Source organism: Ostrea edulis, chromosome 6 (assembly GCF_947568905.1).
Source record: "Ostrea edulis chromosome 6, xbOstEdul1.1, whole genome shotgun sequence".
Lineage (NCBI taxonomy): Eukaryota > Metazoa > Mollusca > Bivalvia > Ostreida > Ostreidae > Ostrea > Ostrea edulis.
In genome coordinates this window covers 77518325-77590413 of record NC_079169.1, presented here as the reverse complement: position 1 = coordinate 77590413, position 72089 = coordinate 77518325, and the positions used below count along the sequence as shown (strand labels likewise).

General features: G+C 36.4%; 1 protein-coding gene across 5 annotated transcripts; it reads right to left on the bottom strand.

Annotated features, from left to right (window-relative positions):
* Positions 1-31142: 31142 nt before the first annotated feature.
* LOC125645963 (uncharacterized) lies at positions 31143-60472 on the bottom strand. Of its 5 annotated transcripts, none has more exons than XM_048872019.1 (10): positions 60387-60472; positions 58609-58830; positions 51816-51943; positions 47642-47766; positions 45640-46007; positions 44853-44906; positions 32651-32789; positions 32336-32451; positions 31619-31700; positions 31143-31446 (listed from the first exon to the last, which is right to left on the bottom strand). In XM_048872019.1, the coding sequence occupies exons 2-10, from the start codon at positions 58813-58815 to the stop codon at positions 31187-31189; spliced, it is 1479 nt and encodes a 492-aa protein (XP_048727976.1). In that variant the 5' UTR covers positions 58816-58830; positions 60387-60472; the 3' UTR covers positions 31143-31186. The 5 variants fall into 5 exon arrangements, 4 of the variants coding, with proteins under 4 accessions (XP_048727976.1, XP_048727974.2, XP_048727975.1 ...); XM_048872017.2 differs by lacking the exon at positions 60387-60472 and adding an exon at positions 59199-60346; XM_048872018.2 differs by lacking the exon at positions 60387-60472 and adding an exon at positions 59698-59726.
* Between the last annotated feature and the right edge of the window lie 11617 nt (positions 60473-72089).

The following is a 72089-nucleotide window of genomic DNA, read 5'->3' as shown; positions in this document are numbered from 1 at the left end:
CGTTTAGTCTATTAACACTAATAACTTTCATTCATGTGTCGATTCGATATATCCCTGCGAGCTCGAAATAAAAGACACCACAGAGTATTCCAATTCTGCTTCATACTTAGATATTTTATTGAAAGTAGACATTGACGGCACACTGACAACTCAACTGTATGACAAACGGGATGATTTCAGCTTCTCCATCGTCAACTTCCATATTTATGTAGCAACATTCATTGGGTCAAATGCTGTCTGCCGTGTTTCTTAACTATTGTTAGGCCGTTCTTGGCACACTGATTTTTACTACGTATAACTCCGTTTACCTGATCAGGAGACAGGGCTCACGGCGGGTGTGACCGGTCGACAGGAGATGCTTACTCCTCCTATGCATCTCTGGTGTGTCCAGGGGTCCGTGTTTGCCCAACTATTTATTTTGTATTGCTTGTAGGAGTTATAAGATTGATCGCTGTTCGTTATCTTCACTTTCATTAAATAGTTTCTATCTTTTCTTTTATAGGATACTGACACATCAAATAAAGTATGATTTTGACGTGTTTACATTGGATTTTCTATTATTTAATCAAACAAATTGGTCAGTAAAACATGAGATGCACCAATAAATAGACGTTTATGAAGGATGTCAATTTTTGGGTATTGTCTTCCATTAAATTTTAGAATAATGCAAAAATGAAGGTGGTATCATAAGGAAATTTTTACGGTTAACATAGGTTTCAATATCAAAACATTTACAAATAGTTTTACAAAATTCCTTAACAAAAGTTTTGAGGTATCCTACATATATGTCTCATATTAAGTCAGCTTCAGGAGTCCTGTGAGGACCCGGGTTAGAATAGGTCCTCAGTATCCCTTGCTTGTCGTAATAGGAGATTAAATAGGGCGGTCCTTCGGATGAGACCGTAAAAACCGAGATCCCTTGTCACAGCAAAGATCCCTCCCTGCTCAAAGGCCGTAAGCGCCGAACATAGACCTAAATTTTGCAGCCCTTCACCGGCAATGGTGACGTCTTCATGAGTGAAAAATTCTCGAGATGGACGTTAAACATACAACCAATCAATCAATTTTGTAATGATACGCACAGCATGTATTTAGTATAAAAGGAGAAGATAACGAACAGCGACCAACCCCATAACTCCTACAAGCAATGCAAAATAGATAGTAGGGCAAACACGGACCCCTGGACACACCAGAGGTGGGATCAGATACCCAGGAGGAGCAAGCATCTCCTGTCGACCGGTCACAGCCGCCATGAGCCCTATATCTTGATCAAGTAAACGGATTGTATGTATTGTATTGTAGGTTGTATTGACGAACTATATCGTTATAACGACCATAGAAGTTGCGAAATGCTGACTTCAATCGAGACTGTTGAAACCCCAGTACCATCAACTTGTTTGTCAGTAGCTTGCGAGAAAAAATAAAACTTTGGTACGACCCATTAGAATTAATTAACAACCAGTTTATCACTAACGGTTTAAAAGTTTGTAGCATGTGGCCTGATGTTCCAATATCCGTGATTTTTAAAACTTTCTGCACGTTTGATGCACTTGTAATAGCCTTTTTTGTTTAAGAAAGAAATCCTGTTACGATATTAATGAAACACATCCATGACGTATTTCTGATTCATTTAATCAGCATTTTTCTTCTTTCACGTCATCCCGCGCGCATCCGGGTTAGAATAGGTCCTCAGTACCCTTTGCTTGCCGTAAAAGGCGATTAAATGGGGCGGTTCTTCGGATGAGACCGCAAAAATCGAGGCCCCGTGTCACAGCAGGTGTGACACGATAAAGATCTCTCCATGCTCAAAGGTCGAAAGCGCCAAGCATAGGTCTAAATTTTGCAACCCTTCACCGGCAATTAATGGTGACGTCTCCATCTTAATAAAAATACAATAACAAGAGAACCGCAAATGCCAAGTTGACTTGTATGTGGCCAGAGGACAAAAACTATATTGTGCATTTATTGACTACAAAAAAGCATTTGATTCAGTAAATAGAGTCTTATTATGGCAAAAGCTGCTACGTAGTAATGTAGATGGAAAAATGTTCACTGTATTACAAAACCTATATAGAAATGCTAAATATTGTGCGAGAGACGGTATGAAATTTTGGAATAAGGCAAGGAGAAATATGTCCCCTCTACTTTTTTTTCACTATTTTTGAATGACCTCACTGATTTCATGTCGAATGCATATAATGTTCTTACTGATGTTTGTAGAATCTCACATTTATTATTTGATAAGGATGATTAATCTTACGGCGGGTGTGACCGGTGGACAGGGGATGCTTACTCCTCCTAGGCACCTGATCCCACCCCTGGTGTGTCCAGTGGTCCGTGTTTGCCCAACTATCTATTTTGTATTGCTTATAGGAGTTATGAGATTGATCACTGTTCATTATCTTCGCCTTTCATTGAAGTGTTCTTCAAATTATATCTCTTGCTATGTGCTGATGATACTGTGATCTTTGCTAGATTACAAGCAGCCTTGCATGTACTTTTACTGTGAAGCTTGGAAGCTCAATGTAATGCATTAAAACAAATGTTGCAATTTTCTCAAAAAGCAGATAAATTCATTTCACTTATAATAATAAGAAATTGACAACTGTAGACTTGGCATTTTATTTTCAAGGAAAGATAATTTTCATATAAATAGACTTGTTACGTAAATCTAGAAAATTGTGTCTACCTGTCGATATTCTTTTGCAATTGTTTGATGCAATGGTTGATCTAATTTTGCTTTATGGTTCGGAAATAATAACAATGTAATTGAGTCGTTGCGAGTTCTGTAAATATATAATGAAAGTTAAAAAGTCTACTCATAATAGTATTATATGGTGAGTTTGGTGGAGTACCTTTACAAGTGTTTATAAATGCCAGAATGATTGGCTTCTGGCAAAAAATTGTATCTGGGGGAGGGGGGGGGGGGAGAGAAGAAAAGATAAGTAGAATGTTATATGATATTATTTTCAATCTTCACAAGGAGGATGTTTACCACTCGGACTGGTTACTACACATCAGGGATATTTTGGATAAAAATGGTCTAGTAAACTATTGAATTGACCAATTTACCCAAAGAATGTGTTTTTATCAACAACAAAAAAGAAAAAAGTGAAAACCATGTGTTAAGATGCATTAATGACAGAATGGAAATGTAATATTTCTGATTCGTCTAAGTGTATCAACTACAGAATTTTTAAGACAGATTTTGAATTAGAGAAATATTTTTCACTATTTCCTTGTGATCTTGTTTATAGTTTTAAGTAATTTTAGATGTTGTAATGCAATTGAAATTGGGGATGAATTCCACTACATATTTAACTGTGAATTTTTCAATAATGAAAGAAAAATGCTTTTTAACTGCAATTTACAAAGTTAGAAATGATATTAGTTTTGCAAATTTATTTAATAGTGATGACAAATTTACTCTTACTGGTTTAGCCAAATTTTGTAGAATTGTAATGTCAATATTCAAAGAACGATATTCCTTCCACTAGCAACCTGACAATTGTACTGTACATATGTTACTTTTTATTCATTCATTACCTGTCTGTTTCTGTTTGTACTTTCATGCCTCATGCGAGGCCAAAAAATGAAATAAAAGTTTCAAGCAAACGGTACAACATACGCCCGGTAGACCTTCAGCATATCCATGATAAGAAAAATAATATAAAGAAAACTATTTCTGAGAGGGAGGTTCTGTCAAAATTTCAGGATAATACCTGTATTCATAATGGGGGGGGGGGGGGATCTGGAAAACGAAAACACGATTAAGTGATACTACAACTTTGATCTTGAGAAACAATAGGCCTCCCCCGCTTGGCATAAAGTGTATGTGTATGTTTGTCAGTCCTAGACAACAAACTGAATTTTGAAGATTTTGCTTATATGATTAATGCATACGTGTAATATATGCAAGGTGAAGATAACGAACTGTGATCAATCTCATAACTCCTAAGACATAGTTTTATATGAATCTCTACAGGTCATGAAATCATTTACATGTACATAAATTGGATGCATATACATGTACACGTACACCACTTACACCGGTGTAAGTAGATGTAATCTCAATAAGGAACTAATAGATGCCGACCCAGTACTTTTGAAAAAGGAGAGAGGATGAGGAAAAAATGACAAATTCATGACGGTCGGTGAAATAAAACAAATTATTTGCAGCTGATCTTTGAAGCTTAATAACTGTAACATTGTAGCAGCGAAATGTGAACTTTTTTTTTTTTTTTACACGAGCGTACCATGTATTTGATGATGATAATTTGGAACCTATTCTAACCCGGATCCTCACAAAAGAAATATTATCATGATGCTCGTGGAAATCTGAATTGGTATAGCCTCCCCCCTTTCCCATCTGTCTCCCCCACTTTCTGATGCCCCGTAATCCCATATGTTGAACATTCGGGTCATAGTAAAACTTTTACAGACATGAATAGTCAATGTACACTGAATGCCTCACGGACATGTACAATGTAATTGACACACACCCTCATCCTCCAAAATGTTGTTTGTTCTACAACCGATTTTTTTTTCTAAAGCTATAATCGTCTCTATCTCTCTCTCCCTCTCCTCCTCCCCCTTTAAAAAAAAACATACAAAAACACTACAAAATCTCAACTTAAGATTTGACTGATAAGAAGATAAGAACACCCAGGAAGGAATTGATATCGGATATTCATATCTCGTATCGCCATGCAAAAATCAAATGGATATCCTTATATCACATTTCGGAAAACGGAAGCGTGGTTCCGCATTTAAATTTGATTGTGACGTAGGCCGAGTATAGATCTACTTTAACTGATACTACAACCCTGACTTTGATTAAAAATAGGCATCTTCCTCTCATCAGAGTAATTAAATGTACTAAGTTGCAAGATCCTAGCTTCAATAGTTCGGTCTACATTCTGCCTAGAAACTAATACTACGACCTTGACATTTGACCTTGAAAAACAATAGGCATCTTCCTCTCATCATGGTGATTAAATGGACCGAGTTATAAGATCCTAGCTCCACTAGTACGATCTGTATTCTGCCTAATAACTGATGCTACGACCTTGACCTTGAAAAACAAAAGGCATCTTCCTCTCACCAAGGTAATCAAATGTAAAAGTTATACGGTACCAATTGTGATGCAAATGTATCAAGTTGTAAGATCCTGGAACTAACGGTTCATTTTGGATTTTGCCTACAAGTTGCGGACAGACAGACGGACAAAGGTACAGTATACCATAATATGTAAAATCCGAAATCCTAACGAGTACTCGGTCGGTAAAGCAGGCGAATAACCGTTTTATATTAATTGACTTCACAACCCTAATGTTTATTCAACTGGATTGCATGACATTGGCATCATATAGTATCTCAATAATCAAGGTCCGTTTGATGTACAGGGGTATATAGTATGAGATTAATTTCTTATCAGGTGTTTAAGATACGTTGATTTCGCGAGTTATGGATCTTCTGAGCGCTACATGTAGACATACACGTGTACAATTTGATTTCAAATGCTTTAGGATTAACGGTTTGTTGTTGTTGTTGATGTGTTGGTGTTGTTTTTTTTTTTAAATAAAGTTAATGGTTTTCGTATCTTCATCTATGAAATTACGAATAAATAAAGGGCTTAATATGTAGTTGATAAACCAGGTTGCCATTTTGCGCATTCCTAAAAATATTGATGTTCATTTTGCTATTGTAATTCATTAAGTGAATTTCTATCACAATCAGAACGTAGTGACATATTTTCTATACCAACGGTATGAAGCTGAGTACTGGTCGCTAAACACGGCTCAGTATGACGTTTACAGCCAAGCTCTCGGACGTATTCTATGACGACCATGACGCATGCATAGATAATTTAACGTCTCCACATGAGTGAAATATTCTCGAGAGGGACGTTAAACAATATACATGTACAATCAATCAATCGTGCATTAATCTCATAACAGACGGTAGGTGCCTAAATCACTTCAGGCGAAGAGCAAGGTCGTAAAAAGATAGGGTCCGCAACCTTCTGTTCGTGGACGACTGTCATTTGTACACCACAACTGAACCTCGTATTCACGAAAGTTTTGAACGCCTGTTAGACAATGGCCGCTTTACGAGTGACACACCAAAAAGCTCAATCGATTCTACATCAACGAACCACATCTCCTGAGGATCGTTCAAGGACACGCTTAAAGACCTCAGCATCGACGCCAAGGCATGGGAGGGCGTTGCGTACCACGGCAACATTTGACGATCTGTAGCGTCTGTTACCTTACGATTATTTTTTTGTGATTGATTGTATATTGTTTAGCATCCCTCTCGAGAATATTTCACTCATGTGGAGACGTCACCACTGCCTGCAATATTTCGGCCTATGCTTGGCTCTTACGGCCTTTGAGCAGGGAGGGATCTTTATCGTGCCACACCTGCTGTGACACGGGACCTCGGTTTTGGCGGTCTCGTCCAAAGGACCGCCCCATTTAGTCGCCTTCTACGACAAGTAAAGGGTACTGAGGACCTATTCTAACCCGGATCCCCACGGGACACGATTTTTTTTTCTGGATGACTTGTTTAGTAATTAAAGAAGAACAATTTTTTTTTAAAATTGTCTCCTATGAATGACTTTTACTATTTTTTTTAATGATATTGAAATACATAGGATACTGACACACATGTTGATGATGAAGGTGTTTCAACAGTCTCGTTTAAAGTCAGCATTTCGCGAATTCTCTGGTCGTTATAATGATCCAGTTGGCCAATACAACCTGTCATTGGGTCAAATGCTGTCTCAGTTGTTAGGCCGTTCTTTATACACTGATGTTGATTACGGATTACTCCGTTTACCTGATCAAGATCAACTGGGTATGCTTACTACACCTAGGCACCTGATCCCACCTCTGGTATATCCAGAGGACCATGTTTGCCCAACTCTTAATTTTATATTCCCTATAGGAGTTATGAGATTGATCACTGTTCATTATCTTCACCTTTTAGTGCATTAGTATGAAGTTTATGAAACGGTCGATTCCCGGTCTCTCTGTAGTTTCTGCTTCCTTTGTACATAAAAAGCCTTTTGATTTCCCAAAATGCTGACCTCATAATATTATTACATACGGCGGGTGTGACCGGTCAACAAGGGATGCTTACTACACCTAGGCACCTGATCCCACCTCTGGTATATCCAGGGGTCCGTGTTTGCCCAACTCTATATTTTGTATTGCTTATAGGAGTTATGAGATTGATCACTGTTCGTTATCTTCACCTTTTATATAACATTTTCTGTTCCGTTCCGTTTTCCATACCTCGGTTTAGCAACACCCGAAAACGATGAACGACATAACGCGAATGCGTAATTGAAAACCTGTGCAAAACAGTCTTTCAATTGTTGCAGAAATAAATCAATTCAGACGTCTGTTAAAGTCCTCTGATTTAACAGATCTATCAATAGTTGCCCTTACTTATCAAGTTTATGCTGCAATGATACTGATTCAGAATCTTTATCATCCTCTATTGCTTAAAATAAATTGTTTACCTAGTTTTACACCTACTGAAGAGATGGTAAATCCATGCAACTTCTATTATATCACGAGTCCCGTTTTAGACAATTATCACCAGAATTGCCCCTTGATGGGAGTATCTTTTCTGTATCTAAAGCTTTAGACTTCACTGTTGATTTCAACAGATATATAGATATCCACATAATTTTAACAAATATATCGACGGTGAATGATTCACTTCTGTCGCACGTGTGCATGTGCTTATGTATGTAAGGGTGTTATAACCCATGGTATCAATCAGGGAATTGTCGTCCGCCAACATTTACCAAAATGAAGTAACCAGATGCGAGAAAGTCCAAACAACTATTTCCTTTCATTTATTTGTGCTAACGCTTTTTGCATAATTTGCCTTGGAACTCCACTTCATGGTTTTTGCTCAAATGTATATATTAATGATGATATATTCTGTTTTACGGGGAAGAAATATGGAGCCATGCTGAAATTTAATATATGTAAAATCGCCGCAACAATTTTCTTGGCGATTCCAAGATGAGGGGAACAAATGGGCAAGCATTTGTTTTTATTTTATTTTAATGATATTCTTCGGGACAAAAATTCGAAGTGTCCCAAAAATTGTGTTTTTTAATAAACTGTTGAATACACATGCATGCGATTACCAAGAAATAAGTTACACAATCGCATACTAATATCAGATTACTGCGTGTCACATAAGGAACTAAATTATAATCTCGCTCATGACTAACTTTACACGTATGGTACACATGCGTTTCACGTACGAGGTTTTTGGTATCACTGTAAGTAAAACACGCGTGATGCAATGGACGACGCTCCAGATCCTTCTTAATAATCACCAGAAATATATTGCAGACTATTTTCAACCTTAAAATATGTATGAGTTATTAAACTAAACGGACGACCTGAAAATAGAAAGTATAACAATGCCAAAGGTCCATAGTGGTTACCGGATTAAACGTAAATAATTGTACGTGTAGGTCTGTACTGGCTAAAACCAAACAATTTCTCGTTTATTCAATCACGATTAAAATATACATTAGTATATATTCCGGTACAAAACAATTAATTATGTGTTAGATAACTGTATAACTTTCATAAAAATTAATTTGCTCTCGCACGTTAATGATGGTGATACTTTGTGTTTATAATATTTTTTTATATTTACATGAAGGCTGAGATTTATATATTGTATTATATCGGTAAGTTATCCAATCTCGAGTCAGTTTCTAGATCTTAATAACGATAAACTGGAAAGTGCACGAGAAATGAATGACTAGAAACAAATTTATGTATAGATAAGGACTGTAAATACAAATTATCACGGTTCGTTGTACTTTTTATCGAACAGAATGACACAGATGCACTTTAAGCGTCTTAGCTGGACATTTCGTTATCTTCAGATGTAAATTTCAAAATTGCTTTATTTGCAATGTAGGTGTTTCAAATTAATTCGTTCATATCCGGAGTGTTGCAATACGGACACGAGCATCGATGGACACCGGAACTCAGTTTTCTCTGACTCACTTACGTACAAGAAATGGGTATTTTTTATTCTAGGTCATTTTCCCAACATTACATTACCAGCTGAATGACTATATACTGTGCCTGTTGCACTAACCAAATTACAACCACGCCACTGTCAATTCTCTGGCTAAATAAAGCCATTATCATATACAGTTTCATTTTCTTAAAGGGGCATTAGCTGTGAAAGTGATGACAGCCATTAAAAAAAATATCTCAATGGCATGGGGATACATATTAATGACTAATAAAACATTTCTTTTGTACATAAAGAAGAGAAACCTAATAGAACTGCGTGAGATAACCACTTTTAGTGTAAAGAAATATTTAAGGAAGAATTAATTATTTCATCACCAAAATCACAAATTCATGTGCCCGTTTACTTTTGAGGGTAAAGAGTGTTTGACATCATTAAATACTGGTATTAATACTGAAATATATAAGATGGGGCAATTTTTAATGGAATAAAATTTTGGTGACAAAATGACAGCTAATTAATGTCCTTTTAACTTTTGAGAATGGAAATTTATAAATTCATGTAACAGAAGAAAAGTAAAATGTTTTGCCACTGAGCATACTGTTTTAAGTGTTAATAACACTGCGATTCCTTCCTCTTAAAATGATTTTAAGAAATCGTGAGAGATTACTTCCTGTAAACGAGAAGAAACATAATGAAGCATTTTGATTTACTTCGAAATTCGTTTTCAAAGATTACGTGGCCCGTTTCACACAAAATAACTTTCAAGAGCTGTGATCGTAATTTCGGAACCTTTTAAATATAATTATTACATTATTCATATACGAAAAAAGCAAAGAAAGTGCATACAGTTGTATATGGTACTAAATCATATTTATAGCGACGAGGAAACGCTTTAGCTATTTTAGGAGAGATAAAAAGATAATCATAAGCCAAAAGTAACAGCATATACGAACTTTCTCTGATTGAAAGTATGAAATGCATCCAGGAATACTTAGCCACACGTTTTAATAGCCCCCTAATCTTAATATAGCCCCATGTTCTAACTTTGAACGAATTTTGAGTCCATCCTGTATCGTAAAAGGAGTTTGAAAAAAATGTGTTCCAGGTAGACTTGCCTTTCGTTATCCTGTATTTTTCGAAGTAGTTTACTCAATGAGTACAACTTTTGGGCAGTACAGGCCATCAGCATTTAAATGTAACAATAAGATACATTACATAGTTATCACATTATGTAACGGACGCTAGTGAGACATATATAAACACTTACATTGTAGCTGTGATTGATGTCTGAAATGTAAGCTTTCTTTTTGCATTTCTCTTTATACACAATCTTAGTTAAAGAGTCTGGTGCAGAACAGCCATAATGCCAAACCTTCCTGTAGTGAAAGAGAGATAACTTTGTTAGGATCACGTTTGTATGTAAGCCTTGGAAATATTTTAGAGAAATAACTTTGTTATGATTACGTTTGTATAAAGCCTTGGAAATATTTTTGGCCACCGGTCTGACTGAATGAACTCACAAAGCAGTTGCTTTATATACTTATAAGCCAGCTCATTCGTGCGAGTATTTCTGATAGAAGTCTCCGTAATATGAGAGTCAATATACGTCTATATCGTATATACATAGAAAATCTCGCTCTTAATATTGATCTCGGACCTGTGATAGGCTCCGAGATCAATGTCAGAGATATTGTATACCAAAACACAACAAGTTGATAGAATTTAAACAGCACTTTTTCAAAGATTGAGAAGAAACCAGACATAATGAACTTTACAAATGGCAACAACATTTTGACTTTATTCCTTCAGTGGATTTACATTAATGGTTGTTTCCATTAATGTTAGCATTTTGAACATGTTAAAGCCTGGGTGTTGTGGTCACAGTCATGGGGTGATTAATCATGTGGTCCAGAGGCTGTGGAAGGTTGAATTAACTGAACTGCTTGGCTGAGAAACTCGTCATCGTCCAGGGAGGTTAGCTGTTCTTCATGTGGGAATGTGGTACTGCTTGATGAAGTAACATTAGAAAGGGCTGTAAACAATTTCTTTCTGCTGTTTGAAAGGTGTTGGGCTGTAGTTGTAATTGGCCTTAGTTGGGTCAAATCCCCCCCCCCCAGTAAGTCTGTTACTGTTGTCTTTCCAGATGCTTTGGTTTGTGAGAAGCTTGTTCATGATGCCGGCTTAAAATAAAAAGGAGTCACAAAATTATTAATCAAGAAACAAGGATGGCAGTGTTTGATTATGGTTATATGTTTCACTTCTAACCTGCATTTGTCATGTTGCTGACAAGTTTTCCAAGCACACTTTCCCCATGGGCTGCTTTTTTGTACCTTACAGTGGGTTTCTGTGTAATGGACCGATGAAAAACAACATTTCTGTGGGTCTGTGTCGTTTGTACTTCTTAAAACGATTTAATGAACATTTAGGGTCTCCTACATCGAACACATCAATGATCTGTCTCCCCTCTCCTTTGTACTGATCACAAAGCAGACATTGGTAAGCTCTTCCTCTCCGATGTTTTACTCTCTCCAACTCAGCCATCTGTATCAACTCATTCATAAAGTTCAGAAAACAATTTCTGAAGTGCCACCCCACAAACATAAAAATCCTAGCTCTATTCCCAATGTATTTTAAAACTAAGTTGAGGAGGCTGTATAATATCATCAACATATTAAAATCTACAGGGTATCTTTAATTTCTTCGGTAGCTTCTTGGCCCATTCTGGTTTCTGGTCACCTTCGTATTTCTTCAGTTTATTGTGGTGAACAATACGAAAATAGTTCTGATTTATAAAAAAAAAAAAAAAAAAAAAAAAAAGAAGATAAATATCAAATATTTAAATTTCCACGTGATCATGAAAGGACCGATATGATGTTGACTGAAGTTTAGGGCATATACCCTCCTTTCCAGTCTCATTGAGGTACCAACAGAGCTTTCCCTCCTCATGGTGTCGATGGGTGTCATACGTCTCTCTTTGGTGATGAGCTGCTTGCTTCATATGTTTTCCCACTATTTCGTAGACTTTTACCTGACGATGTATTGTGTAATGTCTTCTTCATATTTGCTATGGTTCTGTAGTATTACTTCCGATGTGGTATTTCCAAACACAGTGAAAATTGGTACTCAAAATCAAGATAGTCCAGAGACTAAATGAAGCACTAGTCAAAATCCTGTCAGTTTTTTTGCAAACATTGGAATTAAACGCTATTCTATACTTAACTTCCTGTAGAAATATGAAGGTAACCTTGATTTTGAGGTAGGCGTCCTTGAAGTTATGTATTAATATGGCCACTTGAATATTTTAGGGGCTCTGTGGCCGAGTGGTTAGAGCATCGCGCTTAAAATCACACTGCTTCTCACCTCTGTCGGCACGGGTTCGAATCCCGCTCGCGCTGGCAAGTGAGAAAGTTTCCCAGTTTGCTTTCGGAAGGTCGGTGACCTCTTCCCAGGTACATTGTGTCTGGTTCTTTCTTCCACCAATAAAAAATGGGCGCCACCAGATAACTAAAAATTGTTGAGTGTGACGGAAAACAGCAATCAATCAATATTCGTGACGAGTGATTCCACTTAGTCAGGGAATTTTTCAACCTTCTAGCATATAATCCTTTGGACATATTAATATGGTGGTTTAACTGCTTTTGAGGTTGATTTGACAGTGATATCAATAATATTGTTGAATTATGCTTTGAAAGTTTGACCTTTTACACTTAAAGTCATGTACAATACATATAATAAGGGAAACATGTTTATGTATTGAAATGATGACTATAGAATCATTTATTCACTCAAATTCATGGTCATGTGGACTGACTGACTGGCTCTCTCACTCACACGCGCTTTATCTCGCTTTCATAACATTAATGGGCATATTGCCAATATTACAAAATACCAAACTTCATCTGTTCAATGAATGCATAAACATAGAGGGGCAGACTGACACAATGATGGACAAACACATTAATGAAACCTATAATTCCCTCCAGTTTCAGTGCTACGGAAGGAATGAATTTACATTATTCTTTTTTTTGGTTAAGAAAAAACTTACAGTCCCTTCAGTAAATCCAACAGCACAACTTCCACTCCATCTTCACTACCCCTATTGAAAGCTCACTTCAAATGTTTCTGAGATAGTCCACTTTGTGCTAGTTTACGAGCGACTGGTCTGGAGATATGCGATCTTTTAATCAAAGGTGTGATAGACTGCGATAGAACTGTTACATTGAATGGAAATACATCTTTTTCAAAAAAGGCCAGCTTACTCAAAAGTTCATGGAGACTCCTGACATCGGCACTTGCATCAGATGCAACATATTCTTTTTCCAGCACTTTGGACACCAAATTTTGCTGTTTGTCTTGCTAGTTTCAAGGTATCAATGCATCCGGTTATGTGTTGAAGGAATTCTGGCCCCAAACGAGTACTACCTATCACGTGATTTACTCAATAAGACTGAGACATCGTATGCTGGATCCAGTAAATGTTCCAACAAGCCCCTATATGTGCTCCTCACGAAAATATTAACAGCTGTGAAGGAGAAACTTCAAAGTGTAAATCAAATGTGGATTCTAAAAAATTCTAAGGAAGTTTTAGTGACACGGGGCCTCGGTTTTTACCGTCTCATCCGAAGGACCGCCCCATTTAATCGCCTTTTATGACAAGCAAGGGCTACTGAGGACTTATTCTAATCCGTATACCCTTGGAAAGGGCAAACTATTGATGTCCCGTTGGACTCTGAGTTAGAATAGGTCCTCAGTACCCCTTGCTTGTCCTAAGAGGCGACTTAATGGGACGGTCTTTCGGATAAGACCGCAAAAATCGAGGTCCCGTGTCACAGCAGGTGTGGCACGATAAAGATCCCCCCCCCCTGCACAATGGCAATAAGTGCCGAGCATAGACCAAAATTTTGTTTACAAACTACATTTCATTCCTTTTAAGCTTGTCTAAATATTACATCAACTTTAATCTTAAATTCTTAATAAACAAAAACCTTTTATCACCTTATTTACTTGTTTCCATCGATCGAATCAAGACGTTTCGTCATACACTCACTTCTTTACTTATGACGTTGCCAAGTGAACCGGAACTACCCAGTGAAACAGGGGGCTACTCTGTATATCGGTAGCTAACCATTAGATGGACAAACTATGTTCTTTTCGATCGTGTATATATATATTAATCGGTATCAGTTAGTCTGTCTGTTGTCTCTTTCCTGTTATTTGCTTATTATTTAAAACTTTGGTCCCGAAACAATGCCGGTTTATCACATAATGGATAAACCGTGTAATTTCATGCATACAGATGGTTAGGAAAAGAACGACAACTCAAATAAGTAATTGTACAAACACCCTCTTTTTTTTTTAGTACGAACGACAGATCTTAATATATATACGGTGTGACCGTTGGACAGAGCGATAATTGTAAATTCTTTTGTTTCGGCTTGCGTTTTTAGGTCACCTGAGTAAACTCAGGTGACCTATTGAAATTGGTTGTCGTCCGTCGTCGTGCGTTAACAATTGAACATTTTTAACTTCTTCTTAATAACTACAAGTCCAATTCTTTTCAAATTTAGTATGAAGCATCATTTGGACAGGGGGACATAAATTGTAAATTTCAGGACTCCAGCACCCCTGGGGCCTTAGGGGCGGGACAAAAACTGCCCAAAATTGACCAATTTTCAAACATCTTCTCAAGAACCACACATATGTAAGAAAAACTAAATGCATAGTGATGTAGAACAGGAAGGCCTCTACCAAAATTGTAAATTTCATGATCCCCGTGGTAGGGGTTCTGACCCCAGGGCAGGGCCAAACTTGGTATATAGTGTTTATGTGTAAAACACTTAAACAACATCTTCTTTAGTGCCATTGATACTAAATTGAAAGTAAATAGATATTTAGAAAGAGTAGGTAGTCCTTTACCAAAATTGTAAATTTGATTATCCCAGGGGTAGGGGTTTTGGTATCAAGGTGGGGCAAAAAATGGTCAGTTATTAAATGTGTGAACAATAGACATTTTTAACTTCTTTTTGATAACTATCAATCCATTTCTTTTCAAATTGGTATGAAGCATCTTTGGAAGAAGGGGGACATAAATTGTAAATTTCATGATCCCCAGGGTAGGGGTTATGACCCCAGGGCGGGGCCAAACTTGGTATATAGTGCTAAATGGATAGAGCAGGTAGTCTTTTACCAAAATTGTAATTTGATTTTCTCCAGAGTAAGGGTTCTGATCCCAGGGTGGTGCCAAACTTAGTATATAGTATGTATGTGTAAGTTTGCTGATACGGTATAAAATCTAAATGCATACTTAGGAATAGCAGAAAAGGATATACAAAAAATGCTGAATTTCATAACCCAGGGTTATGACATTAGGATGAGTCCAAATTCGTCATATCTTTTGATATTTTAATGTTAATACACCCATTATTTAAAGCCTTTCATCAGTGTATGCACTTTTGAAGGCAGTGAAGTTTTAAGAACACATCTTGGTTTTCCTGTTGCTGAACATTAGAATTTAGCTTATATATTCAGAACAGAAATTTTTTCTAGATTTCATAGCCAATGGAAGAAGTGATACTTTTTCCCTAGTATTCAGGTGACCGATAAGGCCTGTGGGTCTCTTGTTTCTTTTACAGCGTCATAGCCATGAAAAGCGACGTCTGTTCATTACAAGGGAACTTACTAGGAGTGTGACATTGGACGGCGTTGTTGGACCAGTGAATCTCGTGGCAATGATTATTGACTATCGATTGGATTTTGTGATGTACATGTATAATTTTGATTAAGATATTGTCTCTAGTTTACTTTGCAGAATTTTTGAAAAGTTTTGAGATGAAAGATTTTCATATTTTGTTTGAACCCCTATGGTGTAATGATAAAATAAAGATTCAAAATAAATACATATTTTGCAAGCCATTATATGTCAAAGGGTTTCATTATAATACAGGATTCACTGTACCCACAAGGCAACTTTATCAGCTACCAGAGTATCACAAATGATTTGTTTTGAACTTATTTTATTGATGAAATCAAAAGGATTGGGAACAAGTTCTGACAACTTACAAGTCCCTCTCCTAAAATATTACAATATGTCATGCAAGGTAATAATTAACAGGTAAAATGTACAATGATTAAACGAATCTACAAGTTTCTTCTATAAATTTATGAACAACTGAAAAAAAATAGTTATATTAGTTTGCAGAGGTAAATTGACATTACCGCATAATAAAAATTTTGTATCAATGTTAACCAAGTCAAGCATGAAAAGGCGATTAAAAAGATTATTTCTAGCCCTGGAGTAATTTTTACAAGCAAAAAAGAGATGGTATACATCTTCATTAATATTTCCACATGTTCAAAACGGAGAATTTGTAATATTTCGTTTATAAAGATCATAATTAAGTATACAGTTGTATCTTAGCTTTGTATGAATAATGTTGATGCAAGGTGAAGATAACGAACAGTGACCAATCTCATAACTCCTATAAGCAATACAAAATAGATAGTTGGGCAAACACGGACCCCTGGACACACCAGAGGTGGGATCGGGTGCATAGGAGGAGTAAGCACCCCCTGTTGACCGGTCACACCCGCCGTGAGCCCTATATCCTGATCAGGTAAACGGAGTTATCCGCAGTCAAAATCAGTGTGCCAAGAACGGCTTAACAATCGGTATGAAACACGTCAGACAGCATTTGACCCAATGCGAGGTTGTACGGACGAAGTAGATCGTTATAACGACCATAGAATTTGCGAAATGCTGACTTCAATCGAGACTGTTGAAATCCCTGTACCATCAACTTGTTTGTCAGTAGCTTACCTCGATTTAAAAACTGACTATACGCAGAACAAGCTCTTGCATATCGAATCAGTTGAGATATATAAACACCATATGCAGGTGATAATGGAATATTGCTACACAAATATGGGAAGTTGACGATGGAGAAGCTGAAATCATCCCGTTTGTCATACAGTTGAGTTGTCAGTTTGCCGTTAATGTCTACTTTCAATGAAATATCTAAGTATGAAGCAGAAGTGGACGACTCTGTGGTGTCCTTTATTTCGAGCTCACAGGGATATATCAAATCGACATATGAATGATATATCGTTTTCCAAAAGAGTAATATGATGGTGGTCTTGTAATGTCTGTTATATTTTTGCGGAATGAATTGATTGAGATGGCTTCTCTGGCTTCTACATTTAATAAATTCCACTGTTTTACAGAGTCAGGTACAAATGATTTTTTGAATAACTCTAATCTACATTTTGGAATGTAAAACTTATCATTGTTTCTAGTATTATAAAGGGATATATTTTCATGTTTATGTGGAATAATTTCATTTAGATAATCAGGGGCGCTACCATTGCAAATTTTAAACATGGTAGTCATTTTTGCAATATAACGTCTACTTTGTAAAGTTTGCCAGCCTGTTTTTAAATAAAGAGATTCTCTAGATGCAAAAATAGGAAGACCAGTAACAATTCTAGCTGCACATAATTGTACTTTTTCAAGCTTATCAGTATCGTGAACAGAACAGCCATCCCAAACAATTGAAGCATATTCAAGAGTAGGTCTAATAAAAGCTATATACAATTTTGACAGATGCTTTCTACCAATTTTGAACTTAAGCTTTTTTAAAATCCCTAATTTTTAAAAAGATTTATCAACTATGGAATCAATGTATAAAGACCAACTGAGGTTATGTGACAATAATAAGCCTAAATGACGATGGACTGGAACACACTCCAATCTATCACCTTGGAAAAATTAGTATATGTAAATCATAATTAAGCTTGTATTCAATTTCTAGGATATTATATGAGGACTGCTGGAGTGAGTTGTCATCAGCAAATAATCTACACATTCATAGCATATTTACAGCAACATCATTAACATCAATAAAAAATAGTCAAGGTCCTAAAACAGAACCTTGGGGTACACTAGCAAATATATCAAGTTTTGACGATAAAATGTCCTTATACATTACTTTTTATGATCTGTGACATAAGTAGCTTTTGAACCAATGTAAAAGACTACCAGATATACCATAAGTTTGTAATTTGAAAATAAGACCATTAAGACAAATGATTACTCAATTCAGATTCCATTTACTATATATGAGGGATCGAAACAAGCTATACATAGGGGCCTGGGTCAAGGATATTGCACTAGAAATTAGAACCACGAATTAATATTTCTCTCCTATCTATGGTGTCTCTTTTTACATTTTTTCATGTTTCAGGAAGCTTAACTACATGTGTCATTACCGCAGAACACTAATTTATCGACGTTTTAAAAATGTCTTATCCCACCTATTCATAATATATAACAAGGCTTGAAACTCAATCTACCCCTTTCCGTACCCGATGAGAGATATTTGTCGATTAATACCACCTTCACACTCGCGGATTTTTCATACGAGTCCTTACGGATCTCCGACTCGTAGTCAATCACAAGCATTCGTAAATCACTCGAGTCGTGCAAGTATGGAAGATCCCAGGAAGCTGACAGTAAGCGTAATCTGAAACGTAAAATCTAAACAGCAGAAAAACGAACTTAATCAATGAAAAGGGCGGGTTGGGTGGGTATTTCAAATTTCTCCGCTCTAAACATTTACCGACCTTCTCGAATGCTGCAGAAAGGAAAAGGGAAGTAATGCTGCAGTAAATTTAGAATGATGCCTGTTAAAGTCCAGAACACAATTCCGGATTAAACAACCTGACATTGATGCTTACATTCACAACATGAGCTGCCTTAGATTAAACAACATATACACTCATCACATGACACAGATATTACGAGTAGACCCAGGTAAATAGTCGTCTGCATTCTATGCGTTTTCATGGCGAGCATACACGTCATGTGCATAAGTTATAGTAATATTTATGTATTTGCATTTTGCTTGAAGTAAGTGTAAATGGTATGAATTGTATGCCCTTTGCTTATACCATTCTATCAATAGATAATAGATAAAATATTTCTCCGCGGGATTTTTTGTTTTATAATTTTGACATGTTTACTGCAACTGTACGTACATTCACGTAAAAAATAAGTCATTCTAAAATTATTTAGAATGATTTGCTACTGTACGATATTTTTATTGTAATTATGAGCACTGCTTGGTGTTCTAAAATGCTTTGTGATGTCATAGACCTTAGTATCGGAGATGTCCGTGTTAACTGTCGAAGCTACCGGCACAGGTAAATCGGAATCACTGATGTGAAGTGAAGTGTATCCAAACTCATCCCCTTATATACCATGCGAACCCTGATACATATAACAATAGAACATGCCAGATAAGCTGAGAAATATGGCGGACACAGAGACTTCTATATTTATTAACTCATGTCAGCTTTAAGACGGAATCATCTACATGTATATTGCCGGCAACATTGGGAAATCCACAGATTTTTGAGAAATCAAATATGATGTTTGTAATTTCAGTCTTATCGGCATACATTTTATATATCTTGGACTGATTTACCGAGGATGCCGACACATCTCGTACAATTCTTGATATGCTTGATTGACTGAAGTCAGCGATAACTGTTTCAAAGCTCACCGCTACGAAAAACCGTAAGGCCATCATAACTGGATGTATGGTGATAGTGCATGTACGTCTTTTAATGCCATTTTTAGCTCACCTGAGCTGAAACCTCAAGCGAGCTTTTCTGACCGCCTGTTGTCCGTCTGTCTGTCTGTAAACTTTTTACATTTTCGACTTCTTCTCCAGACCCACTTGGCCAATTTCAACCAAACTTAAATAAAAGCACCCTTGGTTGAAGGGCTTTCAAGTTTGTTCAAATGAAGGGCCATGTCCCCTTCAGAGGGGAGATAATCACAAAAATGCAAAGATAGGGTGAGGTCATTTAAAAATATTCTTCTCAAGAACCACTGGGCCAGAAAAGCTTACATTTACATGTAAGCTTCCTGACATAGTGCAGATTAAAATTGGGTAGAATCATAGCCCCCGGGGGTTGGATGAGGCCACAATAGGGGATCAAAGTTTTACATACAAATATAGAGGAAAAATCTTCTTCTGAAGAATCACTGAGCCAGAAAAGCCGAGATTTACAAGAAAGCTTCCTGACATAGTGCAGATTCAAGTTTCTTAAAATCATGGCCCCCGGGGATTGGATAGGGCCACAATAGGGGATCAAAGTTTTACATACAAATATATAGGGAAAATCTTCTCAAGAATCACTGAGTCAGAAAAGCTGAGATTTACATGAAAGCTTCTTAACATAATGCAAATTTAAGTTTGTACAAATCATGGCCCCCGGGGATTGGATGGGGCCACAATTGGGAATCAAAGTTTTACATACAAATATATAGGGAAAATCTTCTTCTCAAGAACCACTGAGCCAGGAAAGCTGAGATTTACATGAAACCTTTCTGACATAGTGCAGATTTAAATTTGTTAAAATCATGGTCCCCAGGGGTTGGATGGAGCCACAATGGGGTATCAAAGTTTTACATACAAATATATAGGGAATATCTTTAAAAATCTTCTCAAGAACCACTGAGCCAGAAAAGTTGAGATTTACATGAAAGCTTCCTGACATAGTGCAGATTTATGTTTGTTAAAATCATGGCCCCCGGGGTAGGATGGGGCCACAATAGGGATCAAAGTTTTACATGCAAATATATAGGAAAAATCTTTAAATATGAGCCAAGGTGACTCAGGTGAGCGATGTGGCCCATGGGCCTCTTGTCAATCTCACGGCAGATGTCTTGAATCAAATTTCAAGGACGTCATCCCACAGTCACCTTGCGTTAATACTCTCTCTCTCTCTCTTGGGAATTTGATAACTATTAAAGATCATACGAAGTTAGTGAAGGAAGAAACGAGCCACATGCTTCTGCAAGGTTTATTTCTCTTTCCAAAGCATGGAATCGCTTGTAATTTAATCCATTGCTTTATATGATTAGGAACCCACAGTTACGTTCTAAAGAGGCCTGCTTTGTATGTTATGTTACTTGGGGCATAAAGGTCTAAAAAAAAAAAAAATATTTCAAAAAAATAATATATTGAATAAATGTCAAAAGTTGAGACATTGTGGATCGAGGCCCGTAGGTCCGAGATCAGTTCTTTCTCTCACAGAATGGACAGTTTGAGGCTTATATCCTACATAAAACATTACAGAATGGACAGACTCAGGTAAACCCATTTACAATGATAATTATGAATAAAGCTATTTTTGAATAGTCTGCCAATATAACCAGTCTTGCACAGAAGTCTGTTTCTTTTGTTCACTTATTGGAATGTCAGGTAAGAAATCTTGTACTGCAGGTTTTATAGTCACACTGTAGTACTGAGCCATTAACATGTCGTCCTCTGATGGGGAGAGCATTTTCATTGCACAATCAAAATTTAAGGATTTTAATGAAAGTACTGCGAATATTATCTTAATGAGTGTTATATTCTGGATATAGAGGTTGAGAAAGTTATGGAGCCAAATTTTGATCTGAAAAGCATTGTGTTTTCGAATATTTGGATGAGGAAATTATTAACGCCAGCCAAAAGAACCCAATATGCCCATCTCCTGAAATGAAATGATTCATGAAAGCGAAAATAATAATTCAGAATTAATGAACATAAAAAAAAGCGTTGTGAAGAAGTTTCAGAATTAACGTGCCTCTGGATCCAGCGAAATTTAAATACAGCATGGAAGTATGTCTTTCAAATTGAAGTTTTGATGCGATATAATAATGGCCGGTGGAATTTGAAAAATTGTGAATCTTAAAGTTGGAGCAGAGAATTCTACTAAGGGGAAATATCGTTTTAAGTGTTTCAGTGATTTTTCCGATATCCGTGTTGATTTTTACTTGTTGGGAATCTAAAATTAAATCTGTGTCTCTTTGACAAATGTGTTGTCTTTCTCTTATTTTCAGCCTGCCTGTAAACATCTAATAAGTTATTGGGTTTACCTGGCACTGTCCAATAAGTTGACAATTACTGTCCATTAATTGAACATTCAAGGTCAACACACTTGCAATCCTCGACTAGTTTACCTATACCTGTACCTCGTCAAGTTCTGTAATCTTTTCCCTGATGACAATCACAACACCAATTTTTTAATTTTTTCACATTTATTGAATCAATAGGCAAACAAATCTCACAATATGACAATTAAACATTTCCAAAAGGGGTAATGGAACATAAATGGCCGCACTGTATTAACCCAAGGGTCCGAGGGAATATCCGGCATACCAACCTAGCCTTGTAAGTATAACGGGCAAACCGGTGGCCTGGCGTTGAGCACCAGTACCGAAAATCCCAAACTATGAACATACCACCCATTTGGGACTGGAAGAGTTTTCAGATTATCCGTTTACCCCGTTTCCCAGAGATTGCACCTGGTTGTTAGTACTATTCCATGTACTCCAGGACTAAGCCTCCCCTCCTGTGTATAGAGGTGGAGTGGGCACCAAGACTGACCGACTTGAGTGACCCCAATCAAGAACAACACAATTTTCAAACACATACACATGTAGAATTTCCTTTCTACAAACAAACGCCCTCTGCCTTAGGTGGCAGATGGGGGGAAACAATAGGCCGGACAAGTCTGAAAACTTCCCAATTATATCCCCTCAGACCCGCCACAGACATCGATATGATGTTCCTCCACACAAAAAACCATGCAACCCAACCTAGCAATTTTATGCATTAATATTTTAAGCAGGCCTGACCTATAGTTGTCTAAAAAGACCCTATTGCCCTCGTCTGAAAGATGTGTTCCATCATAACGAAACAAATTAATATTGTGTACTGATATATGTCATGCCAAATAACACCTCCCCCTAGTTCTGCAATGAATTTCTTGATGTTTATTGATTTTCTTGGGTTTTTTGTCGATCTTGTGTCCACTTTTTAATGGTGCTCCATGCCAATATAAACGGGGGAGTATTGAAGACCATACCAACTTAGTGATTGGTAAAAGTGCATTATATCTAAGCAAGCTACATGTTATTTCTTCAACAAACTTTTTACTAGTAAGACCCTCTGTTACGAGGTCATTAGAACCTAGATGAATTATGATAATTTTTTGGTGGTGAATAATGTTTAAGAAGTTTCATGATCTCTGGGTATTAATTGGTGCCACTGCATCCCTCTTCTGGCATGCCAGCGGATGTCGACTGGTAAATCAAGATCTTTCCCTAGGTGGGTTGATCTGGCAAACTGTCCAGCCCAATAAGGTATAGATGATCCTAGAATCCATATATTTTTTTTAGGGGACCTACAATTCTTTGGTTGGGTTAGTATAAGTGGAAAATGTTTCAAAATGTGTAATTCTTATGTGGATCTACTGATTATGCAATTCGAATGTACTTTAAGAAAACAGGTGATCTCCACCTGCCTGGTTTTTGAAAGTCCTCGTAAGGGACCCCTTGTAATGCCATATCTGAAGCCCTACCGATTCTAAAACTATGTGTGTCATAGTAACCTGCTGTGTCTGAATTTTTAAGTGCTTTTTTTTTGTAATACTGCATTAAATTGGAACCTTGTAAGGGGTGCAGTGTCACTGTGAACTAAGAAAATGTGAGTGGCTGGTGTATGTGGTCTGACTTTTAAGAATTCTGTAATGATTCTAACAGGGCACAAGGTAGAATGTGGTTGACCTTGAATAATAAGTGTTGCTTGCCTGCCTGTTTGTTGGGTTTTTGAATGTGGGATCGTAACTTTGACTTGATTCATGTGAGGCTGAATCTCAATTCCTTGAAATCGAATAAAATGTGAGTTAGTATTATCACCAGTGAACGTGCATTCCCCTACCCTGAGCAAAGCAAAATAAGCTAAACTAAAGGCACATTGCACTTGGCTGCCGAGTGGCTTCCGCCACACATGTTGCATGCATGGTTGAACCTACAATTTGGGTAAAACCTGCATGATTTACCTGCATTATAATAATGGCAATATTGAGTAGCACTAGTATAATTGGAAGTTAAACGGTTTTGTGTTGCTGGGTTAGCAGTTGAAATAACTTTGCCTTGCTCGCTAAACTTATCTGGGACCTGTGATGGGATGTTGTTTGTGATATACAATAACCACAACTCACTATTTATCTGACCCCAAGGAGAGTGAGGAATGGCTACCTTAAGTAGACGAAATTGTTCGTCGTATTTAAACCACCCAGGAGATCGGGATCCCGCAATGCGTATGTCCCGCATGTATTTCAATAATTCCTGCGATCTGGTTCTATATTTTTCAAGCATAATACTGATGAATACAATGAATGCAGAAGTCCATTTTTCAATGGATAAAAAGGTGTTTGACTTTTGCTTAACCAAGCACATGGTGCCGTTACGTATTTGTATTTGACCTTGTGTGTCCACGTGGTCGACCAATTCCGGGGCGGATTTTAAAAGGAGGGATAAATCGATAAACTGGCCCTCCCAGATTTTACTCTTAATTTTCTGGGGTAAGTGTGAACTGATCGGGTCAAAAGTGCGAGTAGTCACACACGGTTGGTACTCGCGGATGTCGAAATTTGGGCCATCGAAATTTACTGTTTGGATATGGTCGATTTGAGGGAGTATAATATTTGACTCACCGCTTTCTGGCACTATTGGCTCCGTATTGATACCGGGCTGTCCGGCTTCGTCCCCGGTCTGGTAGTGGGTATCTGTTTCAATACTGGCACCGGCCACATTGATGATGGCCCTCGTTGGTGTGGTCTGCGGGGCTTGTTGCATTTGGGGTTGGCGCCTTCGTCCGCGTCCTCTTGCGGGTGAACTAAAATTCTGCTCGCGTTCCTTGCGGCTTCTGGTAACCACACGGTTACGAATGGGTGGCATTTTTTGATGATTAACGATCAGATGACAGCTGGATAGGAAAAAGCTATGAGCGTATGCTGTAACCACTTCGGCATAAATTGGAAAAGGAAGTATCGTGCTTGCCTTAGATAAGTCGTACCAAAGTACAATTGTAGGAATGTTAATTTGTACACCTATTCACGATATGTAAGACCTAATAACACTAAAGTCTTTCGTCAATTAAATGAGATTATTTAATATGCCAATAAAATAATCTGTCTTATTTTTAAGAACAGACAGTATCTGTCCTTTCTTAAAAATAATGGACAGCAATTGTCAACTTATTGGACACCTACGGGTAACCTTTTCCCTTTAAGTGGACTTTCTTCTATGTAAAAGACAAAGGGTTGCGTAACAAAAATGTTTTAAAAACCATGAAATTTCCCAGGCTGTCATAGCTTATTAGTAATACCCTAATAATACAATCGACTTAGAAATATACTTTTTAAGAGAAGATGGACATTCCCAATATTGTTTATGAATTCGTTAGATATTTCATTGCTCTATACACTAGAGATTGATTGAAGGGCTTCTCGCTGAGCCCGAGGTCGTTGCACTCCCGGTGCTTTTCGTTACAGTAAATAACCATGAAATATTGATATGTACTCGATATGCTGTGCCAAACTATATCATGAGAAGATTTCTTTTGGGAAGGATCTTAATTGTAAACAACATCTTACACAGGCTACATCGCTCACATGAACATTTTCATTTTGTCCATGTTCACCATTTAATGGAAATTGATAGGCAGGCGATGTCCTGTGTATGAACATATGATATTAATGACAATCTACTATATGAATAAGGGACCCATGGTCCATATAGCTTACCTGAACTATTGCATATTACAACGTAAACTATTGCACCCAATTATTGTCCCTCTCCGGCTTAGATGTCATGTTACGAAACACTTAAATTCTACATTACATGAGACAAGGGATGCTTACTCCTCCTAGGCACCTGATCCCACCTCTGGTGTGTCCAGGGGTCCGTGTTTGCCCAACTATCTATTTTGTATTGCTTGTAGGAGTTATGAGATTGATCACTGTTCGTTATCTTCACCTTGCATGAGAATGATTACATATTTCCCTTTCTGATATATTTCTCTTTTGGTCGCATGAAAGGACAAAAACGTACAAAATATAAATCTAATTACACGAGGAAGCTTACATATCAATTTTGAAAACTATAGCATTGTGGTTCTTGAAAAACAGATTTACAATGAGTGTTCCCATAGAAATACATTCCTATATAAAACGTAACATCCCGCTTCCGGTCCTGTTAGAGGGGCAGGTGTCATGGTGTGAATAAAATGGAATCTACATCAAACGAATATTTTTTTTATATCAATTTATGTAATTCTTAAGGCGATTTTCAAAAGAATGGTCTTCACACCAGTATATATTCCTAAACGCAAAATTTTAAACCCCTCTTGTGACCCGGAAGTTTCCCCAAAACACTGCAATAAAGTATGGATTATATAAGTATGGGTGCTATATACATGTACAGTGTATATATATATATATATATATATATATATATATATATATATATATATATATATATTCTCTCCTTAAAAAGTGTCCTCTTTTCTCCTGATATGATAATTTTACATTCAACAAGTGTCAGAGAAAAAGTTCTTTTTTAATCAATAATTCTGAAATATCATTCAGAGATACGTTTTCATATGTGATCTATTTGGCGAAGATGAATAGCGTTAATTGATGTTCCCTGTTACTAGTAAAGTAGAATTTCTCGTACGTTTGTTGTATTATTTCGATGATGGAGTGTGGAATTTAAATGTACTATCAGGTGCAAAAACCTTGTAGCCAAAAGTAATATACCGACAATTAAGAATAAATCTGCTATTTGTTTTTTCCTTTAAATAAATAATTTAAGATACATGTGTACGTGTCTTTGAAATACTTCATTGTTTTGATCATTTATCAAGAATTGTTTTCAAAATTACATAAGGTTACTAAAGTACTAAACATTTTAGATAATTATTTTAAAAGCCCACTTAATAAATCTTTTAAAAGAAAACATCACGTTTTCACTTTTTGCATGTTTCGTTCTTAGAACTAACTAGCTAAGAACTAAAACAATTGTCTACTTGAAATGTCTTTAATCTTTCCTTGATTTAATTGGTGATAATTTTTGTTTCTATTTTGGTTGAAATTCTTGAAACTAATCTAATAATATAATAATGAGGATTTTTCAAAATATAAATAAAACGTAACCAAAAAGACGCATCGTTCATCTCGCAGGATGAGTGCCTATCTATCTATCAAAAATTACTTTGTTAAACACCACTCTGATTCCATGCACAAGTACTCTGAAGTTGAAATAAAAAATATCCTGGAATTTCTCATTGACATTATATTCGTGATCTTTGGTGATCAGGTCTTCAAACAGTCTGTTGGAATCCCCATGGGCACGAACTGCACTCCTTTGTTAGCTGACCTGTTTTTATATTCCTATGAAGCATAATTTATTCAAAAACTTCTACGTGAGAAGAAAAAATCTCTTGCTGTGGTCCGTTTGGATCCGGGTTAGAATATGTCCTCAGTACCCCTTGCTTGTCGCTTGTCACTAGACCACCACGGCAGTTTCAAAGATTTTTAACTTCATTAATATGGGCCTAGATTACCAATACAGAGCAATAATTTGAAATCTTCTGAGGATCACCCCATTAAGCTCAAAGAAAAAAAATTGACAATGAAATACAAATGGATAGGATACATGACCCTTATTCAGAAATACCAATTTTCTCCAATTGGGTTGGTCCCAAAGGGAGATAATGCTGGAATGCATCTAATATCTGATTCATATCTCTTATTTCCAAAGTTTAATAGTGTAAATTATTTCATAGATCCTTCTGTTATTCAGATGGTTGCAAAATTGGGAAGGGGGCATTCATAATTAAGCGCGACATAAAATCAGCCTTTAGGTCATTGCCAATATCCCCAGGTAATTTTGATCTCCTCGGATCTAAATTTCAAGGAAAATACTATATAGACAAATGACATGCAAAGTTTTTGAAGACTTGTGTACATTTCTACAGTGGGCTAAAATGTACCATTCTAAAACAATTTTAATTGATCATTATTTGTAGTCTGGCGCATGCCTGATCCAATTTCCACTACGCTACAATAGTGGCGTAGCGGAAATTGGGTCAGGCATGCGCCAGACTACATTATTTGATGATTTCATTTTTACTCAGTCTTGTCAGCAACATGTGAGGCTTTTCAAACGATTTGCAATAAAATAGGAGTTCCCATTGCAGAGAACAAATCTGAAGGTCCTACTACTCGTGTGGCAGTTTTGGGTTTTGAAATAGGTACTACATATATGCTGAGTAAGATCCTTGATTCAAAATACATTGTTATACAACGCAGGGCAGACAAAAATATTGATTTCTACTGATACATGTAGCTCTGGGTCACCATATCTAGGTTGTGGGGACATATTTCAATGGTTAGTGGTGTTTTTATCCTTGGCCTTAATTGGTATTGGGCTTTATCACATCCAAGTCTTTACTGGCATGGTCTTTTTAGAATTGGTTCCTGTAGTACTGGCCATCTCATTATAGGGTGATAAAGTAGCTAATAAAACAATATTCTTTATGTAGATAATCAAGCTGCTTTTGCTATCCTTAATAAGCTCATATTCAAATTAGAGAGGGTAATGACTCTATGACGACCTTTTGTCCTTGCGTCTATGCGGTATATAACATTTTTGTTTTGTGCAGTTTACATATCAAGTAAATGGCCCTCATCGGTGTATACCATCGTTTTCGTGCAGTTTGTTTTGCATTCAAGTTCTGGACTGGCGTATTCTATAATTAGGTCATTTTAATATACCATTTCACATCAATGTAAGTTGCGAAAAATACCTGATCCAATCTCAGAGTCCTTGGTAACAAAGTTATTGCAGGGCATATAAAGTAGATTCTCCATCAATAACAAAACCAATACTGCAAAACATCATTCGAGTTTTGCCCATCATGTGTACCAATACTTCTGAAACTACATTTCCCATGTTCTTTCATTTGGGGGGGGGGGGGGGGGGGGGTAGGTGAATTAACAGTTGATACAAAGAAAGGGCGCCAGCACAATACCCTTCAAAGAAAAAACAATTGTCCATTAACGGTGACACACACTCATTATCATTGACTGTTTGGTATTCAAAGACATGTCGATTAGGTCAGGGCTCAGTTTTGCAAATTTTGAATGGTCAAGGGTGCTCCACGTGTCCATTTTAGCTTGTTGCAAAGTACATGTGTATCAAAGTCCGCCCTGGGGGTCCTGGTTCACTGCATTTCGATCCCCTTCAAGAAATATCAATTTACAGGGGTTCTTTCCAAGTCATTCGGACATCTTCAATTGCCTGGTAGTTCCGAGAATAAATCACACTCTTTCCGTACTGGAGCTACTACCGATCTGGCTTTGAGAAATTTCTCTGATGAAGACACCCAGAGATCCTTCGTCTTATATATAATACATTCCTGTACGAAAATTTTGATCAATTTCATTTTCGATGCGCAGACAGTATGGTTGGTAAGTTTCCTCTCTAATTAAGCACATGTTTCAGACCAGGTGGTACAAATCTTACACTAGAGATGCTAACATGGCTCTGTGGTTGCAAGGGTATGGTGGTCTCCAGTTAGATAAAAGGTTGGTCCTGTGCGCAATTTCATAATTATACATTGTAGTGGGAATGATCTTGTCAAACTATCGGTTAGCGAACCAGTTGCTGTTGTTTATTATAACAAAAATTCTGAATGTTAGGTTTAATATAGTCACACACACACACACATATATATATATACAATGTATATATATTATCCGTGTCTTCAATGGCACTATTCATCAAATATTGATGTCATGGACAAAGCACGAAAGCGCATCAATTCGCACATAACGACGCTTGTCCTTTAGCTAGAGATCATTTGTAATTCGCTATAATGTATGTGTGTTGTATATACATTTGCTTTTGGGGTATGCTCTTTGTTTGATGGACCATATTGATATTTGAGTTGTGCCTGTGATATAATTCAAAGCAGCCGTGACCATAATTTCGCCACATTTAAAAAATACATATTTTGTTTTGTTACACTTTTCTGAGATAAAAAGAAATATGACTATAATTAGCATTATGCATATACAGTACGCAATTTCACAACTGCTCGTCACATAAGGAATTAAAATAAAATATCACAGGAGTCTAGCAGTCACGTTCATGAATAAAAACAAATCCACGTATGATATACACGTGGTTATCACATGATGTGTTTCAAGATCTAGATTGGTGTCACTGTACCTGAAACATGCCTGATATATTTCAAGCCGACGAAGAAAATGCTTCAAAATTGGTTCCTTTATTCTAGACACTGAAGTAACATGTATCAGATACTATTTACCTCATAATATGTACGAGTCGTTTTATGTTCAACTAATTGTCCCCCACCGCAACGCGGAAGGGGACATAGAAATACCGGTGTCCGTACGTCCATCCATCTGTCCGTCCGTCCCACTTCATTTTGTGGACGCAACTCTTCAGAAACCACTCAACAGATTTTGTTCATATTAAGTAGGATTGTTAGTCACCATGTGTAGTTGATCATATTTCGATTCGACAATTTTGACAGGAGTTAGGGACTTTGTTGAATTTGTACATGCTACACTATAGGAACACATTGTGGACGCAACTCCTCCGAAACCGCTCAACGGATTTTGTTCATAATTTGTAGGATTGTTAGTCACCATGTGTAGTTGATCATAATGTGCTACCATTTTGATTCGACAAATTTTATAGGAGTTATTGGACTTTGTTGAATTTGTACATAGTACACTATGGGAACACTTTGTGGACGCAACTCCTCCGAAACCGCTCACCGGATTTCATTCAATTTTTGTAGGATTGTTAGTCACCATATGTAGTTGATCATATTGCGCAGCCTTTTGATTCGACAAATTTTACAGGGGTTATGGGATTTCTGTGCTTCAACTTTTTTTGCGGCGGTGGGGGACATGGCTACGTGTAGCAATCTAGTTTCAGAAACTAAAAACAGAACTAAAAGGAAGAACTGGGTCACGGGGTTAAAATGAAAATGTCGTTATGTACATGTCCTAGGGTTTTATAAAACGTACACATTAAAGACATGGGTTAAAATCCGACATGTTTTCTTTAATTCAGTTATGTGTAAGATGTACTTCATTATATCCCTAGCAAAAATATTGATCTAAATTATACAGACGAGCTGGAAACCGAAACAAATGACTTGAAAGAAATCTATGTGTAGAAAAAGACTTTACTTCATAACATTTACAGAAACTGTTATGGTTCGTTGTAGTTTTTATCCAGCAGAGATCCACTTTCAGCGTCTGAGTCGGACGCCTCGTTCACGTCTTCAAATGTAGACTTAAAGTTTGCTTTATTTGCTATGCGATGTAGATGTTCCAAAGTTACTTCGTTCATATCCGGAATGTTGCCATAGGGACACGAGCTTCGGTCGACACCGGAACCCAAGCAATTAACCTTTTTAGTTAGTTTCTTTTTAAAGCTTCCGTTCTTTTTCTTCTTTTTGCTCGGAGATTCTGTCAACGATATCACAGTATCTCAAATATATTATATTAATTATGATCTAAATTATATAATACATGACATAATACACCAACATTTCTCCCATTGGATTCATTTTTTCATAGTTCTTGAGGATTCAAATTTGATTTAATTAAGAAACAATAGAATAACACAAAAATGCTTTACCACAGGAGCATATCGTTTTAAGAACTTTATAAGTTGCGATTCCTTCTGTCTCACAAAGGCATCGTAAAGCATTGACTACTTCCTGTGAAAGAGAAAAAGCATGCGTTAGTATATTGAATTATCTTTTTTATAATTATGGTACAGACTATCAGAACCCTGAATTTTACAATACTTGTACGGACTTTCGGAATCCTGAATAATTTACATAACTATATGTAGGGACTTTCGGAACCCTGAATACTTTACATAACTACATTGTAAATGTACGAACTTTCGGAACACTGAATAATTTACGTGTATGGACTTTCGGAACAATTAACATAAATGCGTGTACGGACTTTCGGAACAATTAACATAAATGCGTGTACGGACTTTCGGAACAATTAACATAAATGCGTGTACGGACTTTCGGAACCCTGAATAACTTAAATAATTACATGTACGTGTACGGACTTTCGGAACCCTGATTAGTTTATGTGTACGGACTTCCGGAATTAACATAACTACGTGTACGGACTTTCGGAACCCTGAATATTTACATAACTACGTGTATGTTCGAACTTTCGGAACTCAGACTGTTTACATATTGTAACTACATTGTACGTGGATTGAAATTATGGGATTCATCCCATCCTGTATCACACACGTAGTTTGATAGACCGGTTTGTTTTTATAAACAAACGTATGCACGAATGTAAATAAGACATATATACCTACTTTATTGTACCTGTTGTTTACGTCTGAAATCTCTAATTTTTCCTCTACTGCTTTTTTCTCCTTATACACCATCTTCAGTTGAAGATGAGCTTGGTCTAGGACTGCCATTACTAAACCTTCATGCAGTTAAATAAAGATAATTCCATTTTAAATCATTTCGTAAACATGACAAAAAAATATTTACTCTAAATTCAGTTTTTGCAGTAAGAAATAGCTAATACATGTAATCAGATGACACAGAATTCTACTATTTGTATGAGTTTTGAGTGTGTAAAAAATGAGTTTGGTTTCAGTAGAATTTAAGCAGACACTCACTGTTAGCGACTCTAATGACCCGCCATGGCATCAGAAACGCAAGGATTTGAACTGTTTCTTCTAAAGGGTAGACTGTCAGGCCTTTAATGAACACTATATCAAGAATGAAGGATGCTATTACTATCACCCCGTCAAACATCTGAAAAACAGTAAATTTCCAGTGTCAGACATCGAAAAAAGATATTTACTACGTTTAACATAGAAAAATAGGATATTTGCAACGTCAAACATTTAAATTTGTATTCCGCATGACGTGTCACTTAACGTTTAGGTCTTTCAAAATACTCCGTAATTTCACACTAATTGTGCAATTACTGTTTTTGCGAGTGTAATTTGTATTTTCGTTATTTTTATGGTATGACCATACATGTATATACGAATTCAAATCATCCATGAAAAGACAATTAGATATACCAGGAATGGACAACGAACACATGTACATAAAACGTTATCATTTCACACTTTGGACAAAAATATGTACTTCAGGTTTACTTTAGAGATACGGATTCGATATAATTAACACGGAACGTGTTAATTATATCGAATCCGTATCTCTAAAGTAAACGTTCTGTTGAAATTTGGGTGTTTTTTGATGTGTGATTCAACCTTTTGAAAATTAATTTTTACGTAAAATCAACTGACATTGCACAGCTCGACCTGTATTGTCATCATTTGAATGTATACAGAAATAATTATCTCCCCTCGGTCTAAAATGTCGCTTTTTCATAGGTTTGATTGTGCCACTTGGCTGTCATCCATATCACTATATCCGATCGGTAGGCCCTAATAGTCGACAATTTGGCGGAATCACAACACAGAAAACGTGTTTCTATTGTTTTTCTCTTTTAAATGACACTGATCCTGTCGAGGGTTTCGTCTGTAATTTAACTTGGAGAATAGTGACCCTTTGTGTGACGTCAGACTTTGTCTGCAACCAACGTAAAAATTATGACAGCGCCGAGGTTCGCTCGGACCTCCGAGGAGGAAAGGGAAAAGAAACGATTAAATCTTTACAAGAAAAAAAAAAAGGATGACAAAGATATGCGAGGAATACTTAGCTGTAAAAGGTGAGAGCGACAACTTTGAAGAGTTTGACACGATGAAATTGGACGAAACACTTGGGTGATTTTACATGAACTCGAGAGGACGCCACTTATTACAAAGTCAGCTCACTAGAGTCGATTCGTCATGGATTAAATGGATATCTCAAGTCACCTCCGTTCAGCAAAAAAAATGACACAGTGAAAGATTCTTCATTTAGAGACTGTAATACGTAGTTGAAAGCTGTGCTTGCGGGAAGCAAAAAGAATCGGGAAGGAGAACGTGTTGCATCAGCCTATCATCTCAGATGCTGACCTCAAATCACTACATACCAGGATGCAGCTGGCTTCAACAACGCCACAGGGCCTTTTTAACAAAGTCCAGTTTGACATCCGAATGTTGTTTAGTCGACGAGGGAATGAAAATATACATTCCATGACCAAGAATATCTTTCAAGTGGAAAAAGATGAGAATACTGGTAGAAAAGTGGTATAGAAAGTGGTGGTTGAAAGATGAAGATAACGAACAGGGATCAATCTCATAATTCCTATAAGGAATACAAAATAAAGTGTTGGGCAAACACGGACCCCTTGATATACCAGATATGGGATAAGTTGCCTAGGAAAAGTAAATATCCCCTGTCGACAGGTCACACCAGCCGTGATCCCTGTGTTTTGATCAGGTAAACGGAGTAATCCGTAGTCAAAATCAGAGTGTCAAGAACAGCTTAACAATAGGTATGAAACACGTCAGACAGCATTTGACTCAATGATAGGTTGTATGGCAAACTAGATTGTTATAACAGCCATAGAATTTGCGAAATGCTGACTTTAAACAAGACTGTTGAAACCCCTCTGACATCAACTTATTAGTCAGTAGCCCGCCTCGATTTAAAAACTGATCATATGCAGAACAATCTCTTGCGTATCGAATCAGATGAGAGATATAAACATCACAGGCAGATGATAAGGGAATATTGCTACACAAATAAGGGAAGTTGACGATGGAGAAGCTGAAATCATCCAGTTTTGTCATAAAGTTGAGTTGCTAGTTTGCCGTTAATATTAAGTTTGAAGCAGATGTGGACGACTCTGTGGTGTCTTTTATCTCGATTTCACTGGGATATATCGAATCGACATATGAATGAAAATGATTATTGTTAATATATAAATCGACGTCGATATATCTAAATGTCGAGTTGAAGACCACAGCAAGATATGTTTTCTTCTCATGTAAAAGCTTTTGAATAAACTCTGCTTCATAAGAATACAAAAACATGTCAGCTAACAAAGGAGCACAATTCCTGCCGATGGGAATTCCATCAGACTGTTGGAAGACTTTATCACCAGAGACTACGAAGAGTCAATGAGGAACTCCAGCATAGTTTTTATTTCAACTTAAAGAGTACTTGTGCTTGGAATCAAAGTGGTGTATAACAAAGTAATTTTTGGATGACTGATCACTAGATAGGAATATTTCCTTCTTCCATTTTTGTTGAAGAAGCAAATGTCTACGATGTCAAAAAGTCTAGTCTTTAATTTATCGAGAGGAATGGTCGTATGAAGTGTTGAAAAGTCATGCGTTTTGATGTTGTTGATTTGAGAAAAGTTTTGAGATTTCAAATTTACTACAAGTTCTTCACAATTTTTTAGAATCCACATTTGATTTACACCACTTCTGGCAGATGTTGTGGCACAGTACGTTTGAAGTTTCTCCTTCACAGCTGTTAATATTTTCGTGAGGAGCAAAGATAGGGGCTTGGTAGAACATTTACTCGATACAGCAATGAATATTTCATTGTAAGGGTTTTTGTGAAGGTTAGGAATCCAGTATAGGTACGGTAACTCATATTTATCCATCCCTTTGACTGGGATATTGAATGTGTCTAAATCTGTAGCACGATTTTGAAGAATTCCATCTTTTGAATTGACAGAAAATCATCGTTCCGATAAGAAACGTGATCTGGGATAACGCCAGAAATTCAAAATTTTAAGGATATAAAATTTAGTGGTTAAGAAAACTTGAGACAATTTAATTCATCGCAATTAGACCTCCATATACTGTCCAATGTATACATATCAAAGCTCCATCCAGACTGTGAGAGGTACATGTACGTTAGTTGATCGACATTAAATGAAATAAACATAATTCTGTTTATACTACAGATAATTTCATTTTAAAGACGGTGGCAGCAACCTAAAGACAGCCTATTGGATTCTGATACAGTGTGGTATTGCAACGCCCCTGTTGGAGAGAAGGAGTTGAGTAAGTATCTCAACTCCTTGAGCAAAGCCACCAACTTGTCCAAGGTTTACATGAACCACTCCATCAAAGCCACGGGAACATGCATGCTAAAAGTGCATGCAAGGCCGTCACAAAAAATGTCCGTTACTGGACACAAGTCCGTGCAGAGTCTCAGCGTTTATCAGAGGGTGAACGACGAAGAGAAAATCCAGATGAGGGAATCTCTTGGAATAAATCTTGTACCTACCAGTAATCCCACGTCCGCTAGCAACACAGTATCAATAAGCAACACAGTGTCTGCAGACACAGAATCAACTCTTCGTGATGTTCAAAACATGGAATATAATGTTCTGAAGCAGTTATTTACAGATTTGGGTGAGCAATAAAACCAGAAGAGGCTATTGAAACCGATTTGCTTTAATAATCGCACTGTAACAAGAGGCAACTTAAATGCTAGTATGAAGTTGAAAGCTAGCTATCTTGAAATTGTTATTGTTTCAATTGATATTGTTATTTGTTAAAAATGTTGTTAAATGATGTCTATTGATACAAAATGAAACTGTTGAGAAAAAAATGTTTCTTTTTTTATAGGTTATGCATATCACAAAATATACTTTTGAGCTGTTACGCATCATTACAGAATTGAACTATAGATTGTTTTATGAAAAACTAATGTCTACCCAGCTCCCCAAATTAGAAGTGCTCCAAATGAAACCTCCTCCCCTTAAAGGACACATCTCATGTTTTCAAAGTATACAAAATTACATGCATTTCTTCTTCTTTATGCTTATAGTAATTAATTCTAATAGTTCGTTCGCCCAAATATTGTGATAATTAACCACAATACAGACTTAAATCTAAGCCCCGATTTAAAAAGTCTAGTTTAGTAGTCACATGGTACAGTGACGTCACATGCACCCTTCTTCAATCAAATGATTGTGACAGTAGTGTGAAATATTATTAAAAACTCAGCTTTTAGCGGCCTTATTTATTCCCCATAAGCAACATTTAAATCAATGTTGACAATTTTCCAAGTTTTATGTTTTCGCCACCAGTGCATACAAATAGCGATGTAAGTACCCAAATATAGCGAGGAAAGCGAGTATGAAATCGGCAATATTGCGAGTAAATAATGTTTATATGGGTCGCTGTCTACAAACTATTTGGTACTGTTATTCCTTTATACATTTGTAATAGGCGCTGTTTTTCTAAAATAAACAGTGCAATTATTATTTATTTTTGGATTAGACAAATTATAATACGTTACATTGTTGAGAACTAGGCCCTAGGCCAAGCTACTGTCACGGGTGCATTTCGGAAAGAAAAAAAAATAAAGAAAAAAACCCACACAAATCAATACAAATAATCAAATTCAAAGTGGAAATCACATTATTTTATTTGGATATAGCAATCTTATTATTTTTGAATTGTGATCTGCACTTCGTTTGGAAGTGGGGGCAAGGCGTTATACTGACGCACTCAAGATGTTACGTGTTCAATGAGGAAATAATTTTATAATTCAATTTAAAGTTATGAAATACAATATCCTATTATTCATAATCAAAAGTTCAATTATTTTATATCTTTAAATTTTTTGTAAATCTACCAGTTGGTAGAAATTGGAAGCACAAGTTATACCGTGTATGTTGTTACAAGGTGAAGGTCAGTTGATCCGAGTTTGAAGACCAGAACAGAATTATGTAGTGCTTATACATGTAGCTTCGATATATCCATTTTCTCGTAGTTTATCTGAGTTTCTGTCCAAGCGGTTTTTGAAAAGGTGATTGGGTGTTTTTTATAGGTAAAGTTCTTGCTCCAACGAAAAATTATCCACGTCTTTTTTCTCATACCTTCCTTCGAAAAATTTAAAAATACTCAGTCTAAATCCTTTCTACCGACAACTAGTACACTCTAGCACGGCACAAAACACCTTAATGCAATGTTATTTACAAGCCGTAAACGTGATAATTGTAAATTTCATAATCCCCGGGAAAGGGGTTCTGACCCAACGGCGGGGCCAACCTTAGTATAAAGTGTTAATGCGTAAAACACTTAAATAACATTTTCTTTAATGCTATTGATACTAAATTGAAATGTAAATCTGGTGATCCCAGGGATTGAGGTTTTGGTATCAGGGTGGGGCCAAAATGGTCAGTTATCAAATGTGTGAATAATAGAAATTTTTAACTTCTTGATTGATTAAGAAATTTACAATTCATGCCCCCCCCCCCTCCCGTCACAAAGATGCTTCATACCAAATATCAACAAAAGAATTGGAATAGTAGTCATTGTTCAGTTTTTATCGCAAGACGACAACCAATTGCAATAGGTCACCTGAGTTTACCTAAAAAGGGGGAACCAGACTGTTGAACAAAGTTTGCAAATTAAATAGCCAGCTTTGATTGCTTCTTTGCGGTTCTACGCCGTATTGGCAGTGTCTCAGCCATTTTACAGCGATAGCCAGATTTGCATGCAATAGCTGTCATAAGATAGTAATATTAACACGCAAGTGTTTGTCTTCAAAGGTACTCTATACCACATATATCCTTCCTGCATATGTCAAAATGCATAGAGCATTCTATTGGGCAAGTGCACGAACCCTACTTCAGAACTGTTGAAATATAATTAAAACAATTGAAGTGATGACCCCTAAACCATATACATGTATATTCCTGCTGCACATATCAAAATATATTGAGTATTCTGATGGACAATTACTCCGAGGTCATCCTCACCCCCATAATTTTTTATTGTTAAAATGTCTTTAAAATGGTTGAACTTCCAATCCTTAAAGCAAATATATTCTTGGTGCACATGACACAATGCACTGAGCTCCAGGTCTTTGTTCATCGTTATTCCACCCATTTGTCCCTGTAGGTGAAAATGAAAATTCCGAAAACATATTACACATCTAAAGGACACCACCACCACCAATCATCTCCCAAAAGATGATTTGGCTACTGCATAAAATGCATGAGGAGAAAAAAGGTTTATTATTTGACAGGTTATGCATATCACAAAATATACTGTTGATCAATCTCAAAGACCGCGAGCCTATCTATCTTTTAGATTGATCAACCTAATATATAGCCGTGGACAGTCAGTAACAAACCTATGTGATTTATTTTCTCGAGGACCATAAGGTGGAAGATATGAATACTGTTTATGTTATATGAAATCAAGATATTGAATCCACCAAAATAGTTATGTCTCCCCTCTTTCAGGGAGAGACATATTGTTTTTGTACTTTCCGTCCGTCCGTCTGTCTGTCACAAAATCTTATGAACGGTTCTCCTCCTATATGGATTATCGGATATACTTGAAACTTTGTACAATGCTTCATTGCCATTTGTAGATGTGCATAATGTAGGGACAGGAGGATCCAATTGTTTTCCTTAAAGTTATAGTGGATCTAAAAGGGGTGGAAGATGTAAAATAGTTTGGGAACACTTCTCCTATATGGGTTATCGGATAGACTTGAAACTTTGTACAATGTTTCATTGCCATTTGTAGATGTGCATATTTGTGGGACGGGAGGATCCAATTATTTTCGTAAAACGTTTTAGGGGATCTAAGAGGAGCAGAGGATGTAAATATACTTCTTGATAACTACCATTCCAATTCCTTTGAAATTTGGTATGAAGCATCTTCATGGTGGGGGGGGGGGGGGGCATAAATTGTACATTCCAGGACTCCTGGGGCCTTAGGGGCGAGGTAAGAAACTGCCAAAAATTGACCAATAAATTGAATTTTCGAAAATCTTCTCTTCACCTGCATGTCTTTAAGAAAACCTAAATGCATAGTGATAAAGAACGGGAATGCCTCTACCAAAATTGTAATTTTAAGGGTCCCCGGGGTAAGGGTTCTGACTCCAGGGTGGGACCAAACTTGGTATATATAGTGTATATGTGCAAAACATATAAATAATATCTGTTTTAATGCTATTGATACTACATGTAAATCGAAACTAAATGGATATTTAGAAGGAACAGGAAGTCTTTTACCAAAATTGGAAATTTCAAGATCCTAGGGGTAAGGGTTTGGTGTCAGAGTGGTGTCAAATTATGATAATGATTTGAAGGACTTCTTTAATTTTGCTGATACCGTATGAAATTTATATTCATATTTAGGAATAGCAGAAAAGGATGTACAAAAACAAAATGATAAATTCCGCAACCCAAGGGTTTTGACTAGGACGGTTCCGAATTAGTCATCGTTTAATGTTAAAATACATATATTATATTATGTAAAGCCTTTCATCAGTGTATGCACCTTTGTGGGCATTTAAGTTTTAAGAGCACATCTTGTTTTATACTGTTGCTGAATATTATTATTAGCGAGCCACACGTACTGAGACACGTGCCATCCATTTTTAAGGTTGTCTCCGAGGACCCGTGACATTCATACCTGATGCCAAGCGTTTGGCGATGGAACTGTCACTACCTGTTTTAACGACTTAAGTCTGTCGCAGCCGGGATTCGAACCCCGACCTTCCGCATGCGGGGCAAAGAGCATCTAGACACTCTACCTCTAGACCACCGCGGCGGTCACTATACTAGAAAAGTAAAACTTTATCGATGAATTGAGCTGAAGGATCAACCCTCCCCCACCTCTTACCCACAGGATTCAGAGCTTTGAATGTTTCTTGTTGAAATTTTGCTGCCCACGAATTTTCAGACAGTTGTAGTCTTCTACGGCCGATCCCATCCACCCACTTAATTTGTAAAACGATGCTACGTGCCTAATTATATTAATATTATTATATGGTTTCATTGTGGTTTTATGTCTGCTGGTGTTTTGGTTGGTTTTTTTGTTTTTTGTTTTTTTTTGGTTTTTGGTTTTTTTACAGATTACTTAGAAAATTTTCGATATTAATTGTATAACTTGGACAGAAATAAAGTCAAATATGGCTGCAACACCCCCTTCTCCAATCCTACAATTTGACCAAATGTACAGTTTAAGGAATGTTCTCCATAAATTCGAAGAATTCTCATCATAGATACAAGTGGATATTAATACAGCCTATTTAAACACAGCATAAGAAAGAATGTCAGCGTAAGTTCACATGCACTATGACCTATTTGTTAATACTATATGTGAAGCTTAGGATCGCATCGATAAGCACACTTCCAACATCCGGTGTAAGGGGAGTAACTGCAAAAATGTAGGTCATATTTATAATTTCAAAAATATCTTATACATGATTTTAACACGTTTACTAGCACTGGTCGATGCAACTGGGCGAACGTTGAAATATAACATGCATAATTGTAATATTGCACGTATTCATGTAAATGCCAGTAATATTTCAGTTTCTAAACTTGACCAAAAAAATAAATTATGAACACAAAACAAAGGATGTACGGGTAGCGCTCTCCACTGCGACTCGAGTCCAATCTCCATTATCGTCAGTGGTTGCATGTGAGACGGTATGGTGGTTGCCCACTCAAACATGTGCGTTTCCTCCCCCATAATGACCCCCAAGCGCAAACATCTGTGCATCAAAGAACCTCAATGGAAATAAGCTTTCGTGTTTTCATGGGTTATCTTTGGTATCTATGTATGTACATGTATAAACATTTATTTTTTAACCGAAATATGTCTTAGCTATATGCAAGGTGAAGATAACGAACAGTGATCAATCTCATAACTCCTACAAGCAATACAAAATAGATAGTTGGGCAAACACGGACCCCTGGACACACCAGAGGTGGGATCAGGTGCCTAGGAGGAGTAAGCATCCCCTGTTATATATACATGTAATAACCGAGTAGCGTAACTTGAAAATTGGTGAATATTTTCAGTCGTTGAGTATAGATTTAATACACTCACAAAGTCGTGCGCATCATTCAAATTGTCTGCATAACATTGCAGATTATCAACATATTGGGACCGGTCATGGTAGCTTAGTGGTAGAGCGTTCGCTTCGTAACCGGGAGGTCATGAGTTCGAGTCCCACTAGTGCAATAGCAGCGCCAAACCTAAACATTTAAGGGAAAGGCAACCCTAACCATATTGTTGCTTTTATGAATAAAGTATTACTTACCAATATCGTAAATAACAGCCTTGAACAACAAAAATCCTTGCTTAACGATTAAATCAATATTAATTCATCATATATTTTAAATTACCCGCCACTAAGAGAGCGGCCATTGAAGTTTAATTTATGACGTCACACCGTCAGTCCCGCTTTATTTGAACTGTAAACATGACAAGTCACCAACAGTTTATAAGTTTGGGGTCGTACAGATTTGAGACCGTTCTTTAATTTCCAATAAGAAATTAAGAAAAGACGTTCAGTCGAGTCGCAGACCAGGCAGACGTTACACGTTTCTTCACACAAATGTCTCGAAACTCAACTTGTCATTACGCAAATGATGGATCCACAGTTTAAAATCTTTTCTTTTTCAGATGTCTTAATATCGAAAAAAAAAGTTCACATCTCCTTCGCATTAGTGCAATTAACAGCTTGACAGGAAGACACCAAACTATTTATTCGTAAAATCTACCGCATGCACATCTTTGATGATCTTACAATCTCATCAAAACCGGAACAGACGGTGTAACGTCAAAATTATTGGTTTTTGTGGTCTTCAATAAAAGAATTCCACAACATGGCAGCCTCTACAGATGGCGGGAATTTTAATTTTTAACGTTTTCAAATTAGTACTGAATTTTAGTTAGGCCGTATATCAGCAGAATAGTATTTATTAAATTTTTATCATATAATTAATCCTATTATTTATCATATGAACTTCTTTGGTTGCCTTCCCCTTTAACATAGATAGTGATAGCTCCTTCGCAATAATCACGGGTCTTTCAGATATGACCTTAACAAAAGGTTCATGGGACACATCGCTCACCAGAGTTACCTTGGCCAATATTTCCTTTTCCCCATTATATATTCACATGTAAAACTTTGATCCATATCATGGTCCCAACCTACACCCGGGGGCCAGGATTTTTACAAACATGAATATGCACTATGTCAGGAAGCGTTAATGTAAATGTAAACTTTTCTGGCCAAATGGTTTTTAGAAGAATATTTTTACAAGATTTTCCCTACATATTTGTATGTAAAACTCTGATCCCCTATTGTCGCCCCACCCTACCCTCGGGGGCCAAGGCGTTAACAAACTTGAATCTGCACTATGTCAGGAAGCTTTCGTGCAAATGTAAACTTATCTGTTCCAATGCATGGTTCTTGATAAGATTTTCTATATATTTGTATGCAAAACTTTGATCCCCTATTGTGGCCTCACCCTATCCTCGGGGGCCATAATTTTAACAAACTTGATTCTGCACTATGACAGGAGGCTTTCATGTAAATGTAAACTTTTCTGGCCCAGTGGTTCTTGAGAAGAAGATTTTTAAAGATTTTCCTAATATATTTGTATGTAAAAATTTTGTGGTCCCATCCTACCCCTGGGGCCATGATTTTAACAAACTGCACTATGTCTGGAAGCTTTTATGTAAACTAAGCTCTTCTGGCCCAGTGGTTCTTGGGGAAAAGATTTTTAAATGACCACACCCTATTTTTGTGATTATTTCCCCTTTGAAGGGGGCATCGCTCTTCATTTGAACAAACTTGAAAACCTTTTACACAAGGATGCTTGTTGCCAAGTTTCGTTGAAATTGGCCCAGTGGTTCTGGAGAATAAGTCGAAAAATGTGAAAAGTTTACAGACGGACGACGGACAACGGGTGATCAGAAAAGCTCAATTGAGTCTTTAGCTCAGGTGAGCTTAAAACGGAGGTCCCGTGTCACGATAGGCTTTGGTGCTCACTGCTACGGCCCTAAGCATACATGTACATGTACGTCAAAATTTGTGGTACTTCACCTACAGCTGGTGAAGTCTCAATATGAGTGATTGATCGTTTTGCTGTTTTCCGCCACACTCAAAAAATTTTCAGTTATCTGGTGGCGCCCAGTATTTTATTGGTGGAAGAGAGAACCCAGATACAATGTACCTGGGAAGAGACCACCGACCTTCCGAAAGTAAACTGGGAAACTTTCTCACTTACCGGTGCGAGCGAAGTTCGAACCGCGCCGACCAGAGGTGAGAGGCCGTGTGATATTGAGCGCGATGCTCTAACCACTCGGCCACGGAGGCCCTTAATATGAGTAAAATATTCTCAACGTGACGTAAAATAATCAATCAACACAACAGACGTCAAAACAAAAATGAAAGATGTCGTGTTTAAATATGCTTGAGCACAATTTGTTTGCTTTTTAATATGACTGCGGAGATAGAAGTCTCAGGAACGATTCAAATTCTAAACGGCATGTAAATGATGACTGCTAAGGACTTGGAAATTCGATAACTTATAAAGTAATGTTTTTGTTCCGTGAAAAGCTATATTGGTTTGGACACGAAAGGAACCATTCAATGATTTTACATTGCAATTTCATTGTTGCACACAGAGAACTTAATTTCTCAAATATCAAATTAAAGACAAATTCTTTTAACAAAAATTGACCATGATTGTAGAATCTCTTGAGAATTGTGCTCGTATCTATTATCTGTCTTCTATCTATCTATCTATTTATCTGTCTTCTATCTATCTATCTATTTATCTGTCTTCTATCTATCTATCTATTTATCTATCTATCTATCAGAGTGTCGCCATCTGATGGCTTGTAAGAGGAAACATTACATAATTGTCTCCCTTGGTGCTCTTGCTAGGGAGATTATACATCGATAATATTAAATGTGTTAAACAAATGCATATAAATGTGGTGCAAAGAACAAGAAATTCAATTGTATTGGGTTTAAATGCATTTCCCGTATTGGATTTTCTCTATAGTCAACTACAAATTGTTTCAAGTAGAATCTAATTTTTTAATCATTATTTTACACTTTACACAGACCTTGCTAAACGTAACATTAATTTTCAACGCTCTGTCAAACACGTACCTCCATTTTCCTCTTTAGTAATTGTTTTCCATAGCAAAATATTTTCAGGAGAACCTGTGAAATAAACAATATGATGCTTTCATTTTCCAATCCAGTTTGGTTATGATAGTGACACTCGTATCAAAAAAATATCTCCATTCGTTAAAAACATACAGATGTACAATGTATGTACAGTTCCAAATATCAACGAAAACAGAACTGTTTTAAGACAACAAATCTTTCATACAGATAAGTAAATATTCACTCCAGTAATTACCAATGATACAGGTAAGTAGATATAATTCACTCCAGTAATTACCAATGATACAGTAAGTAGATATAATTCACTCCAGTAATTACCAATGATACAGTAAGTAGATATAATTCACTCCAGTAATTACCAATGATACAGGTAAGTAGATATAATTCACTCCAGTAATTACCAATGATACAGATAAATAAATATTCACTTCAGTAATTACCAATGATACAGGTAAGTAGATATAATTCACTCCAGTAATTACCAATGATACAGTAAGTAGATATAATTCATTCCAGTAATTACCAATGATACAGGTAAGTAGATATAATTCATTCCAGTAATTACCAATGATACAGTAAGTAGATATAATTCACTCCAGTAATTACCAATGATACAGTAAGTAGATATAATTCACTCCAGTAATTACCAATGATACAGGTAAGTAGATATAATTCACAATGATACAGGTAAGTAGATATAATTCACTCCAGTAATTACCAATAATACAGGTAAGTAGATATAATTCACTCCAGTACTTGTACTTACCAATGATGAAAGAACTGCTAAAATGGCGATGCTGGCTTTGTGGAAGCCATGAGCAATATCTGTCTCTATTTGATGCTTTTGGTGATGGCGTGTCAGAAAAGATGGTAAATCCTCTGAAGTAAATATTCCAATTTTAGACTCACTTCCGTTTGATACCGTGGTAAAATTTGATGACGTTCCGGAATGTTTCAAGTTTGTCACTGGTAACACATCTGTCAACGACTCGTTACAGTGGTAAGGTAAAGTTAGCAATGTGTTATAGAAATCGTGAATGTCATAGGGGCTCAAATTGTTAAACATGTGAGGAAATCTGTCCTTTAAGGCATAAGTAAACTTCCTCGTCAATTGTTTGGTGGCGTTTAGCATCCCTACAATAGAAATACAATAGAAAAGAAATATATTACACAGAGATTTTAGGAAAATTACTAATGGTTTCTAGGGGGATTTCAACAGTTTGTATATTGTTGAACTTATATATATATATATATATATATATATATGGCTCACGGCGGGTGTGACCGGTCGACAGGGGATGCTTACTCCTCCTAGGCACCTGATCCCACCTCTGGTGTGTCCAGGGGTCCGTGTTTGCCCAACTATCTATTTTGCATTGCTTATAGGAATTATGAGATTGATCACTGTTCGTTATCTTCACCTTTCATGTTTCTCCGTTTATATCATGTTGTAACGACTATTCTACATATATGATACTGGCTAATCTCAAGCATAGGTAACAGCAGAGGTAGATACAGGTGAGACAGATCTACTCAACGGTATAAGCCAATTTCTTAAACTAGATTTAGTTTGTAACTAATAGTCTTTGACAATGTGTAATTAAAAAAAACTTCCAACTACCGACACCAAGACGACAATCTCGAGACTCGTTTTTATTGAACCCGTTACACCCTCATATTAAGCAAAGAATTGCATTTCAAAAAAACAAATCAAGAAAAACTTAGAATTTCTCTATTTCACAGTCTTAATCAGTTCAAGGCGACATCTATAATCCTGTCTTAATCAGTACAAGGCGACATCTGTAATCCTGTCTTAATCAGCACAAGGCGACATCTATAATCCTGTTTGAGCTAATAATAGAAATATTCTATTGTTGAATATGCATTACAAATGTAAGTATTCACAAATTCAACTTCTTTCAATATCTTATTGATACATGTAAATATGATTCTAAGGTTGTGTTCAGTGTTGATATTTGTTTACAAATGTAACCAATATTTTCTTTTCTCTCTTTATCAGTATAGAGTTTGTAAAGTTCCGTACAATGTCTTTGTAACATCTAATTTATGTGTTAAGTGAAACCGAGCGATAAAACCAAAAATGTTTTTTAAAACCATTTTTTTCTCGATCGACACGAGGGCTATGTAGTTATTAACATATACTGTACATATAACTGTTTTTCACGTCATTATTTGCAGGTTACCCTTTTGCTAAATACTGTAGAAATGTTCTGAAACCCTGTCGTATTTACTTACGAATCGCTGAAATTTACAGGGATTAAACAAATGTGTGAATAATAAGTTTATCAATAAAGTTCAGTAGTATCGCAATCATCTTCACCTAAGCTATTCAAACACACTTTATATAAACAAATATTTAATTATTGACAGGTAACCTCATGGAAATGTACAAGAGGTTTATTTTCTTCTGCATATCGATTTTGCAAGCATTTCAATTGCAAGCAAGAGTGGAAAATAGCAATTATATATCACTGGGGTGTCTGTTTTACAGAATACTCCCTGCTTGCCTTTCTCAAGATCTAGACAAGATATAAAACGCTTTGTTAGCTTTCATACCATTTGATTGCCTTCATTTTCCCATCATTACATATACCGGCAAGTTACGAAAAGAGTCATTTAGCTTTGACACTTTGAAGACACTTTATTACAAGTGTGTATTTTTTGCATCATTATACACAATTTATAGGTGATTTGTTACACGTTGCGTGTCTGGGAAGCATTTTTAATGCCCGTTACGCCTCTTTCACCTTTGATGTAGTGGATGTCCAGGATAAGGCCGGCCAGCACTAACAGGCAGTCAATTATATTCAGCAGGACTATCAACAGGAGCACCTTCTTGCTGTGTAATATGTCCTGACACGAACTCCGCAATCTACAATGAATTATCAGTTAAGGTTTCAATACCAAGAGATGCACAGATAGCAGTACTATTTTCTTCTTCTTGCAGGAATTTTCCCATTACGTTTTCAGTCGGGCATGTTTAATTGTTCACAGATGTGTCTTGCTGTTGTTAATGGTACAAGTAATAAATCATATTACATCAAATGTTCGTGTCATCTGATTATTTCATTGCTAGTTATTTTTATTAAAAAAAAAACCCATGGAAATCGACACGTATTGTTCCTTTTCAGCATTTACTCCAAGACACCAATTCTAGAAACTCAAAAAAAATTATACTATAACAGCAAATAATCCTAATAAAAATAATAGCAGTGGAAAACAAGCAAGAAAGAAATACAATCTATTACTTGTTCGTCAAATCAATGAACATCTTGCTAACACATTTCCTGTGATATGCCTCGTCCTGGTTCTTCTAGACAATAAAGCTATAAACTTCCATGTGTATGCTAAAACTAGCATTATGCTATGTAATCAATCAATGCACCTCTTGTAATGAAGAAGTGAAAAATTCAAATTACACGCATATTGTGTCATAAGGCCGTTTTGATATTCTTAGTTAGTTTCCTTTAAAGTGTACTTAATAAGTACTAAATTGATTTATTTACACACGGGGTAGGACAAATATGAAAATGTATACACTATTTCCCCATAAGATCTAAAAACAAACCAATCAAGTTAATCAGTATTCCGAAAGAAAAGAAACCAAATTGATGAGTATTATTTCACATAATTCCGTTGCTATGACTCCGTACGCATCAATCGTATCATAACTAAGATGTTACATGCACCTATATGTACATAAATAGCATTGTTTTAATGGTTTCGTTTGTAATCAAAAATTATTTTGATCATTTCCATATTTCCTATAGTTATATCATTGAACATATTAATTGAATATTGTTTAACATCCCGCTCGAGAATATTTCACTCATATGGAGACGTCATCATTGCCGGTGAAGGGCTGCAAAATTTAGGCCTATGCTCGGCGTTTACGACCTTTGAGCAGGGAGGGATCTTTATCTTGCCACACCTGCTATGAAACGGGACATCGATTTTTGCGTTTTCATCCGAAAGACCGCTCCATTTAGTTGGCTCTTGGGTTTCTCGAAAAAATCTCAATCTTAAAAAGGTACAATGAACATGCATGTATACTCCAATTTCGATTTAAATATCAATACTACGGTATTCTATGGATAAAATAAAACAAAGATTGATCAAATATGCATATTAAAAACTATGGTTGTAGAGATATAAATCAAATAGTTTCAAATGACAGCCTGTATTTTACACACTTTATTTCCGAAACGAGTCGAGTGCTGACCACGTGACTGTCGTATTAGCATAACACATGCTATTTTCCCAGCAATTCAGGTTTGGATAAGTGTATACATGTATTTAACTACCCTTTAGTGTTTTACATATGATCTAGTATGGTGAATTCAGTATGATACATCCTTACTCCTATACGTGTACGTCTACAGTTGATGAACTCGATGTCGAGACTCGCCAACGCCATGTCCTGTGCAAAAAGTCCGTGCTGAAGGCCCGCGCAATGCATACATTATACAAATAAGGCCAATGCTTAAGGCCCGCGCAATGCATACATTATACAAATAAGCCCAATCGAAGAGTTCAATTAGTTAAGAATGAACTAAAAATGTGAACCTATTCCTTTCATCTGGAATGAGATTAGATAGTTTACTATGCATCATTTAACATTTATCACCACTATAGCTTTATTAACCATGTTAGTTTGAAAACCCCAAAAATAAAACATGTCAAACTTTGATACATATGTATGTGCAAGTTTCTTTCAATTGAGCAATCAACATTTGAGTCAAATCTCAGACTATAGCTCCCCCCCCCCCCCCCGTTTTTTCTTCGAGAAATCCAGGTTTATACGTGCGCGTGTACTCTGCCATAGTACTAGATGCACCTCCGACACAAAAGAAGTAAAAAAGCAATTGTTATTACATGTATGGACTTGATATTAACCTTATGATACATGTAAGCTTAAAACAATAACCACAGGGTGCATATATAAATCACTTCGACTTCCGGGAAGGGTCATTGTATTTACATGTAGTAGACGCGCTTCTAAAGTTAAGATAGTGATGACGGGGGGGGGGGGGGGACGATACTAAACAATTATAAATGCAATTGCCATGGCAACTTTCAGAAAATCAAAGTATTAGTGTTATCGTGTAGTACAACAAAGTACTGGGTTGTTTTTTTTAAATGACTTTATGTGCTATTATATATAGAGAAAATCTATCAAGTGTATTCATAACGAGAAATAACTAAACCTCTAACGATACAAATAAAGAAATGTTACACAAAATACCATGACTTGTATTAAATCAAATTAACTATAGCACTTACTAAAATAGAATATATTACACTATAGAAAACTATAACTTTTGTGATAGGATATCTCTTACAAACAAAATTACGTCCATTGTCATTGAGGCCATATCCTGATACATTTTCTAATACATGTATATGTATAGGTGAAGTATATGCTTCTTGAGTGAAACCAAACAGAGAATAGAAACTATTCACAATTAGGGATTATATCTTCTGTACCTGCTTTATATATTGTACATTTAAGCTGACATTTGAATATAGGTTTTGTAGGATGCCGATTGGGCTCAAACAACTGGTGTCACCGTCATGAACAATGACCCCGGACGGAATCTCGGCATGATCATCCGGTACGTTGTTAAAGACAAAAAAACACCCCCAAAAAACAACGGGAGTGATGATGCAATAATATGAATACAGACCCAAAGTTCTGCTTAGAGTAAACCATTTTATAGTGCTGTAAAATGTTTAAAAATACATAATCCATTATTACGTTTAGGGCTAAAGCAAATATATTAAAAGCTTTTAACCAAGAACCGATAGACGTATATGTACAAGAATACCCCCATACATTGATTTTGATGAAACCTACTGCTAAATAAGAACATGCGGCGGGATATTTAGTGCATAAGCCGTGCTACGCTAGTAGTAAATTCATATATTTCTATTTCTTAATAATGTTAAAATACTAAGACAGGCTTCTCAACTGCAATTCACTTTTATCCTCTCTAAATAAGAAATGTTTTAAAAACCTATATACTAGTACTCCCATGTGGCAATATTGAAAAAGGATCAACTTTAAATTTAGAATGTAATGATAGGTTAAAAAATCTGGTTTATCTACTAATCAGTGGGAACCACAATATTAAGTTCAATCTCTCAAGATACTGAGCAGACATCTTCAAATAACCCGTTATTTGAGTCCTGAACTTTCACCTTGTGACCTGAAAACAAATGTGGACCAACTTCTCTTTAAGGAGCAACTGTGTTTAAATCTAATGTCAAGATCTGTCATTAAAGGGTTCACAACGTAATGAGCGGGCAATATTTTCTTATATCCCGAGTAGTTTGACCCTTGACCTTAAAATTAATGGGGGATATGCACATTTTAGGAAGAACCAATGTACCAAGTTTGATGTCAGTCAATCAAAGTATTATAAAGACAATGACTTCATATGTCCATACACGATAAAAGATTGACCCTTCACCTTGTGATCTCAAAATCAACAGGCGACATCTACTTTTTAGGGAGAACAAATGTAAGATCGATGTCTGTTAAGCAAAGGATTCTCAGATTTTGAGTAATTAATACTTGGTCTACCGACAGACCGGTCTCAAACCTATATGCCCCCCCCCCTTTTTTTTTGCATGAGAGGAGGATAACAAGTTTTCATTAATATTAAACTGATGGCAAAAATCAATACTGTCGATAATTGATTCTCATTCACACCGATCGAATTTTGTCAATGCATATATTATACCACTAGAACGTCTTGCAATGTGCAAACTGCTGCATGTATGCATACCATAGCTTTTCTTAAAACATTGAATAATGAGTTACTGAACGTGACTGAGCGGTGACCTACCTTAAAGTATATCGACGATCATGGCATTATCATCACATTTACGGATCACACACAGATTAGCTTCACTTACATTTTGCATGTTCCTCGTGTTTCTTCATTTTCCAATTCCTCTTCTTTGATTTCTCGGTCTAAGTTCTCTTCAATTTTGTCGATGGAAAAGGTGGGTGTTGACACTCGGCGTGCGACGTTTTCAACAGCCTTTAAATAGAAATGCATGTAAATCTTCACGACGTGGACCTGTGCAGAAACGTTTGAATCTCGAAGAGCAATTATAATAATTAAGAGCAATCATTATTATACTCGTTGATTAGAAAATACACTTACAAACATTTTCAGCAGAGAAATCAATTTCATTTTCTGTAGAATTTGCTTTTTGAAAATGTCGATTAGTTTGAAGACACAAGTCACATTAACTTGCGTTGTTTTGAAGCCTAAAACGTCATACTCAAACGTTACACGTATATTGTAAATTTTAGCAATTTGAAAGAAAGTACAAGAATGCAATTAACACAAAAACTATAAGTGCACGTACGACTGCACGAATTAGGTGAACATCAGTCAAAGTTCAAAGTGAAGGTCGCCAAACAAATGTTTCATCTCTGATTTTGTATTTTTTCTGAGTGTCTGAAACTCATCTAATGGTATAAATGGGGGACCAAGAAATCGGGATGGAGAAAACAGCGAGTCTTTGTTGCTATGTGCAATTTGTCAGCCATATTGTATGGTTAACAGGATGCCATCAAGTGCCATTGAAAACAAACTTAGTGTTCCGCTTTTATTAATTTCCCATGTGTTAAATACAGTCGGAGAGTGATCTGTAAACATTGAAGGTAATGTAACCACTTACAGAAAACAAAGAGGACTTGTGGATGAAACATACACGTGAGTCTTGATTCAAAGAGAAACTTCAGCTTCCTTATTTTATGACGTCACCGAGTAAAACCAAAACAACTGAGATGCATTACTGCCTTGATCGGTCTTTAAAAAAACTGTGATTTAATAATGAAGAAGTGCAGATGATGCACCTGCAATATTCCATTGTACTCGTCAATAATTTATTGTATTGCACGGGCTGGGATTGTATTTGTTGAAGAGGAAAATTTATAGTCAGTGCTTGAATACTCGATCATAAAGCTCGGCTAGAAGAAGTGCTATCGTAAGTCAGGCTGCGACACACAAGATGCAGCCGAGGTCTTACTTTTTAGAATTATTGGCATTTCAGGAACTCCCCTCAAACATATAAATATTCTATTCTAGTGTATAATATCTATATGTTAGAGTGAAGAGATTTGTTTCTACATAAATGTAGTTACTGCAGTTCACAAAGTCATTTGAAATACGAATTTCACTAATTATAAATAATAAAAGTTTTGAACCGTAATTCCCCGAGTATTCGTAAATCTTTATTGCGTCACTTTAAAGTTAAGTCTTTTTACTTCAATCTTCGCATCAATCAAATTGATCTGTAAATAATATATCAAATTAAAGCCGTTGTCTACCAAGGCTATATCTTATGTACTGCCACGTAACATTGTCATAAAATGAATCTCGCCCACTGACTTTTCCAAGTTCTACATAAGTTTGGGTCTATTTTTTATATGCCAAATATGCCATATTTTGTCACTAGTCATAATATGTCAGATGACACAATTTTTGTTCTCAGGTGCTAATTTTGAGATGAGGCAATTTGTCATTATACATTGTCTGTATGTAACTTTTACTTATATTTGAATCCTAGTTTGTGTTCCCTTTACTGCCATTTATTGTATATGTAATAAATGACCTATTTTATTCTTTAAAGGGTATGATGTTTTTATTTAGTACAGGCAGACAGGTATAAATGAATCTCGCCCACAATGCAACTTTAAAGAAAATTGGGGGAAATTGTTTGACCTTTGGATGTTCTGTAGAGACACAAAATCGAGCATTATTCGGACAACCAAACTGTCAAGTGTTCAATTAAATTTAGCGCTTCAAAGTTGAAAAGAATTTTAAAAAGGACAATCTCGTAAAAATTAATTATTGATTGGCGAATACAAGTAGTTCCTTTGATATTACAATGAACTTTATTGAAGAACTCGCGGGCAGCTGGCATTTAGAGGAATTAAATTGGGGTAACTGATATACTGAAATATGATTTTAAAAAAATCTTTAAAGCGGGGGGTGGTGGGTTGTAATGGAAGTCACACAGTTCCATCGTTAAGTGCAAAGTGGAAGGCGCGGGTATTTGGATACAATGATCCAACTCTTTTTGTCAATGTCAAGACCTTTTACTTTAAACTATCTGAGTGTATATCGAAATTGCAATATGGTTATTATCACACAGTGTTGAATAATGCCAAACAGCATTTGAGGTACAACATAAATTTGTATGTTCCATGAGTGAAAAATTCTTGACAGAACGTAAGGAAGTCTTATAAGAGGAATCTTGCGAATATCTGTTTAACTGAAGTCCATTGGAGTCAACCTCAAACCATTAATATGATGGGAATTCGGGTAACAGCACTGGTTTTCTTTATCCCTCATTTTGGATACCTTGCTATATAATATGTCATTTATTTCATTTAGAATATCAATATTTCTGATACATAGAGATCAGGAGTTGTTTTATGAAACTAAACACATGCTGGACGTTTTTTCTTTTAAACTGAGGAACGATTTATTAAAATTACAATGGGTTTCCATGTGTTGTTAAATGCTTGTCTAGATTGAATTTCAAAACTGGATTTCCATTTAATGCATGGCATAAAGCATTTGCCACACTCTAGTCAAAACAAATACAAAATTCATTAAACTTAAAATAGGACAGTATTGATTTCTGAATTTAGTTGAAACCAATTAAGTTGAAGGTAATCTAAAGTCTCCTTAAATGCACAGAAACTTATTGGTATCCTGTTTTATGAAAAGTTCAAGGTTATTACTCCCTGTGGAATATCAAATCTAGACAGACCATGGGGTCGGCATTGAAAATAAAACTGATTTTTTCAAATGTAGCACTTTAAAGGCGAAGGTGTATTTCCTTTGGCCATTTTCTTTGAAAGTTTTACGCATAATTTAGTAATCTTTGTTCAGAATTAAAATCAGATGTGTAAACAATTTAATTTTAACATTATAAACTCGCATGACCTGTCAATGTACTTTTCAAAACACGACTTGTTTCCATGAACTACATACCGATTCTGATTTACAGTAATTCTAGCACCTACTCTTTGATAACTTATAATTTTGGAAATGAATTAAACGTTTTATTACAATCCAAGTGAATGTCTGTATAACAGATCCACCACGCAATATCAACGGTCCAGTCCTGCGCGACTGCAGAAGACTCAACACGCGATTTCTAAGGACGACAGACGCACTTATGTTCAGGCTAAATTAACCCATTCCAATGAATTTCTAAAAAAAAAATCAGTCAATCAATGAAAAATGAAATTAAGAGAAGTCAAACAAAATAAGATATTGAAAATGAAGTACCCGGTGTCTTTAAAGACTTTGATTGTAAATTTCTCGTGTCATCTATGTCACTGTGTATACGATAGTCATGATAAAATAAAACAGACGGGGTGACTGTCTTTTTTTTATCAATTGTCTTTTAATTGCAGGTAAGGGTGTGGAAGAGTTTAATTTCGGGAGTCTGAAATGAGATATTTTCATTTTTATTGTATATGTTGTTTGGTTTTTTTTAATGTAAACTTGACTTATAACTCTCTTCACGTATGTCCATCCTCTAATATTCACTCCACTTTTCATACTGTATACATCTTTTTTGTTTATACTTTGTAATTGAATATGTATTATGCTGATGAGCCGTAAGGCTTAAAGCCAATAAACAATACAATACAATTGCCCCTGAACCTGGAATGGGCCAGTCCGTCATTGTGATCAATCAGATTGTATGTATTTTATTTTTAGTTTAAATATGAGGCGTAGTCAACACGCGCATAATGCGTATATTGCACAACCTATAATTTCATATCAAAATATTTCTTCATACATCTTCGCGTGAAAATAACTTTTAGTATTTCCAAATTGACTATCAGTCCTCTAAATCTATATATCACGTCTTTTAGTATACATGCAATTTGATTCTATTTTTGGACTTCTAGGTTTGGTGGGTTTTTTTGGGGGGGTGGGGGGGGTGGCTGTTAGTGTGAGGACTTTAGACTTTATGAACATTATACCAAATTCACTGACACTAATATCAGTTGTTACTTCTTTTGCAAACGTATACTATTCCACTCATGAACAAATGTATTACAGTATGAATATCCACTTCTTTATGTGGATTCTTTCCCGATTCAACATATTGTTGCCTAATTAACGTCACAAATGAAAACCTTTAGGATAAGGGGCGATCATTTGATTCTGAAAGAGGAAGAGGGATGTGGTACTTTTTTTGGAAAAATTATGTTTTCTGTCCTTGAACATACTGAAAATAAATCTTCACGGGCAGATCAAGATTATTTTCAAGGGGAAGGGTGTGACCCAAGATGACATCTTTTCCGACCAAAAGTGAAAGTTTAGACCCCAAAAGTAAAAGTGCAGACTCCAAATTGACCTCTTTTGTTAAACGTAATTTAAAGAGTTGTCACAAATCATGAAAGCATAATCACCCGAAATCAATTATCAAAACTTTATTTCAAATAATCAAAAGAAAACATATTTCTGGACAATACTTGTTTCTAAAAGGCGCATTATTCATAATTATATGCCCTTCATTGACAAAATCACAACAGTTCAAGACTGGATATTCGATGTTTAAGAAAATTAACATAAATATATGATTAACACTCATATATGATTACAATGATAATGTATTGTTCAAATATCGGATTTTATTTTCGAAATTTCTAAACAGTTTCAGGAAGAATATACAAAGTATAGCCATGATTGATAAAACTTGCATATGACTTGGGATATAAATTTTCATTGGTAAGCAAAATGAAAATGGTTATTACAATCGTCTTCAAGGTAGGCCCTATACATTCCAATCCTTAATCATTCACTATCAGGGAAGGAAACACATAATAGTATTACAACTATGGAATATTGAGTATATCCTGACAACTAAATCAAATGTACACAGGATTTTGTTAATATTCTTAAACGTTGTAATAAGAGCTAAACAAGAAAAATTATAGTCCTTGACTAAATAGGAAGTGAACAGATTGGCTGTACTGTATTTAAGAATAAAATATTCTACAATTTTCAAAATCATGTGGTTGTCCCATCAGACTTCGCGACAGGGACACTGCACAGATTCTCCTTGCTAATATTCCATTCCTTTGAAATGGATTTACTCTGTGGAGACCCCTCAAGTGTTATCTAAATGCGGTTTGATCATTGGTAATTTATATTTTCTCTCATGCATTCTTTCTATGTAAGTCTTTCATCACTGCACTGTGTAGACACTGGGCTAGAGTTGTGTGTACATTAGAGAGTCGTAAAATGATTTCCGAAGTTAACATATCGTAAAAATTATGAAAGAACAACTTCTTTGTTATTTTTTCTGAGCTATTTCAGCTACATCATACAGAAAGACGGTTTAGACCTGTAGATCAATGATTAAGCCTTTCCAGTTTTCTCTAAACCAAACATAATATGACAGCAGAGTTGCAGTAGGGGGGGGGGGGGTTTACATAGCAATTTGTTCGTAAGTTGGTTCAGAATTTGATTCATACTTCTTATTTGACATTTGTCAACCTTACAGGAATAATAAGTTGCATATACGTACGACACACTACCTGTTTATTTGTATTTTGCCTACACGTTAGCTGTTTTTCAATCTGCATGCATGGATCCAGACTCCTATCACGAAATTTTCTTGGAGGTTCAAGCCTTAATACTTAAAGTCTAGCAGAAATTATTTTTAACATTACAGACTGATATTTCAGGCAAACTCATCATGACCTTAGCTTAAACCTTTCAAAGTCAAGGTCACTAAATCAATTGATTAGACTTAGAATTGAACTCCTATTCTATATTTTTTTATTTGATTTTAACGCTAAAATGCGTAGACACTTAGTTCTTACTGGTTTTCAAGGTCAAATGTAAAGTGTACTTGGAAGGTGATCTCTTATCTGATTCCTATCGATGTAAAATGACCTTGACTTTACCGGTTTACAAGGTCAAATATCAATGACCTGATAATTTTGTATATGCATGCTTTTCATTGATTGATTGTTTTACGTCCCGTCGAGAATTTTTCACTCATATTGAGACGTCACCAGCTTTAGGTGAAGTACCACAAATTTAGACCTACATGCATGCTTAGCGCTCAGCAGGGCCATAGCAGTGGGGTTCTTTATCGTGCCAACGCCTGCCGTGACACGAGACTTCCATTTATAAGGTGATTCTCACTACTAAATGCCGAGCGTTTGGCGAAGGAGCAATTCCTTACCTACTTTGATATCTTAGGCTTGACGTGGCCTGGCACGAGCGGGGCTCGAATATGCTTTTGAATGTATATCTATGATACCAAGTTTTCAATAACATATTAAGGAATTTTATCTTTTAAAATCGGGATTGTTGTTGGTTTTAAAGTAGAAATACATTGCGTGCCATGTTGGAGGCGATGCCCCACTTTACAGAATCCGTTGCTTTTACAGTGTTACATGTATTATTTATAGCAGGACAATATGGAAAGAACTAATCAGAACAATCCGATTCAAACAGCGGACTAGCACTTGCATAAATGACGACGAAGACAGTCAATCTTTTGCAATTTTCAGAAGGCCCCTATCCCTCTTTAAACCCTCGCAAGGAATACATCGATGAAATTGAATATCTGTGATTAGCTTTTCAGACTACTTATATATTTCGCGGCAAGTGTTTGATGTATATACAATGATAAACCAACTTACTTTAACGGCACGCATAGCAATAGATGACCTTCGCCTGTGAATTCCATCCCCGGGCACCTGTCCATTTTGGTGGTCGGGCGTAGTCAGGAACTGTTGTTGTTTAGACAAGGAACTATTTCTGCTAGAGTCTGGCGTTCCTCGTCTGGGACTCGAGCGTGTACTTCTAGGGGTTGATCTATACAACCGAGTCTCGGGGAATTTGTCCATAAATGTTGGTGGATCCTGAAATGTATTGGTCACAGCTTATGTATAGTCGGTAGGAAAAGGTGACACAAAGCATAGTCAGCTGACGAAAAAAGTGTGAGAACTTTCAGCAAGTTATATAAAATGGGTGAAAAGAGTTTGATACCAATGAGAGTTTTCGACTTCATAATACAATTCGCATGAAAGGCATCTTAAACAAACAAAATGTTTAATACATCATTCCCAAGACATGTATTTAGACAACGAGTAACAATAACTTTTAAAATATAAATCCGATTGCCTGTTCAATGCACACACATGAATACATTTGCAAATAATAGTAATCTATTCTTTGGGTAATTTTGAAAATTTAAAACGAATTTAAGACGGTGGCAAAATATGACTACCTTATTTAACAATCCAAAATATACGCCATATAAGAAGTAATCACATTTCCGAAGTAAAATCCCCACTAAATGTAGTGAATGGCGATCATCAGATGATATTAGTGGAAACCCGTCCATCGCTAGATAAAGATCGCGTAAATATTGCATATAACGATCATAAATCTCCATAAAAATAGATTAGATACTGTCTGAAGGAAAAGATGAAGACCGATTTCATATTGCGTTGCTCTGTATCAAGATGGAAGACATTGGTGGCTGCGTTACCATGGCCAAATAAATATTATTACTATAAATGATGAAGGTGCATGTTCAGAATTATTAGATTAAATTGTTTTGGGGAGACACGTGGAATGGAATATATGTACATGTGGCATATGAATTCCGAAAAAAATATGTCTGCGACACACGCAAAATGAAAAGAAAATATGAAGAGAAAAATTAAATGAAGATGAAAGAAAAATAATTAATATTGCTGACAAAAATCAGGGAAAAACCTTACCCACTTCTGTCCACTTAGACGACTTATAGTGACATAATGGATGTTCTAGAACAACACTGATTTTAAAAACGAATCCCACAAAAACGATTGTAAGAACAACACTTGAAAATATCTCAAGGTTATTAATCAGCTGTTCGTGTCAATTTCTCCACTGATCCTTAACGATACGAACAAAACGGAAAACCGATAAATCCATCATATTCGTTTTTCTTTTTTCACAATTTACACAAGTCAAACACAATTTCAATTAATCCGAGCTGCCCATTGAACGTGGATTATCGTTGGTCTCGTTTATTTTTGTATCATTTTGTTCTAAATTCCCATTAGGCTAATTTTCGATCGTGTTCTTCACCTAGGCACTCCGATCAACATTAACACCTAATGATAACAAACGCACAATGAAAGCTCATTACAGAGATGTTCACTGTGTCCGTTTAACTTGGAAAAATGTAGGTGTCTTGATTTTTTCACGGTGTTTATAACACTGACCTCACACCAGAGGTGATTGCTTTTACGTATAGATATTTCGTATCTCTCAAACCAGACTCAATCAGCGGGCAGTGTCAGAAACCTCGTATCCAACACGTTGATTTCAATAAACAATCTTATATATACATGTACGCAGCCAGTAAGTAACTGAAAATCAACAGAGAAGGTTCAAAGTTCAATTAATTGTCTCAGAGTCCTACCTTTGGAAATGTTATTGTTTTCCGACCTAAAAGCGTTGTGTTTTACCATTGTAGTTTTGTCCGAACTCTTTTGTATTTTGTCGATAGCTATGACTAACAGCATGTGTTTAAACTTCTCCTGTCTGTTTCGCTTGAATTATAACACTGAAATCATTTTATGTCATTCTCAAAACAGATATGCACCCCTTCATTACGCGTTGTGTAATATTAAGAGGATTTGTTCGCGCAACCAACATCCACCTTTTTAGTTTGAGCATCGCACTGAATACCTGCAATTATCCGAGAGTTGTAATACTTAGGATTACACTTTATGTAGGAGTTAGAAAATAACGCAAAGTATCGTAGTCGGTGCGTCAATTGTTATTTCCTTCATAAAATCGCTTCATGTACAAAATGTACATGTACCACGAGTTCACACGATTGCAGAGTGGTATTTTCAGAATACATTTATCTATCACTCAGGTCATTACATGTATATATTTTTAACGATTAAAGGAAATATCTAGTAGCAATATATATAATACAACGAACAAAGCTAAATTATTACTAGCACTACCAAACAAACGGGACAACTAGACAACACTCTACTCACGTGTTTTGTCTAGTGTTGAGTAATAAAATTCAGGGTGTGTACAAAACACATATGCTTGCCTCTAAATCGAGAGTGAAGTGTGACTTTTCAAATGAACGAATAAATGTACAACGAGCTAATGTAACACTTTGAAACAGTGACTTTAATATTTCATTACGAACTACTGACAGTGAATTTAAAAGAAATGCAAAAGCAACGAAAATATAAAAATGGGAGAAAAGACTTCTAGATTTGGCACTGGAAAAACTTGTTACTATTTACATTTTGTAAACTTTTAATACTTGCATTGATAAACTATTGCAACATGTGCTCTTTCATCGGAGTAAAATATATATATATTTTTTAAAAACCCAACTCTAAACCCTTTTTTTCCTTCAGTCGTGTTTATTTCAGTATTCTTCCGGCCCTTCTTTATATTTTCATTTGTAAACGTTTTCGTTTGCCCTGTGGAAGTTCCTAGGACTTCGTATTGTACGCTGTAGGTAAAGTGGTATTGCCCCATATCAGAAGATGCTTATCAATAATTTTCAATTCATGCAAACTTAATTATTCAAAAAGATTGTTTTCATTTAAAGAAGTAATGATCTACGTCTTCTCACTCACTACAGGACCAGTATAGGGGAGACAACAACATTATGTCCACGTACATTGAAATTAAGTAAGCATTTAGTTTTATTTCTCGAAAGGTTGGAGTCTTCACCTTTTGAATTTGTAGCACGGGTTTCGATGTGATATTTTGTAAAGAATAAATATAGAACATACACATTCGTTCGACATAGGAAACTGGAAATTACGATCATTGTTGTGTCAAGGTTAGTTTAAGGTCATACTATTGTAGCGGGCAGCCGGGTTTGATCGACGGTGGCCAGATAGTTCAGCTGGTATAGCACCTGGCTAGGGGTTCGAATCCCGGTCTGGTCCGTTGCATTTTCTTCCTTTCTGTTATATTTGGTGCCGTGACCAGCTCCTGGAACTGACAGGTGAAAATGCCTGCCAGGGGATTAAGATCCTGGGTTGATGTCTTCAAGTGTGAAGACATTTAAGAATGGAGGAATGTGGCGGTCAGCCGGGTTCGATCACCGGTGGCCAGCTATCTCAGTTGGTAGAGCACCTGACTAGAGATTCAGGGGGCCCGGGTTCGAATCCCGGTCTGGTCCGTTGCATTCTCTCCCTTCCTGTTACATTTGGTGCCGTGACTAGCCCCTGGAACTGACAGGTGAAAATGCCTGCCAGGGGATTAAGATCCTGGGTTGATGTCTTCAGGTGTGAAGACATTTAAGGAGGGAGGAGTGTAGCAGTCTGCCGGGTTCCATCGCCGGTGGCCAGATAGCTCAGTTGGTAGATTGATTGATTGTATATTGTTTAACGTCCCTCTCGAGAATATTTCACTCATATGGAAATGTCACCACTGCCGGTGAAGGGCTGCAAAATTTAGGCCAATGCTCGGCGCGTATAGCCAATGAGCAGGGGGGGGGGGGGGGGGAGGGGGATCTTTATCGTGCCACACCTGCTGTGACACGGGACCTCGGTTTTTTCGGTCTCATCCGAAGGACCGCCCCATTTTGTCGCCTCTTACGACAAGCAAAGGGTACTGAGGACCTATTCTAACCTGGATCCCCACGGGACTCAGTTGGTAGAGCCTCTGACTAGAGATTCAGGGGGCTCGGGTTCGAATCTCGGTCTAGTTCGTTGTATTTTCTCCCTTCCTGTTACATGTACATTTGTTGCAGTGACCAGCCTCTGGAACTGACATGTGAAAATGCCTGCCAGGGGATTAAGATCCTGGGTTGATGTCTTCAGGTGTGAAGACATTTAAGGAGGGAAGAATGTAGCGGTCAGCCGGGTTCCATCGCCGGTGGCCAGATAGCTCAGTTGGTAGAGCACCTGACTAGAGATTCAGGGCGCCCGGGTTCGAATCCCGGTCTCGTCCGTTGCATTTTCTCTCTTCTTGTTACACTATTTTTAATATACACCAAAGAACTTTGAAATATCATTAGAGGAGATATTTGTTGTTACACCTGTGGTATATTACAAATTTTCCCCTAACATTCAGCATTAACACTATAATCATATTCATAGTCTTTCTGTAAAGCAGAACTGCTAAACACTTGAAAAAATCAATACGTTATAGGAAAAATCAAATTTCCTGTGATGATTTTAGAATTTTGCACATTGATCGTTATTTCTGTTAAAGTATTAGTGCTTAGATTCGTTGGACTTTTTCCATATAGGAACATATGGTGTATTAAGGTACATGATGAATATTGGAAAATATAAAAAACAAATAAAAAAAAACCCGACTTCTTATTGGTTTTCTTTTAAAAAGATATGACGCAGAGCATCTAAAATGACCCCAAGAAGGATGACAGGTTCAAAATATGTAAATTTTCTGCACTTTATTACTATTGTCAATTAAAACTTACTCCCATAGTTTTAAAAATATTTTCCTGCTGCGATGTTTTTCTACATGAAACAAAAATCAGGGAATAAATCAAAATTTACGACGCTTTTGATTCAACCAATAATATAATTCTCAACCTCCGCCCCCCCCCCCCCTCCCCCCCCCCCCCCCCCCCCCATTTTTGCGTAAAATGCTACAAGTAAGAAAACATAGTGTGGCCCCAAGACCCCCATGTTTGATAGCGGAAGAAAATACATGTACAACAGGTGCTTATCTGGTAAAGTTCCATCCTTAAATACTCGTGTGCTTCATTTGTGAGGACAACTTTTAGCTCTGTATGAATTATTTATTACCTAAGTAGCGCGATTCTTTGGATGTGGAATAAGAAGACCTGTAACGATCCTAGCGTGATTACACGTAACTGAACCTTCTCTTACTTTTCACACAGGTGCAACCACCCCAACGACAGACTTCAAAAAGTAATATAGAGTTACAGAAAGTAAACACAAGTATTTTTAGAAGACCTATTTTTTAATATGCTCTGTAAAGTATATTATTGTTTATAATTACGTGCATTCAGGCCACAGCAAATCTTGAAAAGAACGTAACCCAATATGATTTGACACACCGTCCAACTGGCAACTCTTAATAGTTGATGATTCATCAGTATTTCTTATTGTGGAAAATGCAGCATTTAGTTTTCAAGGATTAAATTTCAAAAACCATTCGCTTGTCCATTTATCTTTTTATAATCTGCATGTTGTATAGAATTATGGCCAGCAAATAAATCTACATAAAGACGACATGTTTATGTTAACGTCATCATTTACACATGCAGACGAGAAATAACACACCGGTAGGTCCCGAACACACGTCCCTGGGTTACCCCTGTATTAATACTTATACTTGAAGATAATTAATCATTTTACATTACTTTTTGAGACCTATTACACAGATGGTTACGGAGCAATGTAAAATGATAAAATACCATACTCCATGGCTTACCTTCATCGATACTCTTCACGATATAATGATACCTGTCACAAATGAAATGCATTTGAGTGACATGGGGAAACAACATCTAGATGTGTGTTGGTGTCATTGATTGATTGATTGATGTTTTCCGCCACACTCAACAATTTTTCAGTTATCTGGTGGCGCCCAGAGAGAACCCAGACACAATGTAGCTGGGAAGAGACCACCGACCTTCCGAAAGTAAACTGGGAAACTTCCTCACTTACCGGCACGAGCGGGATTCGAACCCGCGCCGACCAGAGGTGAGAGGCCGAGTGATTTTAAGCGCGATGCTCGAACCACTCAGGCCGAGTGATTTTTAAATCGGGCGGTCATTCGGATGAGATTGCAAACATTGAAGTCCCGTATTACAGCAGGTGTGGCACGATAAAGATCCCTTCCTGCTTAAAGGCCATAAGCGCCGAGCATAGACTTAAATGCAGCGTTTCATCTCCATATGAGTGAAAAATTGTCGAGCGTAACGTTAAACAATATAAAATCAATCAAGGAATAAACTTTCTATAATTTTAATAACTGGTTAGGGATGGATCATATTTTTTAAAAAATAGGCAACACATGGGAAATTTTCCAAGAAATGAAAAAATACTTGTTCTGCTAACGATTTGTGAAAAAGTATATAAAGAGGTTTTTAATACTGTAAATATTGGATATTTTACTTTTCTGTAAATTATACTGTCAGAGCCAATGGCTTTGTAAACAGGACTAATTGATACAATATTGATGTCTTTTCCACGATAAAATACCAACCATATTTTAATACTTTTAATATATATCCTGTTGAAACTATTCAACATTATTGCATCTTTAAGGTTCCCCTCGGAGTGACGGTTGGTTCCCTCCTGTAGCCTGACCATAGAGAGAGGGAGAGAGCTATAGATGCGTGATATTTTTACAACTTCATTTGTATAATTCATGATGCGGAGTGCAGACCAAGTTATCTGTGCAACAGTAATTGGTTTACACAATACCAATTCCTAATAGCTACTTACACAACTCTCTAGGTATATTATGAAAATCAGCTTGGTTTTAAAGGTCGAGGGTTTGTAAGTAATAACACTTAAAATGAATTTCAAACATTAACCCGGCTGTATTGTCAATATCTAGTCCCAGTAAATGAAACTGAATGGAAAACATCCATTTGTACACTTCAGCTGATGTTCCTTGTATCCTCGTGAGACTGTATGGTTGTAATTAGAAAGACTCTAGTGAACAATGATCTGTAATATATGTAATTTATAAAATAAAAGTGTAATATGCTTTGCTTGCACTGAAGAATACTGGTCCGATAAAATAAGACATAGCACTGCTCAGTCCAATGCCCAACAATTCTAGACTGGTAACATCAAATTAAGAATATCAATCCAATCCAATATATCCGGAGCTTGACACATTAGAAATTGACATAGCAAGAAAACTGAAATTCATGTCTGTCTGCATGGCAGCAAGAAAACTGAAATTCACGTCTGTCTGCATGGCAGCATGAAGTCGTTTTTCTCAAATTACTGATATAGGTAACATCACATCCGAGCACCCCCTTTTCCCTTTCAGTTTCACTATCTAGAAAATGTAATGGGGGAAAATAGGATGAACAGCTTTTGCTCATTAATTAACTATTGCTCTCCCACTTGCAATCGTTATTTAATTAAAATACTGATTTTGTGTGGGGAATGGCCAGTAGCTTACTCGCATTAGAAGTGGGATCTATATTTCTCATATCACTGTAAATTATGCTGACTGATGCCAAGTGACACGAGTGTTGCCACATCTTGGACCAAATTTGTCTTCCGGCCACAATTCTGACGTCGACAAATAGAATTAGTTGGCTCCGATTCCAAATGTAAAAATATACACATGAATTACATGTAACATCACCTTTGACTTTTTGTTTGTTTGTAATGTTTTACGACCATTTTTAGAAGTCTCCGCTAATGCAGAAACGTCACCATCTTTAAATCATGTGCCACAATTTTTTACTTAAGCATCACGCTCAGGGCTGTACCGTAACTAGTGAGGGTTCTTTATAGTGCCAACTCCTAACGTGACACGTGACCTCCATTCTTAAGGTAATCTCCAGAAGACCCGTGGCTTTCACTTCTAATGCCGGATGATTGGCGAGGGAACAGATATTTCCTAGGCTGGACGCGGTGCCGGGTTGGAACCCAGGGTTGGGAAAGGATATGCCTAACCAGGCTACCGTAGCCTTGACTCATTGAAATTACATAGCAGATTCAGACGAGGACTATGAATGCCCTCCGATATGTTTTATCCAAAAAACTTTATATGATATATGGATTGTCTATTTACCTTTAAGTATGAAAATTTCAGTTGTTAGTGTCGTAATCTAAAATCTCCTGAATGTCTCCAGTATATATGAGCAAAATCTATTTGCCTTTCCGGTGTCACAGATTTGATCACTTGAGCAAGCCGAAACTTTAAATTTAGTTACACTGTACAGACACAAATGCTTCGTATTTCACAATAGGAACCTTCGAAACAAATTTTAAAAAATGTCTTATGAGAGTTATTAAAATGAGAGAACACCTACAGAAATCCACAGGGTCAATACTCAGAATATTGAAAATATATGAAATAATATTGAAAATTCTGAGATTTATTTTATTGGAAAACCTGAGGACCAAGAAAATTCTAAAACGTTAGGGTGAATTTTAATATAAAATTTTTAAATGTTCTACTTGTCTACATAAAAATAATCAATCGTAGGAGGAGTAGCTTCAAGATTTGAAATGAACAAATTGTACATTGATTAGGTTAGTGCGAGGACTGTCATTTTGCATAAGGAGCGTTAGTAAAGAATGACCGTAACAAATAGCATTTAGGTGCTAAGAAACACAACACGACTTATACTTACTGTTCGGAGGTAAATTTGATACTGTATAGAAACCCCTCATCAAACCAAGACAAAAATACCTAACGCTCCGCGAAATTTGATACCCTTAATAGCGAATGTAGTGTATAACATTATGCTTACCAATCCCAATAGTTGTAAGTAAATATGCTTCTATCAAAGTTACATATATATAAGAAAGAAAAACACAATGACATAGGGGTTCAAAACGAGGAATTTCTTAATATTTGAATAATTCAAAAGCAAGCAAAATAATTTTTATGCCTTGCATCTGAAGAATGGGATAATGTGCATCAATCACATTTTAACATTGAGGAGTATATTTCTGAGTAACGTCAATCGTTATGAATTCTTAGTAACCTTATTTATCACTTTGAAATTATAAATGAAAGGTTAGGTTTGGTGGTAAGTTCAAAAGGTTATGCCCGAGCATTCATTATTTCTTACATAGGCCTTGATTTAGCTGAACAAATCATAACAAGTCTCTGCAGTATTCGGTTATCATAAGCTTATGACACTCATGTCATGTCGTCGATCATTTATTTGATTCTCCTCACAACTTTACAATGAACTCTTAAACAAATTTGTCAGTAAAACTGATGGATGGTCCCTAAACTGCATCAAACCTATGACGAATGATTCGCACAATGATCAATAATTGTTGAAATATTGTTGAAATGAATTTTTTGTCTGAAAGCCATTTGCTTGTTACTTATTTGTGTGATATATGACCAATACTTGTTCAAAAACTGTTGAAAGAAGGAAGTTTTTTCTTATATAAGGTATATTTTCTGAGTGACTTTGACCTTTCCAAAACGATCTTTGTCTGATGTGTTATCAATACATGTTCAGAAACTGTTGAAATACGGAACTTTTCCTTCATAAAAGGTATATGTTCTGAGTGACCTTGACCTTTCCAAAATAACCCAAGGAATATTTGTGATCAATGATTCACTACCGATATACAGAGTGAATGCCCCTAATTAAAATACGTGGTGCAGCGCTGGGTAGTTACTCAATAAAGGCAAGAAATTAACTGATGGAAAGGTGTTGTGAACCAAGTTATTATTTTATATCGGTGGGATCAAGTATCGTTTATGGATTCGTAGATGTAAATTGGCGTAAAAACCTTGTATCTATTGTTTAGTACGCAGCATTAAAACCTGTAAAGAGATATCATACAGATGTTGGAATGCACAGCCAATGAGCACAAATACAGATTCCTGAGCGTACAAGTTCTTCTGATAATATACTCACTGGACTTTAAGAGGGAATTTGGATACAGCGACAACTTGTTGATTTTATCCAATTCAAGTATAACTACGGAATTTGGAGTAAATTCTGTAAACTAATTCTTCACAATAGCCACATTTTATTCGTATTCATTTCCTAAGTATTCACAGTCAAGCAATATTTGAGAAGCTGTCAGTACTTGTGTATGTTCTTGAAAACCTTATGTATGTTATCAGTACAATAAAATATCTTCAAACCATTTTGTTGAGAGTTGTTCAGATGGGATCTCAGGTGTAAAGAAATTTAACACACCATCTACAATATATTGCATACAAAATTTGAATGTTTGTAAACTTGAAAATATTTACATTTGCTTTACTAATATATTTTTGTTTTGTACAATGTATTTCTGGTACATTTTTTCTCTCAGAAAGAGTGAGACAGATTCGTTTATAGTGTCCGGAGATACATCTTCTTTAATTGTAGATAAAGTTTTATTTACAGGGTCAGGAATTATTATCGCTAGTCGCCAGCGTGGAATTGTTTAATTTAGTAGGCACAGAAGACTTCATGCATATATTATTTCCAAAATGCTGATTTGATATTCGAGTATTGTCTGTAATAAGAGCATTTGGCCGAATGAATCGGATCCGCTGAATCCAACTCTCCTTAGGTGTTTTGTCACTTTCTTCTGTACCTGGGGATATTCTGTGTAATGTGATTTTCTCATTGTTTACAGTGGCTTGGCCCTGGTAGTACGAACACAGAAAACACAACGACGCCCGCCACCCGTTTTATGGTCAATGCCCTATACCAGAAGAAAAACACTTTATAAATACTGTATAGGGCGGTGTATCCAATGAAGGATCCCCTTTTTTGCAGGAAAAAAAAACTTAATGAGAACAACAAAATGTTTCATCAAAATAGGGTACCTGTAAAGTGCGAAACGAAACGAAATCTACCGAAACGAAACAAGTTGTATAACCGAACTCTTTTAATTATAATGATTAAAAATGGTATCTTAGGCCCCTGTGAAAGTTACCACATATAGCTAAAATTCGCCTCTCCTTTGATATAGGCTTTCGGCTTGACCGATACAAAGTTTTAAAAGTTGGAAAGGGAGGGGGGGGGGTGAGTAAGCACAAAGTACATATCCGAAGTTAATTAAATACCATGTACAATTAGTTTCGGATCCATAAATTTCAGAACGGAAGGTTACAGTCTCAGAGGTCTGGAGAAACACACTAAACGAGGGGTGGGGTCGCCGGCGTTGGATTCGCCTTTGGGCATAAATACATGTTTCAGTATTTTTTGCTCTAAAGACAAATCTATGTATACATGTGGATATTGTATATTTGTATGTAGTATATCAAACTGTGGATTCTGAGTATGTCCTCCCGTTCTCTTTGTAATTTCTGCTTCCCTTGTTCATAAGCCTTTTGATTTTACAAAATATTGACCTCCTCCTGATATTATTGCATTAAAAAAAATCCATTTTCCGTCCCATTTTCAATTCCCCGTCTTAGCAACACCCCAAATGTAAGGTGAAGATAACCAACAGTGATCAATCTCATAACTCCTATAAGCAATACAAAATAGATAGTTGGGCAAACACGGACCCCTGGACACACCAGAGGTGGGATCAGGTGCCTAGGAGGAGTAAGCATCTCCTGTCGACCGGTCACACCCGCCGTGAGCCCCATATCCTGATCAGGTAAACGGAGTTATCCGCAGTCAAAATCAGTGTGCCAAGAACGGCTTAACAATCGGTATGAAACACGTCAGACAGCATTTGACCCTATGCGAGGTTGTACTGACGAAGTAGATCGTTATAACGACCATAGAATTTGCGAAATGCTGACTTCAATCGAGACTGTTGAAATCCCTGTACCATCAACTTGTTTGTCAGTAGCTTACCTCGATTTAAAAACTGACTATACGCATAACAAGCTCTTGCATATCGAATCAGTTGAGATATATAAACACCATATGCAAGTGATAATGGAATATTGTTACATAAATATGGGAAGTTGACGATGGAGAAGCTGAAGTATAGAGTTATCTTTAGACTCACTACATATCAATAATAATTTTTAATAATACATGTATATATATCTTACCGAATTGCATTCATATAATATGGTATACTATTTAATTTTTTCCATTATTGAAAGTACTCGCACCTAAGAGCTCTTCCTGCTTTCAACTTTCTCAGACACCAGCTTCTTCAGACAATGTATCTATGCCTAAAAATGGATCCAACGCCAGCGACCCCACACCTCGTTTAGTGTGTTTCCCCAGACCTCTGAGACTGTAACCCTCCGTTCTGAAATTTATCAACTTCGGATATGTACTTTGTGCTTACTCACCCCCCCCCCCCTTTCCAACTTTTAAAACTTTGTATTCGTCAAGCCGAAAGCCTATACCAAAGGGGAGACGAATTTTATTTATACGTGGTAACTTTCACAGGGGCCTAATATACCATTTTTAATTATTATAATTAAAAGAGTTCGGTTATGCAATGTTTCGTTTCGGTAGGTTTCGTTTCGTTTCTTTTCGCACTTTACAGGTACCCATCAAAATATTAGTGTATAGGAAATCTACTTGGAAAGAGTGGATGGTTTTTATAAAATAGCCCAAACGTTGCTTCCTGATTGTGACCAAAAATATTGTATGTTAATACTTCTATATCATGAGCAATCTAATTAAAAGTAGATCCTATGATCCGCTCATCTTCTATCGCTACACCTATGTGTAGCGATAGTAAATGAGCGGATCATAGAATCTAATTTTAATTAAATTGATATTATGAGCTATGCAATTTTTACCACTGATTAGATTCTTTCGCTATATATTTGAGAAGAGCAAATACTTCTGTACATGTAATTCAAATCAACTGATTCGATATGCAAGAGCTTGTTCTGGGTATAGTCAGTTTTTAAATCGAGGTAAGCTACTGACAAACAAGTTGATGGTACAGGGATTTCAACAGTCTCGATTGAAGTCAGCATTTCGCAAATTCTATGGTCGTTATAACGATCTAGTTCGTCAATACAACCTCGCATTGGATCAAATGCTGTCTGACGTGTTTCATACCGATTGTTAAGCCGTTCTTGGCACACTGATTTTGACTGCGGATAACTCCGTTTACCTGATCAGGATATGGGGCTCACGGCGGGTGTGACCGGTCAACAGGGGATGCTTACTCCTCCTAGGCACCTGATCCCACCTCTGGTGTGTCCAGGGGTCCGTGTTTGCCCAACTATCTATGTTGTATTGCTTGTAGGAGTTATGAGATTGATCACTGTTCGTTATCTTCACCTTGCATTCAATGTCCTATTTCTATTTACAAAATTACAATTTCAACATTTCATAGAGAAAAATGATTATTTTACCTACCGGCGACGCCAAATATAACCAAGCGACGTAGGTTTTATTAAATTTATTAACAACTAAAGGCAATGGCAGATCTGAAATTAACAAATCACACACCACATTACATATGCAACAAAATATACAATTACATAAATTCATATTCGTATTTCCCTTTAAAGAAGTCAAAATATTCCAATGAAA

What these genes read in the sequence shown, in the direction of transcription:
- LOC125645963 (XM_048872017.2), bottom strand. Translation starts at nt 59,366, where the DNA reads ATGGAGATTTATGATCGTTATATGCAATATTTACGCGATCTTTATCTA. An exon ending in ATTTTGGATTGTTAAATAAG is followed by an intron (nt 58,831 to 59,198) that starts GTAGTCATATTT and finishes AATACATTTCAG; the next exon opens with GATCCACCAACATTTATGGA. An exon ending in TAGCAGTTCTTTCATCATTG is followed by an intron (nt 44,907 to 45,639) that starts GTAAGTACAAGT and finishes TTTATTTCACAG; the next exon opens with GTTCTCCTGAAAATATTTTG.